The sequence below is a fragment of the Eutrigla gurnardus genome (assembly GCF_963514095.1).
Source record: "Eutrigla gurnardus genome assembly, chromosome: 9".
Classification (NCBI taxonomy): Eukaryota; Metazoa; Chordata; class Actinopteri; order Perciformes; family Triglidae; genus Eutrigla; species Eutrigla gurnardus.
This window is the reverse complement of record NC_139923.1, coordinates 12376195-12437012: the sequence shown is the minus strand read 5'-3', so window position 1 is coordinate 12437012 and position 60818 is coordinate 12376195. Positions and strand designations below refer to the sequence as shown.

The window sequence follows — 60818 nt, the reverse complement described above, 5'->3', positions numbered from 1 at the left end:
CAACAATTAAATAGTATTAAAATGAATTATTAAATTTGTTTTTCTAGATGCTGCACGTCGTGAGGGATTCTAATTGTTTGGAGTCATTGCATCATATGTGCATCAGCCAAGAAGCCAGGTAGGCTACAAGCAGAAGAGTGTTTTTAAATAGGTTCTTTAGTCCTTTTATAAAATATTACTTTTCTATAGATTCCAGTCTGCAACAAGCAAGGACTTTTAGAAGAATTGTTTTCCCATAACATTAGGTTTTAGTGTACTTCTTAACTGTTTTATTTCCTGGGCCATTTGTATATCTTTGTGGGGTTTTCTGCCATGTCAAGGTAACGTAATATAGAGCAGCCATCCTGCATGTGTGTTTTTGTAGTGTGGTTTGAGTCCCATTAGCTTGCTGGGAATGGGTAAATTTGAGTGTTTCAGAACCAGTTTGATTTGGTGTGTAGTGGTGGTTTATTTTATATTTTACCTATGTAGCCTATGTTTCTTGACAACTTCCCTTGTTAAGCATGACTCTACACTAACCTCCCTCAGCGTGCAGTTGGTTATTTTCTGTTTGGTTGATATTCTTGATTTGTTTTAATTTTAACGGTTACTCAACCCATCCTTGGATGGTGGTCTACAACTAGCCTACATAGTCTATAGTCTTGCTCTTTGTTGTTATCCCATGCAGAATAAATACATATTTTAATAATACATTTTTATGTACATAGTACACTCGGTACACACAGTACAAAACAACATACTGTACTCCAGTTCCAGTTTATTCTGGGTCTTTTATCAAATAGCACCTGGTCACATGTGTACCGGTACAAATGTCACAATAGTCAGAATAGTGATCATCTGTCATATTTTGTCTCACAGATGCCAACTACTCCTGTTTATCTTGTCATGGCAGCCACCTTTTATAAGGTATAATTTCAATGGTTCAAGGTGGTAATGTGATGTGGATCAACATTGCATTTCATTAACAACATCAGAAGCCTCATTGTCATGTGCATCTTCTGCCCCTCTAACCAACATTTAAAGGAGGAGGGGTTAGCGAGAGCTTACAATTATGCTATGATTCCCAGTGTGTCCTGTTAGGCTAAATACTTCAAATCCAGCACAAAAGACGTGAATTAATCTGGTTTATTTGAGTGGGATAAAGAACCCTGTGTAATAAGCATATATATATATATTATTATTTTTTATGTGTATGAGTGGCAGCTTGTCTCTCGGCTTTTAGGTGTGTGTTAGAGGGGAAAAAGAAAGGAGAGTGAGAAAGGGAACATATGTGCTTGCGTGCTGATGTGTATGCCCATGTGTGCATGGTTTGTCTGTTTGTGGATTGGGGGGGGGGGCAATTTTGTCTGTTGTGATCCAGTCCCAGCTGTATCTCATTAACTGCTGTCATTTTAATCCTCTTAGTCAAATCCCATAATTTTGTCCATCAACAAAAACATAAGCAACAGGGCAACGATTACCCAGCTTCAGCCATCACAAATGGAGGAAGTCTCGATGGAGTCAAGTTAGTTCACTCCCATGCACCCTGGTGTTATGTACAACAATTGGGGGGCCTTTCCTTTACATTTTCATCGACTACTTGGTGCAGACCTAACGCTAATCTAGTTTGGACTCTGCAGATTTCTGGGAGCTGAAAAAGGATTTGTTGTTTGTAGCTTTACTCTGCTCATCTGCAGATTCCCTGCGGAGGATGAGCAGTTTGGTTATGTTACGTACCACCCTGGCTTCCTGCAGTCAAATTTGAGTTTACCCATGTGAATTTATTTGAAAATGTATGACTGATTCAGTCTCTGCTTCCCCGTGGCCCGACAGTCCTCTCCCCTCCCCGATGAAAGCTATTTTCTTCTCTTTCCCCACACTGACAGCTGGTGTGTGCTCCTCACCAGCAACACTTCAGCTCAGACCAGCTCTATGTATAGATTGCCGTCATCGAAAAAAAACGCCTATTTCAGTGGCTCTTGCTGCTATGAATATATGTGCAACATTCTGCCGTGCTTTATTTCCAATGCAATTACCTCTTCCTCTCCAAATGAGTCCAATAATGCTGCAATGCGCCAGCTCTTCAGGGTACATAAAATCCAACTTCTTTCGTGATGAGAGACTCGACATGATTGTCCAAATGTCAAGCTGTCCCCCGAGAGGCATTGTAATGTACACAGAGCTTGGTTGGTTTTAATTGTGACATTTATGAGATGTGGGAGAGCAACATTTGTGCTCCTTTTCTCCTGTGCGAAAGCTACCCAGAGGATTCTTTTTTTTTTTTCAATTTGAGTGAATCGTCCATTAATTGTGGGTACAACTGGTGAATCGATCTGTCAGGTACTATTTTCCCGAGCTGCAAATTAGATTCCCTGGAAACTCTGAGGCCGAGCTATGAGTAGGTTGCAGTGCGTCTGCCCAGTGTATGGTAATACCACAGCAGTGATGCCACTGCTTCCCATGATGACTATAAAGTTCAAATCAACACATTGCAATTACCATCTATTCTTCAGAGAACGGCTGCCCGTGGTGACTGCCTCCACCAGGAGAGTTGGGACAAGCTCCACTGCTTTATTCTCCCGTATGTCATCCTGGGCTGAAAAACAAGATTAAATTGGTTCTGCTCAACTATTTGCTGTCAGCTAAAAGTAGATGGTTCAGCCTCAGAGAACAAAAACAAAAAAAGGTATCCTGCGAATCTGCGACCAAACACTCACTCAAACAGACAATAGGGGCGTGGATGCAGATGCACACGCACAACCTCGCGTGCAAATAAACCCAAGGAAATTCAAAGGCAGTTTCAGAAAGCGCTCTCGGAGAGATGCGGGCGCACACTCATACACAAACATGAAAACACACAGTCAGTGAACACACAGGGCCGTGCAGTCAGACATTAGTGGCGTGTCAGAAGTCTGTCATTTCTTGTTTGGAAGATGTGAAGGCATAGGCCGGATTTGTGACCTTTGTTGTGACTGTGAGGCGTGTTTCTCCCTCTTTGGGGAAGATGATTAATTTCTGTTATTTACATTACTGCCCCGAAGGCTCCTCAATAGGCCTCGCACATTTGTCATTTCCACTGCGCTGTTTTTCTTCTTTTTTTCAAATGGAAATGAAATAGAAATGCACAGCCTCCTGGGTCCGCCTCACCAAGACACTTTTAAGCAGAGAAGTCGCATGAAAAAAAAACGTGTATTTGCTCATAATAAAACAGCCATGTCAACATGGCGCTGCGGCAGTCACGCAGTGCAAAGTCTTTTGGCTCTAGTAAACAACAAAATAATCTTGAGGGCCTATTAGATGAAATGCTCTCGCCATTTCCCACACTGCTCTTGCTTAATTAGAGCTCTGATTGGATGGGCACAGTCCATAAACCAGCCATAACACTGGTTCAATCCAGCTGTGGATCTGCGCTGCTTTTTTAACGTTAGTTTATAGCCTGCAGGAACCATGACATCCCCAGATGTCTGTCTTTGTAGCCCTGTGCCCGTGCAGCAAGCACACACAGACATGTCAGTGAAACACCTAGTGAATTCATGTTCACCCTGTTCTCACTTCCTCCTCTTTCAACAGTTCAGGGCTTATTTCCTTCTCCTCCTGGGAGCGGAAATGGAGTTGAAGAAAAGTGAGAGGAAGAAACGGGGAGTTAAAGGGAAAGTGAGTAAAACTCGAAGGTGACATGAGAGCGCCTTTGCTTTATGGAAAACGCTGCGGCTAATCCTCAGTGTCACTGCACTGCGTCCTAAATAAGGACCTTTTTGTACGGTAATGCAGACACTTCCCGACACATGACTGTCCCTGTCCCATCCCCCCCCTCGTCTTTCCATTACTCAGGCTTGGAAAAACAAACAAAGCCCACAAACAACCGACTGCTTGAGCCTTGCTTTATTGTGACCATCATTAGCTTTCACCAGCACAATTAGACTTTTTATGCACTGTTTTCATCATTAGGGCCCGCTAAGCTTCACTGAAAAAGGTCTGATTGGGAAAACAGCAGCCACTGATGAGCCATAAATGACTTATGGTCATTTAGGCTAATCAAAGCTACAGTACAGACAACACGCACCTCAGACTTTGTTAAACAAACGCTTTATTTTTCCCAATGAGAAGTGCTGGCATTCGTTCCCCGGGGTTGTATTACTGCAGCTGGCCTACAGCTGTGATCATAACTTAACGTCTCCGTAATGGGCTTGGCCCTCTGAGCAAGCTGACCTGTTAGGTCTGGGACTGCTTGACGGTGGTAATTACACATGTGAGACACTTACATGAGCATGATTAGCCAGTAACAAGCTGAAAGAGTGAAAGGAGGTGATTAGACAACTGCGTGCTGATTCATCCACCAGTGGGGAAAAACCAAAACGCTGCAGGTGAATATTTGCGTTTGCGTTACGCAGTAATGGTTGCTGTAACGATGTTTATGCACGTGGAGGTAAGCCCAACCATAATGAGAATCTTAAATTGTAATAAAATGTGGTTTTTACAACTATAATTTAGAGAGAACACTCACTGAGGGACAATGAATTGGAAGGGCTTTTATGTAGCTGTGTGCTCGGAAAGTCAAAATCTATTTAATATCAGCGGTTCAATTTGGGTTGTTCACCTTGTGTTTATTTTCGGTCTCTTGTTTAATTCATCCACGAGCTTGTGTTGTTAGCGACGCCCCTGAGCGACGCTCAAAGCCCCGGCATTGCCCTCTGGATTTTTTCTCCTCGCTTTGCAGATAAAGAAACCCCTGGCTTAGCATATCAAAAATATTGCACTTTAATGTGACAGATTTATTTATAGAATGAAGGATTTATAATTATTTTAGCATCAAAAGTTATGCTGGATTGTGTCATTCTAAAGCTTGTATGTGATGACTCGCCATCATAAAATATGACAAGCAGCTCCAGGCCCCTCACTGTGTGCTGTGAGCAAGAGCCCAATTCTGACAGTGTTTTTGGGGGGAGATTTTAATAATGCTCCCTCAATTTTTCCCCATTTAGATACTCAAGAGTTAAAGAACATACCTTTTGCAATCACCAGCCACCGCAGTCATTCCTGGGGGTGCACAAATCTTTAATTACTCATGAAACATTAAGTTTTACAGCGTTCCTCTGATCATTTTAAAGGGAGTTGCCTGCTTCACAGCAGCAGAACCAGGAAGAGAAAAAAAAAACCCAGCCACATCGCATCTGGATTGCTCTGGGTGACTGAGCTGCGCTCAACATTAAGGGAACCGCAGAGTGGGACTCTACTGTTCTCTTGCTGCCAACCGAATCCGATCAGATGTTGCATTAAGCAGAACATGACTTCAAATAAGATTCAGTGATTAGCGGCTTTAGTATAGGTCGGTAATAAAAAGCAGGACAGTAAACGCTCACAAACGCATGCATGGCCATACACACCTTCTATAATGAGCCTTCATTCAACTTGATAAACATCTACAGCAGCAGGCCAGCTCCAGCAACCGTTGTCATTTATAAAGATATTAACTGTGTGTGTCTGCTTTGAAATTCTAATATTTTTGCAGGGGGCTTTATTTGAAATCCATCACGCGTGTGTGTGTGTGTGTGTGTGTGTGTGTGTGTGTGTGTGTGTGTGTCATTATTAGTATGTAGCCAACGAATTATCAGAACAAGGCCCTTTGCTGTCTGTCTGTCATTACAACACCGTCAGATGTGCGTTGGCTAGGGGGGCCGTTAAAGGGAGAACAGGGACTTATCTGCTCAGCTGTAAAATGATTTTCTGTCTCCTCAAGAGACACCAGCAGTGTGTGTGTGTGGGGGGTATCAGTGATCTGAGAGTAATTAAGATATGGGCTCACATCACACAAGGGCTTCGCATGTGGCAGACGAGCAGATAAAATTGAACGTGAAATAGTTGGGTTTAAAGGGGGACTTTGATTAATTACAAAACTCTCAAAGGATGGTCCACCCCTCTTAAATTGAACTGCCATCCAATAGCAGCTGCTCTGGAGCTGATGACCTCAACACCTCCCCTTTATCTAATAGGCAGGTTATCTCGTTATTCATTGCAGCTCACCCGTTCAATTGCTATATTGCTTGTTCGGCAAGACTGAAATACATCATTATCTTTGTATCAGGCTCTTCCATGTAAAGATTTTCTTTAAAGGGTAAGACACTTGTGTGCTCTATGGAATTTCAATCGAGTTTATGACACAAAACCTATCTGCCCTGGTCTCTTTCGATTTCACTGTGCATACTCTCATTGTTAAAGATGATGGTTACAAGGTTTCGTCATTAATATATTACGCTGAAAATTGCTTAATTAATTTAAAGGAGAAGTTAAACATTTTTGGAAGTGAGAGATTTAGATGAGAAGTTTCATAACACGCCCATATCTCTTTGTTAAATATGAAGTGAATGAAGTATGTATGAATAACATGTTCAGCATCTCTTGTTTTATGTGACTGATCTGTTAAAACCTTATTTTTTTGTTTCACAGTGGGTTTAGTGTCTGAGGCGTTGCTTGGCAACCAGCAGCGGATACAGGAAGTAATTGCTCCAAGCCAAGAAATACATGATCGCTTTTGTTTGTATTTAACAGATATAATGTGTTAATGAATATGTTTTACAGGTGCAGATTGTGGACAGAGCTAGCTGTTTCACTTTGTATCCAGTTTTTATGCTAAGCTCAGTTAAACAACTGCTGGCTGTAGCCTTAAATTAAACTGAAAGATAAGAAAGTGGTATTGATCTTCTCATCTAATTCTCTGCCACAATGTGGTGTTCCCAAAATGTCCAAGTATTTATTTAACTGTCAGGGAAGCCTCAGCTTCTTGTATAACGCCACAGTTATTTGGTCAAATGTGGGATTGCTTGGGCATAGTTCCCCACAGAAAGGAATTATTCACTTATGGTCTGGTGAGTTAAACACAACAGAAGCAGTGGGAAGGAAATGGGAAAATAATGAAATATGCTAAGAGAAGCAGCTCTCACTGGGCATTCTTAAGGATTGATCACCGTGTGTATTCCCTGTCATCACCTCTCTGTCAATATAATTTCCTGTGACTCTGTGGTCCGTGTGCTTTCTAGTACAGCGAAAACGATTTTACAAAAGCAGCTCAAAGAAGCTTTAGATTAAAGTGCCGATGCTTATCGCAGTTTACTGATATGATGCATTTAGAGAAAGCCCTCCTTCATTTTGTTTCCCCCCAAGCTGCGATGCTCCTGATTGATAAAACTTTCAAAGGGAGTAAATTGATTTGCCTCCTCCCAGCAGGATTAATAGGTCACACTTATATTCACCTCCAAAGTGTTGGGTTTGCTTTCCAACCCCGTGTCTGCCACGGAGCTGTGACTACATCACGCGACGCCTGGTTCAATGACGACTCTCAATTCACCGGTTGTTCCACTGAACGGATGACTGACAATTGCTTCATGTGGGAATAAGGAACGCAAGCAAAAAGAGAAGAAAAGAGGGGACACAAGAGAGAGACAGAGAGACGAAGAGAAACTGATTTTGCAGTCCAGATAAAGGGGATGTGGAAGTGCTGTGTGCTGTGCCTTCATGATGATATTTCACCCTGAACAAACAAGCTGAGCCCCATAGAGAGGGGGAAGCATTGATCTGCCCGGCTACAATCATAATACATTCACTTTCCCCCCCAAGTTTACTTTCTGGCATTCTACCAGGACTTTATAAATTATTTTGGGTGACAAATCGATCTGTTGCTTTGCCCCTCTCTGCTGAGCGAAGGGAAACTTGATTGTGAGCTGTGTGTGTGTGTGTGTGTGTGGGCTTATGTAAATGTGTGTGTGTTTGTGTGCGTGCGTGCGCATACGCTCACAGTGTTTATGTGTCGTCTGCTTTGGAGGCATCATCTGCCATCTGGCCTCAGAAGTGCAGGGGCCACATGGTGGGCAAGCAAATGTCACCGGTCAGGTCGGCCAGTGCCAAGTCCCGACAAATGACGTCAGGAGAAGCCCACGCGAAAAACAAACAACTCCTGCCACCAAGGCCGATTCCCTCCTGACCCTTTGCCTCTCTGTCGGTAATGATGGTGATGGCGATCTACTGTAGGATTTAAAGCTTATCATAGCGTGGCACTGAGTCACAGTCCCTCTGGAAAAGAGCTGAATGCCTTCGAACAAGTATAATATATCTAGATTAGAGAGAAGTGGGTGGGGTTGCGGAGAAAACACTGATGGCCTGAACTTGTGGGCGTTCATGGACCGTCACCTTCACTCAGAAAATCTAAAAAGACAGCAGAAATCAAATCCAAAACAATAGATTAAATATCTACGTCTGAGCCAACTGTATTAAAGCCAGTGACATTTAAGTATCAATCAGCTGAAATGGCAATGAAATTCTGAACGCGAGCCAATGAAACGGTACCTCACATCTGCCAAACAAATAGGCTTTCAATGCTGAAGCAGATTAGATCATATTTTTCTACCTTGGATGCAATTCAGTGTGTTCCAATTTAGCCGCCATACAAATCTACGTGCACCGATGATAGGCAATGAACTCTGAATGCGCTGGTTAATGTCTGTTCTGATCCAGCGCTGAACTTTAAAAGCTAATTTATATCTTTTCTTAGCCATCATCAGCGCACAGCCGCAGCGGCAACATAAAGGATTCAACACTAAAGAAAAATAGAAGCTCCCTTTCACTTCAGGGCTGCAGCTGCACAGCCAGTGTGAACCTGTTTAAAGGTTTAGAAGATCACATAGCATATGCTCAACACCTCTGCAACGAGGATCGTGTTCCACCGATGAGGCAGGTAAACAATACAATGTCCTTGGAAAGGAATTACTATTTCAATGAGGCTTTGCCAGCCGGGCGCCTGCCTTTGGTTTTTTAATTACACACCATGAGATAAATGCACATCTGTATTTTTTTCCGCACTGCCAAAAGACCAAAAAAGAAATACTCCAAGGTTGAACTGACAAGGCAAGGTGAGGGAAAGTATGGTACAGTAGGGTTTCATGGCCACACTTTACATTTTCCCGGCCAATGTGCTGTGTGCAGTGGCAGTTAAGGGACTCGCGGCTGATCGTGCAGTGATGTACTGTACTCGAGGAGTTCTCCAAGCCCCAGACGCATGCTGCAGTGTATGTGCTTTAGCTATAGGCACAAGCACTCACAGTGACAGACACCTCCCTTTCTGTTCTAATCCCTTCTACACCTCTTCACCAGATGACAAGAGCTACTTTCCCTATAGACACAGTGTGAAGGAGCTAGGTGAAAAACAATTAAAAAGGCGCTAGTGGGTGGAACACTTGTCCCCATATCACCGTTTCCCATCCAGGATGTACTGTATATAAATGATCGAATGATTTAATGAGGAAGACCGTGTTTAAACAGATTTTTGCCAGCCTGCTATGGTGTTAGTAACGTAGGCTTTAACATATTTGGTGACAGTAATTAATGCGATTTTAATGCTAATAAAAAGAGAACACAGGTAGTATTAGTGCTATGAACCACACATACTCATATGGCCCATTTGCAACTTCTTTGCAGCAGTTGTTAAATTACAGATAATCCCGGCAATCCCGACAGGGATAAAACTAGTCCTACAGTCCTCAAGCGCAAATATCAGCCTCCCATTCCAGGCGACTCCCTTCCCTGCAGTACATAGCACGGAAACACACACGTGAACGCACTTAGAAACAGCTTCACACATGAATACGTTGGTGTGTACACACGTGGACACAAACACACCAGCTGCCATATGCAATAAAGGACCAAGAAGACCTACTCTATTTTACACATCCGCGGGGGGTCAATAACTCATTAGAGCCGGGGAAATGCAGAGGCAGCTGAGGGAGGTGACGTGGTGGGAGATGGGCCTGTGTGGCTGTGGGTTGTTCACCTGAGGATATCAGCATGTCATCGTGCCCAGAGGTCATGAGGACGATTCACGACTTCATTAGCGGCACCCCATAAAACATGCCAGGGTGTTCCCAGGCCTGAAATGGGGTACTATGTGTAATTTGCCTGTTTTATTCGCCTTTAACCTTTTTTCTGCCTTTTCTTGGGATTTTTACTGCTCATCCTATCGGCTTTTTTATTCATTGCCCTTTTATCGCTTGTCATGAACTTTGCATCTCGTTGAAATGCGCCATAAAATACAGTTTATTATGAGGTTGAGCTAGACCTCTGTCCCTCCAGTGCAGAGCATTGGCCTGTATGATTGTCTCTAAAGGCGTTGGAGGCATTGAAGACAATATTTGGATTAGAATATTAATTCCGCTCACTTGTTATTTCTGGCTTAAGCTTACAAGATCGCTTCAATAGTTTCAAATACATTTGAATGACTTTATTGATGATCTGGATCAAATGGCGGCTGCCCCCTTACTTCTTCCTTAACAAGCCCTGGCACGTCTCCAGTGAAGGGGACTCATCTGTTTAATCATCTCAATCACTGAGCTAGACCTGACTAAATATAGAACGCAGAAAACACGCAGCAGTGTGTGCTCATGTATGGAAGTGGACAGACTGTTACTGTCAATGGAACAAATGCACCAAAAAAGATGCCTGTGTGTGTGTGTGTGTGTGTGTGTGTGTGTGTGTGTGTGTGTGTGTGTGTGTGTGTGTGTGTGTGTGTGTGTGTGTGTGTGTGTGTGTCCGTCCACATGAAAGTCTGAAGGGTTATCGGACATGTGTGTGTTTGTTTTGGGTACGTGCCTGTTGAATTACAACACTAAGCACACTTAAGGACCTGTTTACAAAATGAATCCTGTTACACAACCAAACCCCAAAGGATTCCACGTCACTTCAGTGTTAAAAGTTCAAAGTCTGGCTGGACAGTGCAAGAGCCTGATTATGTATTATTGTTGCTGGAAGCCACTGAAAACCACCACGGCACTTTTTTTCTTTCTTATATTTATCTGTCCTACATCCAGATCAGCTGTTTCCCTCTCGGAACCGTTATCCTCACAAAATCCCATAAAAAAAAAAATGCAGGATGAGTTGTTCAACCTTGTCGAGGACGCACGCTAATTACTTGATCCAAAGAGTAAATCCATAAACACACAGACGATGTAATTAAATCATCTGCACAGCTCTGTGTCAACACCAATCATCTGAAATGACCTTGGAACTTCTTGGAATGGAGCATGTCCATGAAATATGTCAGCACCTTGGATGGTGTCATCCTGACCGCCACCGTGGACGAGTCCTCCATCATGTCGATATACTGTGAATAGAAGAACTGCGGTTACACTTGTAGAAAGGTGGAATAATGATTTAGGGAATTTACCAACCAAATGGATACACATCTGGGCTCGTTTTTCTGAAACAAACATCAACATGTTTTGTTCGAAATAGCAGAGTGTCTGAACATTTTGCTTTCTTTTGCTTAAATTATAGGATATGCAAATGATAAATAACCACTTTGACTACCATTTAGATTAAAACACTGTGGCTATCTGTGCTCCGACAAGCTTGCAGCATCCAGCTCAGCTGGGATGCCTGTGCTTGGTGCCATTTGGCAACTGCTGGAATATATAAATGCCCTGATGAATACATAGCCCCTGGGCCTAACTGCTCAAACTGAACACTGAGTGTGCTCTGACATGCTCAGCATACACTAATGGGACTTCTGACGGTCCTGTGCATTCATCCTACAAAAACTCAGCATTGTGCCAGAGGGGACCAGAGCCTGGGTGTGAATGCGGTGCTCTGGCTGAAGATCGGGAGAGCAAAAGGCCACAGGTCTGACTCGTGTGACATATAATGTGTACGCGGCCGAACAGTTCTTGAACAAGACACCCTGCCGCTTCCTTCTCTCGCGTTGCAAATTACAGTATTGAAGAGGAACAAAAGCTTTGCGTCTTTTTCTTCAAAAGAATGAATCGACATCTCATAGAGGTCAGGAGTCTGGGTCAAAGTGGCATCCATCCATTTTCTAGCAGCTCAGTAGCTGTGTGTACTTAAGGACGACTGTGTGTTTAGCTGTAGCTGGAGAAGATGTACAGTGTTAAACTTACCAGGGAACCTATGACCTGCACGCGCCTGTGTGCACGAGGATTGCCAAGATGCTGAAAGCTCCGGAGCTTTCCGAGGTGCTGAAAACCCGAAATCGCTTAAAGGCACAGCGAGAACGGGTTCCTTAAGTCCTAATACGTATTGAATCCAAACACAGCAACACATGCGGACGCATCTGTCTCGAATCCCCTCGGAGATGGCAGCGTTGTGTTAACGGAGCACAAGAGACATTTCATTGATTATGGTTATTCTGGAAAATGTCAGTAAAGCAATGTAGCCCAACGATGTTGACCTTTTGGAGCCGTGTAATTCCGTTGAGTAGCATCATAGAACGGCGCGTTTCAAGGAACGTTATTGATCACGATATAGTTGCAGATCTGAAATCTGCAGCCTATATTTATTACCATGAAAAATAAAAACCAAAACGAATAAAAGGTCACATATTGAAATCAATAAAAGCGCGCGCGTGGCACCCTGCGAGAGTTTTAATGGTAAAAACCAAACAAACAACGATGTTCCTCTTAACTCCGGTATCAGACGTGTTGTTTGTATTATGTGATCGCGATTTGTTCAAAAGAATACAAAGGAGGAAGACAAATGTGGCCAGAGAGGAAAAAATAAAGCCAATTTAATAACGATCTCCACAGAAAAATAACCCCCTATATTAGACATTTCACTATTTGTATCGGAGACAATAGACTACATTTGGAGGAAGTCCAATTGTGAGGGTTCGTGTTGTGCAGCAACGTTAACTTGAGGTTTTGGGGATGCCACCTACTTGTACTACCATTACGCATTGATTACCCCCCCTCCCCACACGGTGAAGCAGCAGAGGAATCTCTGGGTGCAGATATAGGACCACTCCTCTCTCTGCATACGATTGTCTCTCCTCTCTCCACATAGGGGCTCGGTGGTGAGGAGGGGGGAGGGTGGTCTTGCAGTCGACGGGAGGAACAGGAGTTTATTGAGGAGTAGCTGCAACGGCAGGAAAAACGCATGCGACTGAGCGCCGTTGTGTCGCGGATGGACAGCGGAGAGAAAGGAGGAAAAAGATCGCGCTTGGACGACCGACCACTCTCTGCTGAGGAAAAAACTGCTCCTCGAATTGTTTAACTTGTTGATGCGACGTTATATTCTCCTGTATTCCCCCTATCGTCTGACTGCAGTGACAGATAGATGGGTGGCGGAATCGCAAGTATTCTCTTCCGAGGATAGCTGTTTTTTTTAATTTTTGATTCAACTCGCCGTGGATGCAATTTAAAGAGCAGCCTTCCCTAAGGTGGGTGTTTTTCCTCTTACTTTCAGTCCTGCATATTGATGGGTGGCGTTTAAATAGAAAAAAAAAATCCAATTCACATTCTGCCGCAAAGTGGGCTTCCATAACTGTTACAATGGGGGGGTAGAGAGTGATACTCAACAGTGATATGCGCAGTGTAGTATAAGTAAATGGGGGTTTGTGTGTTTTTCTTATCACCATTCTGTTGCGCCTATATGCGCGTCGGCAGCCTAACCACCGGTGTCTCTATCTGCTTCCTCCTGCAGATGCAATTCGTCTCCCAGCCGTAGCACTGTGATAACCGGAGCAGCCTTGTGTTAAACCCACTACAGGCCAGCATGGCAGCAGGTGTAGCGGCGTGGCTCCCGTTCGCCCGAGCGGCGGCCATAGGATGGATGCCTGTGGCGAGCACCCCGATGCCCATCCCTCCGCAAGACAAGAAGAAAGGCAAGGACGGACTCATCATCCTCAACGTGAGTGGCACCAAGTTCCAGACGTGGCGGACCACTTTGGAGAGGTACCCGGACACTTTGCTGGGGAGCACGGAGAGGGACTTCTTTTTCCACGAGGAGACGAACGAATACTTTTTCGACCGTGACCCTGACATCTTTAGACACATCCTCAATTTCTACCGCACGGGGAAACTACACTATCCGCGCCAAGAATGCATCTCGGCGTACGACGAGGAGCTCGCGTTCTTTGGTATAATCCCCGAGATCATCGGCGACTGCTGCTACGAGGAGTACAAGGACCGGAGGCGCGAAAACGCGGAGAGGCTCCAAGACGACGAGGAGATGGACATGAGCAATGACGTCACGCCGGTTAACTTGACGTCCCGGGAGTTCCTGTGGCGGGCTTTTGAAAACCCGCACACCAGCACCTTGGCGCTGGTCTTCTACTATGTCACGGGCTTCTTCATCGCCATATCGGTGATGGCCAACGTGGTGGAGACGGTTCCGTGTGGGACTTTGCCCAACAGGTCCAAGGAGATGTCCTGTGGAGACCGTTACGCGCTGGCCTTCTTTTGTTTAGACACTGCTTGCGTCATGATCTTCACGGTCGAGTATCTCCTCCGTCTTATAGCGGCGCCCAGCCGCTACAAGTTCATGAAAAGTGTGATGAGCGTCATCGACGTGGTCGCCATCATGCCTTACTACATCGGCCTGGTCATGACCGACAATGACCAGGTGAGCGGCGCTTTCGTCACGCTGAGAGTCTTCCGGGTCTTTCGGATTTTCAAGTTCTCCCGACACTCCGCGGGGCTGCGCATCCTGGGCTACACCTTGAAGAGCTGCGCCTCCGAGCTGGGCTTCCTGCTCTTCTCCCTCACCATGGCCATCATTATCTTTGCGACGGTCATGTTTTATGCAGAAAAGGGCTCCACGGCCAGCAAGTTCACCAGTATCCCAGCGGCGTTTTGGTACACCATTGTCACCATGACAACACTGGGGTAGGTGGCTGCATATTTAGTCCATAAAACCCTGTTAGTGTTTTCATTTCACCACAAATCGCCGTCACACCCCGTTTACTCACGTCTGTGAAAATATCCCTGGTTAACGAGAAACACAGTCACCAGTTGCTTTATTATAGTAATACCATTTATTTATTTATTTTTAATTCTTGGGGAGAAGTTAACTCAGCGTACGGAGCCTAATTAGCAGACATTTTCCACCATTGTTTGAACTAATTGTCCTGCGGCCACAGGTGTGCATTCACCCTATTTATCGCCCAGCCAATATGAGTGCGGGGGACAGTGTGCTTTATAAAGGCTTCTGTGCGCCATTCACTGCCTGTCAATGAACCTGCACCTCACAAGCAGCCCTTATCCGAATGGTAGGCCTCCTCGTCCCTGCCTCTATTCAACGCGCTCTTTTGGAAAGGTTAACACAAACATTGTGGCCAATAAACAGGCAGTGGAGTTTTTCATTTGAATTTTTTTTTAATTCCACGCTACATGAAGCGTTTTAGGATGAAATAAAGAGAGGCTCCTAACTGGCTCAGACCCTGCATACCGCTTTTACAGAACCAAACCGAGGCACAGTTGCGGTAATTGAATTTAAGGCAAAAGTAGACACACACACACACACACACGCACACGCACGCACACGCACACACACACACACACACACACACACACACACACACACACACACACACACACACACCTCCCCCTGCCTCTCCTCTCTCTCTCAGCTACTCTCTCGTCTTTTAACGAGGTACAGTAAATATTTGAATGCTCATTTCATGCTCGTGAACAACGTCAGCTGTACCGTGTGCTGATGTAGCATAAAATAATTAAAAGCGGTTCAAACGATTACATCAAATTAATTTGTATTGATGAGCTTACTCAACCGCACAGATGCTCGCGTGGGTTATTTTTATTATTGTTAGAATTTCCATTATTCCCTTCGAGCTCAGCGTGCTGCAGCGGTGCGCTTTCCAAGGTGCTGAAAAGTTGCTGTCGGAGCCTATTTGGCTGCTATTTGGTGTTTTTTTTTTTTTTAATGTTCAAATTAATAAAGTAATGCGGCGTAAGAGTGCCCGAAGCGCGATTGTTAAGTTATGCAGTGGGGAAATAATAATCGTAACGTTTCCAATTTGTGTGTAAAAAATAGCCCGGTGGCTTCTTTGCTCGCTGCTGCACGTATACGAGGTTGAACGAGCCACTCAGCCGACGTGAGTCCTCACGCGCTGCTCTCCACCGCTGACACACAGAAATGAGGTCCTGTTGAAATAATGTTGTCTTTTAATTTCAAAGGCATAACATGGCAGATCAAACATTGCAAAACAAATTACCGCTGGCTGTGTGTACTATGTTTGTGTGTGCGCGCGCGCGTGTGTGCGTAGGTGTGCGCGTGTGTGTGTGTGTGCATTTGGCTGTGTGTGCTTGAGATGTGTCACGCATAATTCTGTGAATGTAAAGTTTAGATCGTCAGTTTTCTGTATCATTGTGGGCTGAACAGATACATGAATGTCCATGCTTCATACAGAGGGAGTGATTTGCATGCTTGACTTTCCCTGTCTTTGATATGGATCCTTCTTGATCCTCATATCTGCATTGATGCAGCCTCTCTGCGCTTGGTTACCCTTTCAGCTCTGCAGGCAACGTATTTCTTCTCATTGGTATTGTTGTAATTATTATTATTATTAATACTAATTGTTACTACGCCAACCACTCGACATGCCCTCTTGTGACACCGAGTTATTGGATTTTTTGCCTTCATAGTGGCATACAAAGCGTCCCCCTGCACTCCGTCAATACCAGTCGAACTACCGCTCACCCTCGAAATGACCAATGAGTGCATAATTAGTGATATGTAAGAACTGGTGATTGAAGCTGCCAGCTCAAACGCGATTGCTGCATTGGCCGTGCTCTCCGTTCAGATTCAAAGCGCAGATGAGAGATGAGTTGTGTAAGAGGGTACATTATTTATCTTTGGGGAGCAACAAAGATATTGCTGCATTCAGCATGGAATCCCCTTTGTGTTGCTTAAGATGGATTTGAAAAAGATGTTCTGCCGTGCGAGAACAAAACTGAAATGTCCTTGGTAATGGGGACGTTTCTGTCACTCCATTGTGAACCATGACAGCCCGGCTGACAGATTTGCAACCTCAACTGAAGCTTTGCAGTGGTGCAGAATGCTGCATAGTGGACCACCGGTGGAGAGGCTGAATACCCATCACTGAAAGACAAAGTCGGCTCCTTCTCATGATCCATCATTGTCTTGAAGTGTGAGTTGCGACTGTCGTTGTCTGAATGCGATGAAGTGAGGAAATATCTGTTGCTGTGCTCTCCTCCAGTAACCTTCACATGCTTATCTGATACGGGGAAATTAGGTATTCTGATGGTTTGTCTTAGATCTCAGCACGCAGAAAAAAATGGATCCACACCTAACAAATCGTCATTTTAAGTCCAATTCGAATGGTGCAGGCTCTTCATTCAGTCGCAAATAATCTCTTCAAAGACTTGCAGGGGCGCTACTGGCCATTCAAGGCGTTTGATTTCATTCTCCTAGTCAAAGATGCTTTATGCCTGCATGGTATCATGATGCCTTTCCACTACATATATTTTCAATTTCCCTCACTCACACCCTGTGGAAGTAGAGACAGTGGCGTGCGTTCTCTCCCCCGCTGATGGCCCATTGATTGTGCTTAAGCAGACGTGCAGACATTGGGAGAGCAGGGGCTCCTGTTCAGAGGCACTTGGCAGGCAGCCTGAATGAAAGGGAAGGGTGCCTGGAGACTAGCGGAGAATCAATAGCACTGTGCAGCTGCGTGTCACGCCTCTGTGTGTCTACTGCTCTGTGCCACCAAACACAGGACAAGACCCACTTATCCCTCCTTATTTATTGAGCCTAATCTCTGTGGCTGCATTCGGATATCTAACAAAGAGGAATCTGCCTATGTCAGAATGCTCCTGCCAAGATCTTAGAGAATTAGGGTGACTGGGCGTAAAATAGTAAATTCTTATCCGTGGGGATCTTTGAAAAGCGCAGTATAACTTGATTGTGTATTCTCTATTTAAGGCAGCTGTTGATTCCAATAAAGGGATCGCCTTCCACTCTGTTAGGCTGGAATCGGATGCCGCAGTGTTTTTCCTGCTCCTGCTTTCTCGAGATGATCCACACAGTCAGGGTGAATTAGCCGCAGAAGGACTTTTTGGTGCTTCAGATCTTTTAAGTGATTTAAGGTGTAATGGAGTGCACTGCTGAGAGCAGCTGTGAAAACGGTGGAAGTCAAGCGCAACCCACAAGGGAAGAGGAGTGTGGAGGACAGGGTTTAGTGTGGCACAGAGGCACAGACGTTCCCCTGGACACAAACACACATTACCTTTGATAGATGTAATGGGCCTGAGCATCCTCGTAGCGTTATCCTTCTCTCAGCCGCCGTTCTGGATCATGCTGAGAGGAACGAGCGTTCTAATTAGTAATTTGTTGTGGCATTTACTATGTGCGTTGTCCTCTTTGTGGAAGAAACATGGCTGCACATCGTAGCCACTCAACAGACACAGAATTTTATCGCCATGTCGTTTGTGCGTGCGGCAGCTCCACCCCCCAAATACGACTGGAAAGGGTTGACAAGTGAGCCCTATAAACCTCTGGGGAGAGGATTTATAAGATGGAAGAGGCAAGGTTAACAGACACGAGGGCCACTGTTGGGCCCATAAACCACTAGAAGTATAACCATTATCATGCTTGCCACTTTTGACACTGCAGCCCCATCGCAATCAAAGCTTAAAATGCAAAGCATTCGTCCTGCTTTGATGCGGTGCAGAGCTTTTTGAAGTCCAAACCCTTACATGTCAAATGTAATCAAATGGCACAGGAACAATTTGGAGCGACTTTTACGGTATCTGCACCGCGAGATAACAAGATTTTTGAAGATATCATATGTGGATACGTTACCAGGCTCCCTCGCAGCCAATCCGGAGGATTTTCACTTTTTCTCTTTTTTTTTTCTCCGCCTGAGCTCGACAGTCAGCGAGAACATTTGCTTTGCAACGGGTGTCATTTTTGTGTTCAGTGGAATACATTACACCACTTGGCGTTGTGTATGTTATGCACATTATGAAAATCAGCAATCCATTATGAGCGACGTGATGAATGACTGTGTAAAGCAGAGGTGGCTGATGTGAGATGTGTAGGCTGCCATTAGCCTGTAGGCTCAGAGAGCCTCTCCAGGTGCTTTATTGGGGAGGAGAGGTGATGCTAATATGAGGCTGGTATAATGGTCCTGAAGTGACAGGTGACTTAATGAGGGGAACCTGGCACTGAAATGTGTCCTGTGCGAGCTCCGTTCTGCCCATGCAAATCACTGCGGAATGAAGGAGTGAGAGCGAGGACCGGGAAGCCTTCTTCAGAGGAGATTAAGATCATTGTGAAAGACAGAATCTATGAAAAAAAAAAAAAAACACAGCGATGCTCTTTTCTGCTAAATTGAAACTATGAAAGCCCCTTGCATTTCCTTTATGCTCTTTGTTTTCATCCCAGTGAAACAGTTTCCCACTGGGAGCTGGGAATGTAAAAGGTTGTTATGGAGGTGGGAGTTGAGTGATTGATTAACATTTTATGGGCATCCATATATTACAGATTTATTACATCATATTTCTGTTCTTTAATGGGTGGAAACTTCCAAGCCTCTCATTTGCACATTAAATGACATTTTAATGACAGTATATGCGGTATTTGAGTCACATGATGTCAAAAAGAAAATATATGTATTTGTGGTCAGTCAACCCTGAGCTGAAAACCAGATTCTGGTCGGTTGATGTGAGGATAGTGTGTGTGTGTGTGAACTGACTCTAAAAGCAGGCATGCGTCAGTGCGGATGGTCAGATTGATAAATAATCTATATGGCAAGGACAAAATGGCTGTCCCTCCATTTGATTCGATTTCTTTGACAACCCGTCTTCGAGGCAGCACCAGAATTACGCATTCCATGTGCGGGGGGGTTTCATTAATTCTCTTTGAATGTGCTGCATTAAGCAGGGAAATAGACTAGCATGTTCTGCACTCAGGCCTGGGTAACGTAGTGTGAGGACATAAAATATGGCATCAGTGTTTTTTCCCACCGCTCAGCATTTTCATCTTCTTCTTTGTATTGCAAGCAACGTCAAAGATTAATGGAATTTTCCGGAACAAGATTAAAGTTACTCAGAATGAATGCAGCATCACTGCATTAGGAAATAAGGAGCTATGTGAGAAAACACATCACCTCGATTTCATTGTTGTTAGAAAGCATTTGCTCCGTCTGGCTCCACTTCCATCCAATCTAACAGCCAAGAAACCCTGACCCAGCTTGAGAGAATGAATGAAATGGGGAAATATAGCCTATTATGGGGCTGTGTCCTATCTCCTAAAGTCGTGGTGAAAGATATCAGATGTAAAGTGTACGCCATGAGATCAGTGGATCAAATGGCGTGCAAATGATAAACCCAAGCACAGCTATCTTCCCCTGTGGTGCCGCATGGTTTATTTACATACTCAGCATTTACATACAGATGGAAATAGCTGGTCTGGTCATGGAGATGGGTGTGCAGACGCACGTAATGCCTCCTCATCACATGTGTTGAGAAGTATTCAAAGCGATGTATACTGCGCTTAGCATGAGAAACATGCACTCGTGTCAAAATCACAATACGTGTCTTTTATCAAAATATTTCAAACATATTTTCAGGTTGTAGAGGAGGAACAGGTGAATAGTACAAAGATGTGCGTAACAAAGTGTCTGAATCCCTGCATTACTATAACAAGAGTGTGTCCATTTTATTTTGGTATCAATCTTATTCATGCAAAACAAGACTCCGTGCTGGTAGGTACTCTAGCCTCTATGCACGACGCCACTTAGCAAAACAACAACAAATATTCTTCCCCACAAAACATAAAGATGTATGGCATGGGAATAAATAAAGCCTGAATAACTAATGATATCATGATTTTTATTTAATGATGTCATCACTGTTATTGGTAAGTTTGGTATACACGTTCGCCTATCACTAATAGATCTGTACGTTTTGAGCGTCTCCACTGGAACTCTATTTGCTTTTCTCTTTGTGGTTTGTTTCTTTATGCCACTTATGTGTCAATGATTTGAATGTCTGTCGTTCGCAGGGTTGTTTGCCGCTGTTTCCCTCATTTCCAGTCTTTATGCTCAGCTTAGCTAACCATGTGGCGGCTTCGGTCATTCCAGTAAGTGCCCCGTAGTAATATCCCAGGTGGCACTAGGACCATGCAAAAGCTCATCAGCAAAGGAACTATTAAATAGGCTGATTGGCAGCAGGTGAGCCATCAGGCTTCACTCCAGCCTTCCATGTGGCTGAATTGTTTGGACCTTTGGTAAGGTGAACCTTTTGTTTTTTTTATAGCATTGTTTTGTATTCATTTTAGTGGTTGCAGTATTTTATGGGAAGGGTGCATCCAAGTAAGCAATAAAACATATTTCCCCAAATATTAAACTGTCATTTAAGTGCACTGACTATTCTCCCTCTTATCGGGAAAGGATCTTCATGTTATTGTGAAGGTTATTCTATATTCTATTGTGTACGTTCATGTCCTTTCATAGCAGGACCTCACTCTCAATGCACCATTTTCACCTACTGCAGAGCCCTTTTTTTTACAAGTTTGCAGCTTCAAACTTGGAAAGACATACTGTAGCCACTAGCAGTCAGTTGTTTAATTTTTCATGGTCAGGGTCTCACTATAAGGCCAGAAAGCTAATTATCAACTCAACATGGTGTTAAAACAATGGAGAAATGAAATGGTATGAATACCAATCACATTAGCGTTGTGAGAGAAAAAGAATAATCGCTGTGATAAATCCTCCTAAATCTTAGAGTTATACAAATGCAAGTCACTGCCTTGCATTTGTCATTTCTGTGTAACTTAGGCATAAAAAGAACAGACTGCAGTTTGTTTTCACAGAAAGCTGTAACATTTTTAATGTCCGCCGTGCCCGTGTGAACATCACGCTACTCCCTGCATTGGCATGTAATGAGCTGGTTGAGGGAGAACCAGTTGTTCTTTTATTTTTAGATGCCTCTGTCACTATGGTAAACACTGAACTCGCATTCATTATGCGAGCGTTTCCCAGACCTAATCCAGCCTTTGCCCCCTTTCTGACCTCGAAATTGATCTTTGCAGCACAGATGTGGGCACAAAAAAAGTGATGAGGACAGTGATGATAGTCGCTGGTGAGGAGTTTGGGAGGGGCCAATTGCACTTTGCACCGATTTTCTTTTTTTCCTCTTAGGCGCATGGGACAGCATAGCAAACATCATATCTTGAAACGAAGCCAGCTTTTATAATGCCAGACTGTGCGTTTCCCTCCCCCTGCCATTTGTCTCTTTATCAAAAACGCCCCTCAGCCAACAAGCCAACATCTGTGATCAGCAGAGATTCAGAGATTATAGCTAACAGCAATCATCAGTCTGCAGTGTGAATGAAAAAGAATTTAAAAGAGTGATGTAACTTCTGCTTGTCCAACACCTCATGAAGAGTGATAGGATATCACCAGATAAGGTTTAAAAAAGAAAGTTATGCTGTTTTTAAAGCCTCTCAGCAAAACAGGAACCAGGGGTGAAATGAGAGAAATCCATTACCGACAGTTAGCTTAGTTTTAAAATACCTTGCACGCTTTTATTCTGTTAATGTTAACACCGGTTACCGCCTCGTATCCCGTGTGAAGTATATAGGCTTTCATGTAACGGAGACAAGACAGAAGGCTTGTCATCGGTTTCAGAGAGAGTGGTGTAACTTTGATGCTAACACATTAATTGAATTTTGGTTTACAGCCCATTCATAATACGTGGACGTGAGCGGCTTCACAGCAAAGTCATGAATATTGATTCCGCCGGTTTTGTCAGCTTAAAGCTCTGTTTCACTGTTGATGAATCGTCTCCTTTTTTTTTTGGTCAGTGCTGAGGCATCTTGTGCCAGTTCACAGTGCCAGGATACCACAATAAAAGCTCCTCGTGATCAATACTGATCCCACTCGAATGAATGGAATCCACAGTTTGCTGTCGAGGCACACTACGCATCTCTGTAAAATGCACAAGTGTGGCCTTGAATCACGCTGCCCATACTTGCCTCTGTTAACCCAGTTTCATTGTTGAGTCTTTGCCACGGGCACCATAGATTATTAGTTTCTGTATGCAGTATGAATGATAAGAGGCTATGTCCCATTTCAGTAAAGGTATAAAGAGCTTCCTCCTGTCTGCCTGGCAGGGAGGTCCTGCTGAGATGAGGGATGTCAGCCTGTCACCCTGACACATGGCAGCTGTTTCCTGCCTGCCCCAGCTTCTATAAATAACCGAATATATCACCTAATGTAGGCCATTTGGTCAAACAGAAACTAAACAGGGCATGTGCTTCAGGGCTATATAGTTCTCTTTCCCCTGAAATGAATTCCTCAGGTACAGGTGTATCAGTGTGTATTTTCCTTTTCTTTAACTGTCTTTATGCGACCATTGATGACATGTTAAGCGGCGATCATAAAGCTTTTATTTTATGGCAAGTTCAGACTTTCCGGGAAACCTGCCACTGATCGCAAGTGCAGAAAATCCCGTCACTGAAACAGTTGCTACTGCACAGTTATCTATCACGGGCTGTATTTCGATGGTGAACACATGAAAGACTGCACTATGTAAAGCATTCCAATACAAGAGCCCTGCAATTGTATTGTTTTTTTAGTTGTTTTGAGATAGTCGAAATTGCAATCTCACATCACAATATGATACAATTGAATTACCACAAACTAAGGTCTTTAAGAATTACCACGCTGTTAAATAAACTCTTTACTGCCCGTCTCAACAGAGATTGAGCATTAAATCTTCACAAAAGGGAAATGGCGATGATGCTTTTATTATGGCCACACCCATAAATTCAGAGCAGTCACACGGCAGGTTGAAGGCATCACATATCAGTGTCTATCTTTTGTCTGTATTTCAGCATAATTTACTATCTCACTGTGAAAACCATAGTATTTTTCGAGGTTTCTGCATAAACAGTCTTTTTTGTTTTTTTTCACTCTTTCTAGTGGCGTGGGTGGATGAATGGCAATATTCAGCTGCCGGCTGGTCCACTAGTCAACACGATTCAGACTGAAATATCTCCAAAACTATTGAAATTTTGTGGCGATAATCCTGATCCCTAGAGGATGAAGCCTCCTGACTTTGGTGGACCCCTGACTTTTCCTCTAGCGCCACCACGAGGTTGACATTTGCAAATTTTAGTAAAATGCCTCTGCAACAGTTGGATGGATTTCCTTACAAGCTGGTAGTCTATAGACATTCATGTTCCCCTCAGGATGAATTATAATGATTTCCTTCAGTAAAATCATGAGATTGGTATCCTCTGTGGCCTCTGTGTCTGGCCACGACTTATCTCGCATTCTGCTGCAACAAACTGCATAAAGTAGTGGGTGCCTAATAACGGCTGCATGCTCAGGGACCTCTGCTGGTTTTGGTGACTCACACTTTCTTAAAACACATTTTATTGTCAGTTTTATAGAGCCATCGACTGTCTGCTGACTCACTCACTATACTTTACTGGCTCCTGGCCAGTAGGGGCCACTGGCGACACAGCTGAGTGCATCTCTGACGACTACTATAGCCCAATCCCAACGTCCACACACGGACTTGGAGGTACATTCACACAGTGGCTTAGGACTGACCCACTGTCAATTCAACGAGTGCGTGAAGGCTCTCTAGCAGACTTTTTGAGCCTTTTATACCTACTTGCCGTAAATCTGCATTTGTAGACTTTACCAAAGGGGATTACCCTCAAATCGTAGAGTTATGCTGTTTACATGGGGTCACGAGGAATTTAAAATAAAGGTACACACAGAGGGCGGCATATGGGTGTTCAAACTGGTGTATTACATTTACACAGAAACATAAGCATTAAGGATTTAAGATGGAACATAAAACGCATGAAGTCAGAGGATTGGGCTAAATTACACACTTAGTTTATTCATCAGCTATTCTAATTTTACTTATTGAAGCCGTTTTGACTAAAGCAAGTAAATAGATAATTTGACAATTACCTCCAGTCTTGCACGATATGAGCTTGGTAGCTTTTCAAATCAGGCAGTAAAAAAATTAAATCCATTGCAGATAACATATTTTTGTGTAATTTCAAGCCCACGCAGCCCCCCTTTACCAGATGAGGTCAGTTAAGTCCGGAGGGTTCATGGTTCAAGGGTTTTGGGGCTATCGGCTTCTCTGCTAACAGCTAATGGAACGGATGGTTTGTTTAGCTAACCGATGCGTACGGCTAAAGGAGCTAGCAGCACAGACGCTGCTGTACATCACCACAACTTACCCGCTGCTTCGCCGGCAGTCATCTTATTGAGTTTAATTTGGTTTTGGGCAACATAGCATGTCTTATACGATGAAATTTGAGCACACAACACTGCTAAAAGATATATTTTCAGTGCTCAGGTCAGGACAGTTTTCTGTCATTAAGTTGTAGCGTCACTATAGGTGTTCACCACTGGATCTTATGCACTACTTTACTAGTCTGCTTTATACTTAGGGCTGGGTATCGCCACTGATTTCCCGAATCGATTCGATTCCGATTCACAACGTCTGGATTCGATTTTATCTCCAATTCAATTCAATATCGATTTGGTTAGATATATTTCAGTTACAATACCAATTTTACTTGGATATGAAATAGATTCTCATAGAACTAATGCTGTAAAAAAACGAGGAACCCTCTAACCTGGTGCATTATTAAAATTATTAATGTTTACATTAAGAATTGACCCCAAAGCAGTAACATGAATGTACTTTGACCAACAGCCTGTCAGGCTTACATTATATCTTATTTATCTGTATGGATGTCAAGTAAGTACTGCATCAGGGAATGTAGTGAAAGGACACAATCTGAACAGATCTGAGCAGATAGAGTGAACAACCTTCAATAGGTTAACAAATCCCATGTGTTTGGCCATGATTTGGTTCACTACTCGTAGGTAGGGCCCTATGAAATCCATTTAATTTTTTTCCAGATTCAGATTTATTTTTTCCAAAATTTCCTGTTTTGCATTTTAATTTTTCTAAATTCTGTGTTTTCCGTTTGAATTTTTCTAAATTCTGTGTTTTACAATTGTATAGCATCCCCCCCCCCTCAAAATGTGTCTAATCATGTGCTTGATGTGTGTCTAAAGTCAGTGCAGTGTGCGGTGTGCCGTTAATTACACTATATTAACAGATCGATCCTGGGATTATTAATTGATATCGGAAAATTCAAATGAAAATCGATTTTAATCAACCCAGCCCTATTTCTACTCCAACCCCACTACATTTCTCAAGGACATACTTGATGTTTTATTCCACTCCTCTTGACAGCTATAGTTATTTCGTATAGATTGTACTAAACAATAACAAATATGATCCACTAGTAAACAACCCATCAGTATGTAAAATAATTAGAATTAGGCTCACATTAACCAGCATTTTATTTAATTGCTGCTTGAACAATGAGAATACATATTTGAATGGGACATTCATAATATTTATTTGAAGCAAAGCCAAATTATGATCAAGTATTACTACTTTTACTTAAAGGAGTCATCACCTGGTTTTATACGTATCCAGCCCCCCTTGGATCGCTTTGGATCAATTCGTAAAACTTATTAGAAAAAAAAAAAAAAAATTTAATCAAACATTGAGCTTGTTCTGACCCTTTTTCGTACCGCGATTTTATCACGCGAGATTACGCGCAAGGTTTTGACTGGTCCGGATGTGCATTGTATAATATGTAATGAGGCGCGCGTTGATTCGCCGCAGGAAGGACAGAGCCGGGGGGGCTTGCCTGCATGCAGACTCCAAAACATAATGGCGGCGCTTCTGCGATTTCAGGTAGCGGACGGGGCGGGGTTGGGTGGTGAAAGAGGGGTGGGCTTATGCAAGTAGCCGCCACGGTGACGTCACCGAAGGCGCAGAATCAAAATCTCGTGCTTTAGGAATGCACACCCTTGTGTGCTATTCCTGTTCGGAAAAAGAGCAGAAGCGAAAAAACGGCGCCACTTTCAAACTCCAGCCTTTCAGGCAAGTTTCAACTGAGGTCAAACACAGATATGCATGTTTTAACAAGAGAAATTGCGATTTCCAGGTGATGACTCCTTTAAGAGAAGGATTTGAGTACTTCTTCCACAACTGGCCAGATCCTCCCAAGCTGTATTTGTAAAATGTAAAAATTCCAAAACCAAATTCTTTGTGTATCCAGTTCAGGTACTTTTTTAAAAAAAAAGCCTACATGCAAGTAATAATACACACTCCAGGGGGGTAAGTTAGGCTACCAACTAACAAGGCCATACCAGGTAAGCATATTGAAGCATTAGAATGACAATACTAATCTTATCCAGTCATGTCTGCTGATGCTGTAACGGTTGGATCTCATTGACTTAAAAATGGCAACAATTCAAACACTTTATTCAGAACGGAATGGACAATAGTTACTGTAGATTGATATGTTTGCCTAGGTGTTATTGAAGTGGATTCTGCTCCTACCTAAAGGATTTCCTGCCTGTGTGTGTTTTTCTCCCAGCATTCTTCACAGGAGTATCTCAGATACTTAAGGATTGAATTTCCATGGGGGGATTTTCAGTTCTTTTTCAAGGTATTAGTGGAAAACCGTAAACAGTTGATTATTATTTGTATTTTTCCCCTTAGCCAATTGTCCGTAATCCCTGTGGAGGAGCTTAAGAGTTAGATTTCTGGCATGCATGGCCTTATCTTTACATAATGGCCACAGACAAATGGAGTGTGTCTCATTTTGACTAAGCCACACATTTGGGCCGAAAAGCAAATGTGAGCAAAACGAGTGTGGGGGGGAGAATAAAGCCGGACACCGCAATCAATTCCAGGTCCAGCTTCATCTCATTTACTGACACATGCAGGGAAACACACCCCTTTGTACATTCCTGATGTAAATATATGGTGATGTTTAATCCTCGGATCCTTGCTGTCCTCTCTAATGTCGCATTCAGTTACCTCAATGGGTGGAGTGGTCCCATTCGCATCCAAAAAACCTCATTTTGCATGGACTCAGCTATGGTTTACACCTCCGGGCTCTCCTCCACACTTTTGTACACATGTTGGTGACGGAAAAACAAGCTGCGTCTCCGCTGTCCCATCATCTTTTCTATGAAATGGCATTCATCAAAGTTAATGGGCTGTAATCATCACCACAAATACACTGTCACACATCCCACTGCTCGCTCCTGAGTATTCAACTCCCAGTCAATGGGATGTAAAGAGTGACAAGCACTAGGAACACAATTTCCCATAGCATTAACGACTCCAAGTAGGAATTGGAAGAGAATCAAAAAAAAAAAAAAACCTTCACCATTTTTCAGATTTGAAAAGTCTCGTCTTTGGGAACTGCAGAGGAGAAACATTCATCAGATGTGATGGTGACATCAAATCAATACCACTGACACTGTATTTCAGGAGCTTATCAACATTGTCATCTTGTGAAATAATTCTTATTAAAGTATGTCACTCACTGCTGACGGAGACACTGTGTGGTAGATTAATCTTCCAAGCAGCCAATCCTGCCATCAAGGTTCAGCGTATACTGTATATCTACTTATCTCCGGGCTGTATACGGCTGGACATCTGATTATTCAGTACATCAGGACTCACAGGCACACACACACACACACACACACACACACACACACACACACACACATTCTCTTTCAGTGCCTGGGTAAGGCAGCGCTCCAAGAAGACTGTCCCTGAAGTATTTGTGTGTTTGATAGGATGTTTTAGCTGTAGCATCCCCAGAAGACAATTTGTAGACCTCAACAGATGGAGAAGTCCAATTAGAAAGTGGGCGAATGAATGGGAGAATTGGGAGACAAACGTTCCAATTCCTTCTCTCCCAGGGTAGCTAATCTTGTACAGGTATACAAAACCAACATCACTTCTGTTTTGGAGGGGAAACATTACGGAGAAAAATAAGAGAAATAAAAGCTAGAAAGCAGGCGGGGGAGGGGAAAAAAAGCGCCTGTGATTTGATTTCTTAACACTACACAGTCAATTTGATACAGCGTGCTCTCACTCCACATCTACAGTATGTAAAAATATCTCCTTCTGTTGTCTGATTCTTCAAGGGCAGACATTCCACAAAGCAATTGCCTTGCCATCAGCCAAACCCCAAAAAAAAAGGGAGAAGAAATGAAAAAGTGCTTAAATATAGCGACCCCCTGGGATAGTGGGAGGGAGGGTGTGCTGTAGTGTGATTAAAATGAATAACCTTCATTCAGTCACGATTGTTAACGGTACATTCGGATGTGCTGTCTGTGGTGGAGCCAAAGCTGTGCCTTTTACGCCAACTGTCTTCAGAGTGTTAACATCATTATTCATCAGGAGGTCTGTCCTCTGGAGTGACGAACATGCCGGAGTTATAAATTATGGGGCGTTGTGTCATTAAGTACACATTGTTTCTCCCACTGGCCCAGGGTCAGTTTAATTCGGGCTTCAGCTACCCCCACTGTGAAAGCAGACACAGCTAGGAACTTGTTGATGACTGATAGATTGCATGGATGCAAGACCAATTTTCATTGGCAAAATGACCTTTCGGTTGTGTTGTTGTTGTTCCACCCATGGCCCTGAGTTATTATTTTTCTTGTCATTTTTTGATTTGACAGGAGAAGTCTCGTGGAGTGAAATGGGAAAAAGTAATGATGTCCCCAATGTGCAGGAAGTAGCGCGGTGCAGTAGGGGGAGATGGTGGATGTGGCTGCGGCTAGCTCTACTCTGCCCCAGGGGCCAGTCAGCAGCTGTTAGAAGAGATGCAGCTCTTCCCAATACTTCCCCACAGGTTCCTGCTGGTTCCCGGTACTCGCCGTTATCTGGGCTCGCTGCTGTCGCCAGGCTGGCTGCCGTCCACACTCTGTGAGAGGCCGCTCAGTACATTTTTACGCTTCACCAACCTTTCTGTCTCATCCCAACCTCCGCTATTCCCCTCAGCTTCACTGTGAGATTTTCAAGTGTTCTTTTGAACTTGCAGCTGTTTTTCTTTTCTTTTTTCTTTCAAAACGGCAGGAATTTGTACCTTGATGTTTGTTTCATAGGCAGTCTCTGAGGAATTTAAAATGATTATTTCACTGGTATAGCAAATAATCTGAGAGCATTTATGTATTGAGTTTAAATCTAGGATCTCAGGAAGGGAACACGAAGATAAAGGGCTGCAGCTGTTTGGGGTAAAAATGCTGATGTAGACAATTTAAAGTTGCAACTCCAAGAGAATCTAGAAGTTTTCAGTTGAAAAACTGATCCTTTACCCCCAATATGTATTATCCTGAGACTTTCTCCTTTCCTCTACTTCTAGAAATATATTTGGTCTGCTGGGCATTTCTTTTTTGATCTTTTATCATAACATTGACCTTCCCAGAGACTGCTGCATGATAGTGAATCAATCATGAAAGTTCATTCTTGACTTTTCAAATATTAGTTTGCCTGGCAATACCAATATTGCCTACCAATATGAAGTCCGTTCACTAGCTTTTTTCTTCACCAGTAGATGAAGTTTGCTCGGTTCTCTGAGAGATGGATGTGTTTATATGCAGGCAAAGTATTCACAGGATGCTTCTTCTCAAATGAGAGGACTTTGTCTTCTATATTTGGCTATTAATAACCTTTTAGTTTTTAACTGTTGGTCCAGACATCAGACTTCATGTCTGATGGACATTTTCAATTATTTATAAAACATTTACAATAATAGTTAATAGATTAAAAGGTACTTTAGTTATGTATTAAATTGCATTTCCATAAAGTTCAGGCATGGGATTTTAAAAGCTGAATACTCGTCATGATGAGGAAACTAATTTTGTAAAGAAAACAAAAAAAAAATCAGTAAGTAGATCTCTAAATGCCTCCAAAACTGGCACATTGATATTAAAAACCATGGCAAAGTCCCTTTACGGAAGGTGTGGTATTACCAAGAGCAGTAATTCACTGAGCCCAAAATGTAGTGACTCTGTTCTGAGCTGTTAAAAGTGTAGATTTTTAGATACTGTAACTCATGAATGCACACGCTGCAAACTCCCAGTTAAGGGGCCATTTGGTGGAGGGAGCTGATATCCAGCGGCTGCTCTGTGTGGAATCGCACATCAAAGTTAATCTTGCACCGTCTGCTCTGGTGCCGCAGAGCACTAATCTGCTGTCAGTGTAATGAGGCTCCTGGACCAGTTCCCCTTTCCAACACAGAGGCGCTAATCCACAAGACCTTTCACGTTTTTCCTTTCGTCCATCACCTGACTAGACATCAAAGGTCACAGGGGTCACTCGGATATCGCATCTGGTCGATACCACCGACCCTTTGCATAAGTGTGCCATATAAGCCCAGTTGGGTCCAACGTGTCTTTGTGAGGAGGAATTTCCCATTGCTGAATACAATAAGACAACAATACATCTAATACTATCAACACTGATCCTCCTAATGCAATTACTACATTCTTTTTTTCTTAATTGGTCATCTCTACATTTTTAAGCATTTTGACCTTTAACCCAACCTCATGCCTTTGCACCCCAGAGCTGAGATACCTCGTCCCCTGCTTGATCAAAGCTTTCTGTGTTCAAGGGAATGCCGCCACTCTTTCGACTGCAGATTAACCTATGATGAATACGAAATGAGTTAATTAGCATAATCGCTTGAGTGTCTGATGGTTTCATTTCTTTATCACGTTCTGTCATAATCCGAAGCTCTCGCGCCCCTTCGTGCTTCCAACCCCTCTTTCATGTGCCTTTGCCCTCCCCATTCAGCCACCAAGAAGTGTAATTGCATTATCAAAGCATTATTCTGACGTTGTGGGAATATATTTTTAGCCCCTGGCCTTTCTAAAGCAGTGTGAGGAGGATGGCCAGAAATCTAAACATGGAATGACAAATTAGACCTTGTGCAACGTTTGAGTCAGTTTACCTCCTTTCATCGTGTTCTGACTGACTGAAGACTTGTATCATCCAGACTTCCCCTGACACACATTATTACCCTCGCATTTGCTGTTTGCAGGATAGCATGCTATTTAATGGGTCCGTGTGGACACTTAACCCTCGTAAAACTTCTATTAATACAGAACAGCCATTCATCTTGTAATTAAAAGAAATTGCCAAAAGGAATTGGTTGTAATCATGACCATGGGGAGCTGAAGTAGAGGTGACTTGGCACATAATAGCAGTGGAATAGGGCTGCTTTTTTGCATAGGACAGCAGTTGTTTCTCAAGTGTCAGCAGGTGTAGGCTGAGAGACTGAAGAAGAGCAGAAGAAAAGAGAAGAAATCATGCAGGGCTGTGCTTTAGCCCTGCATGATTATAGAAAAAGGAGGAGGAAAAAGAAAGGGAATGAAGCATTTCATCTCCATAGTTAGAGGCAGGCAGGTCCAGGCAGGGGAAGGGTGAGTCAAAGTCAGGAATGGAAGAGCGGTAGAGAGGAAAGCTTTTTATCATCCCTGACTCTTAAGAAGATCTCCCAAATGAGAGAGGGCGTGCATGCTAATGTCAAAGCCGCGGTGATAACTAGCCGCCTGGTTTCGCGGGGTGAGGGTTAAGCTGGGATTTGGAGGGCTGAGGGAATACATGTTTGATATGTGAGTGAGAGAGATGAGGTGCCTTTGCCAGACCTATACGTGGGGGATTATTCTATATGGTTTATCTGAGTCTGCACGGTTAAAAAAAAAAAAGAAGAAGAAGAATTTCACTGGCCTTTATTAGGTTCTGTGTAGTTCCCGTGATTCCACCGTGAACCTTCAGCTGGAAGATCAGAGCCGTATTGACACTGCTGCATCACAAAGTCTTCATTTACAATGCATTAACGCTGACAGGCATGCAGCCATGCGTGCTACGGCTGTTTCCTTGAACTTCACATCCTAACCTTGAGCTCTACCCATCGCCTTTTTCCAAATCTGCAGAGACCGGATCTCAGCTGGATTGTGGAAAGCATACAGAAAAAAAAAAAACAATCCCTCACATCTGCTCCACACTTCCTTTTACTGCATTCTAACATCCAGTCAGCACAATAGACTGTGTGCATTTTTTTGCCCACCGATGTTCACCTATCTCAAAGTTGTCCTTCCCCGTAGCTATTGTTCAAAGTTACTCATACTCGAATGCTCTGTTATTCCTACCACAGGTATAACACCAGGCAGTGCGGTCCTCTGACTCCCTCCTATCTCTGCTTTCCCATCTCCCTATTATGTTGTATAGTTCTGCCAGCCTCCCCCTTGCTTCCCTTATCACCTGCGGTGAAAATCCAGCAGGCTAATCCCAGCGCCTGTGGGATTCCCCCCTCTATAATGATGTATATCTGAGGGATAGCATCAGAGCAGAGTCCTATCAACCCACACACTCTTAATCCCATCAGTCTTTGGTGTCCAAACCCAGGAGAGGCAGCGTTTTGGATGTTTGTGCTCCCGGGGCTGCAGCCAGCGATTCAGTGCTGAACATCAGGAATGATACGTGGTGTTGAGGGATCATGTTGGAGATCATGTTCATTTATTGTGCTTCTGATTCCCCCCCTTCCTCAAGGGTTGCACTGCACAGTAGCTGTGTCACTGCATTGAAAACTTCCTGCAGGGTGATATAGCCACCAGTGATGCTCCCGGCCTCTCTGGCATTACAAAGATTTAAATTCACAGTCTGTTCATGGTAGAGATGGATAAACACAGAATGCCCTTAATATTTTAACATGCTGACCAAAACACAAAACGGATTTACATTCGCTTCATCAATAATAGAGATTTCTGGTACACGAGAGAGCTTTCTTCTACTCAACTATCTTCACTTACCGTTGTTTATCTGTAAATGCGGTGGTCTCTCTGCGCTGCATTTCTTTTTTTCTCACTCCGGTCAGATTCATGATGCCCATTGGCACAGAAAAGAACGATCATATAGCCTTTCCTTTCTTGTTTTTACACACTCCATTTTTTATGAGAGCTCTTAATATGACATAACCACCCTGAAGACCTCTCCTGCAGTACTCCATAAATCTTGCGGTCTTCACAAATACACCCCCAGAAAATTTATATCTCCTTGTCACTCATGTTAGTATGCCTCTGTGACATGCAGGCAGCATAATCCATTTCTTGAGATTCTGAAATCATAGTTCATGAGCATGATGGAGTTCGGGAGGAAAATTACTTTTTTTTTTTGTGGTACATCTATTATTTAACTGTCAGCAAGGATGAATATTGTGCTCTTTCAGCCTTGTGGAGAAGGAACAGAGAAACGTATTGTCATGGAGTATTGCTCCATTTGCTCCTTGTCACGACTTGTAAAAAATGGAGCCTATCTCGGCCGGTCAGTGTTAGGCTTCATCACTTCTATGTCAGGTCCTCGGATAACATTTAATGCTGTGTCCACTCTGACACCTTGGCCCTCCGCTGTGGCTTTACATTTCACATCACGCCCGCAGGATGGGGAAATGTCTTTAAGACCATCCCATACTCCCTGACCTTGCCGCTCGCCACGGTTTCCCCCCCCGCACCGTTTTAATGCCTCTCTCCGTCATTATCAACTTTTGATTGGTACAGTCAGTGACAGTATCAGAGTTTCAGGATAATTGACAGGTTTTGGTCTCACAGGTTTGGAGGGCTTGTCGGCGCTCTATAAACCACTGAACTGTGAAACTGAGTGAGTGAATTACCGCAGGAAGCGCCGATAGGAAGGGCAGGGACGGCTGCTGAAGGTCAACCAGGAAAATCATGCATTCGCCGAATTATCGCAGATACGATTGTAACACTCGATGCACTCGAGCGTGTTTGGAAGTTGCCGGTCTCGTCTTTTTTTGGAAATCATAAAATAAAATGCTAATGCAGTGTTGGACTTAAAGTGGTTGCCCTTGACATTTTTTTTTCCACAATAAAGTGCTTTGTTTCAAATGAGCGTCTTGTTGTATCATCTCAGCATTTCGTTAACTGTGAATCCACAACAGATGCCTCAGGGTGAGTCGCCCTGTTGTATATAATAAGAAACCAACCCAAAATGAGATGTGAATTGAAAATGGAAGGTGAGATTGAAATTAATTTAGAGATTCAGATTATCCGATCGCAGGCCCTTCGGCAATTATTGTCATGAAACAACAGATAGAGATCACGAGATAGGACCGTGTGCTTAATTCACCTTGATTATAATCAGCTGACGAATCAAAACGCTTAACATATTAATCAAATTATCATTCCTTTGCTCCTCATTGAAATATCAAAGTGGAGTAGATGAAAGTGCAGATTGACGAGATTCAATGTCTATACCATGACGGACTTAATAGAACGGCACCACGCAGTTCAGCAGCTCCACTATCTATATCTATATTACAGGGTTTTTTCTTCATTTGACCTTCATCACTCACATCTGTGGAATCAAGTGCTGTGAGGCCATTCTTCCTCTTTGCTTTTATTATTGCCTATTACTGCAGTCACTTCTGCAGGTGGTGAGTTAGTTTCACGGTAAAACCCAGGAAGTGGGAGCTAGAAGTACCATGACAAAGGTGCCGGTGGATGATTGGATTTCAACGCTGGTGACAAAGCCCTCTCGGCTGAAAGATCTGCCACAATCCTTCTTGGATCCTAATTGTCAGCGTTGCTAAGCTGCCGCTGGTGATCTCAACTGGCGTGTGAGTCGCGGGGACCTCTGTGATTACATCAGAAACTTAAGCCTCTGCTCAAAAAGGATTTTTAGGATATTTATGTAAGCGTCGCCTTTCTCCTGCCAACCCCCTAAACTTTGTGATAGGTCGATGTATGTCTGTGCAGGAGATGAGAGTTTTACAGTTTGGAGTCATTTCACCTGAAAATATTTCATTTCATTTTGTTTGATTTTTAGAAGAAAAAAAAACATTTAACAATCCACCCCATCTCTGAGAAGAGTAATAAACAAATGACGTGTCTGTAAAGTCATTCAGATATCTTGTTTTTTCTTCTTCTTCTTCTTCTTCTCTCGCTTCCCACTTACCAGATGGCAGTCAGATTTCAGACCCAGGGTTCTGGAAGACAATCAAGGAACAAGATTGCTTTTTTAGGAAGGGGGATTGGTTTAACTAGATGTCAAATTAAAGGACTTTTCACACACGCGCACACACGCACAGAAACAAACACATTTGTGTGTGTGTGTGTGTGAGTGTGTGAGTGTGTGAGTGTGTGTGTGTGTCCAGGCTTTTGGGTGTCGGCGCTCGCTGTGAGGCGGTGAGGTCATGTACAGAAATCTGTCTCAGAGCACCCCCTGATGGAATACCACACAGCTCTCACAGGTCAACCGCACAAACTCAAACTCTGCCACGCAGGTTGATACAGGGACTCATGAATGTTTGATTGGTCTATTATCCCAGTCGGGCAGGGACATTCATCCCCCCCGCTTCTGGAATTCAAATATTCCTCTCAGTCTGACATTTCTCCCACACCGTCCGAGGCGAACCCCCCAGTTTGACTCTCCCTCTCCCTCCCTCCGTGTGCTGGGCTTCATCTGCAATGCTGTCATCTCACCGTACCACAATTCTACAGAATGCGCTGTTTTTAAGACCTGTGCGAGTGCAAGCGCAGCGTGGTTTCAGGTGGGTGGAACTGGGGAATTGATACTCAGTCATTCCGACACTCCTCTTCCTCCTTTGCAGGGTGGATAGGAATCTGGCCATCCATCATCGTGTCTCACCCATGTCGACTCGGGGTAGCGAACGTGGATACCTGGTAGTCAGAGACAACAAGAACAAAGCAGGAACATTGCTTTAATCTCTCGTCGCTGCTAATTTCTCTGCCGTCATCCAGGAGGCAGAGCTTTGTGTATCGCAGCTTCCCCCCTTATGAACAATCCATCACTGTTAGGCTTTCTCTCCAGACTGCGTTTGCTCCCTTCTTTCTTTTCTTTTTTTTCACCTTCCTACTGCTATGCTTTCCGAAAAAAAGGATCACAATACATTGTATTCCACAGATTGGACTTGTTTTCACATCCAGCAGTTTCTTGCCACTCCTCAGAGAAAAAACAAATGCGTGCAGCACATCTACAAGAGAGAGAGAGAGAGAGAGAGAGCTTCCCTGCATTTTTTATGCAGGTTTCTTAATAGGCTTTTAACTGTACATCCAGAATCTATAATTGACACCTGCTGTCGGGCTTCGTCTGTGATTACATAGGGAAACGATGTGACCTGTAATGAACTGTAAAACTAATGACATCTGTGTCAGATCACTCAACTTGAAAGCAAACTGTTGTACATGAAGTCCCATCGAGCGTGATATTAAAATGTCCACTTTTACATCTCCCCACCCAAGCTGTGTAAAAGCCGAGTCTGTTGGGCCCAACGTGATGGAAACCTGGGGGCTAATGACTCAAGCAGACGGCCGTGGGCATTAGACAACTTCATTTATGAAATAGTCAACCTCCCGTGTAGCGATACATTCACATTACCCTGCCTCACTTGAGAGACGCGTGGCTGTCTCAGCCACTGAGCAATGCTGATGTCCTTTCCTACCTGCATTCATCTTCCTCTCCGGAGGTAATGGTCTTCTCAGGTCATTTGCGCATTAGGGTCTCGATCATTCATCTCACCCACCTGCAATCCTGTGGAATGCAGGTCCTCCGCAAGCGCATGGAGGGATGTTTGGAAAACAAGGAAAACACACAAGCTCTGAATCATTCATTTGCCCTCTTCGTGTAAAGCCTCAGTGCTGCTTGTGGTCTAGTGCCTGTGTCTAGAGACGGCTATATGAACATGCAGGTTATGTTCAAATGATATGTGGGTATAATATGCAGGTTTTCTGCCTCAGAGATTTTTAACCTAATTATTTCATGATGTTGAATGTTAATCACCCCTCTGTGTGGCAATAAAATGTCTGAATGCAGCTAAAAGTCATAGTCTTTGTAGCTGGTAAGTGGTAGAAATGGTAATGTTAAACACTGAAACCAACTCTACTGAACCACTATTGTCACATATGATGGAGCTCCTCCCACTGGAAGCAATCATCATAACGTTGTATATCAGTTGCCTGCTGAAACACAATGAATATGAGGCTACAACTGAAAAGAATCAGTGCAAAATGTAGAAAGGCAGTTTGGTTCACCTACTGTTGAAGTGCACTTAAAGATGAGAATGCTTATCTTGGGAAAAACTATATAGTTATTAAAAAAAATATTTTAAATGAATCGAGTGAAACAAATCAAAATCGTCAAAATGATTTGCGGTGTCCTGCTGTTGTAAATGGCACTGGACTTGTCTGCAAATGTAAAGAAAGTGAGATCACGAAGACAGTTTGATTTTAGCTTTACCTTGAGCCCAGACAGGTCCGACCCCCTGATAGAAGATGTGCACATTAATCTCTTTAATGGGGATGATTCAGGCCCATCTGACATATGTACGACCATTAATCTGTTCATGCTGAATGTGGCCTGTTCGAGATTTTCTATTTCCAAAAAAAAACGCTTGTGCCTAGATTCCGATCGGCATTGTGCAGTCTCGAACATGAATCGCTTTAATGCGGTTTCGCTGTGTTACTGTTAGTATTCAAGGTATTTGATGTGGGAAGAAAAACACAGGAGATGCTGATCCACACGCTTAAACAATTTCTCCGGGGTTTGGCCTCACACTGTCCCTTCCCCTTGCTTTAACCTGATGTGATGCTACTCCCTGTATCTTTTGCAAGCTGTTTGGCTTACAGAGGTCACGGGGGACGTGTAGCGCATTTGGTCATGATGTGAAAGCGTTAGCCGGTGCCAGCAGGTGTGTAATTATATCTGAAACAGGCCTTTTAAAAGGGGAACGTCAAAATGGCATGTAGAAAGTAGGCCAGGAAGAAGAGACTTCATAAAAGTCCTATTTATTTCTCACCCACCTCAAATGTGTGACTTTGCATTTGAAGGTGTGAAATAATCCAGTGTCACTGTGACTATTTCAAGACTATTAAAAATAACATAAAACGCACAACAATTTAACGTGATGAAACGAGCCTCCGGAGCGGATTCTTGTTTTGTCCTCGTTTTTCTTTCCCGGCGTGCTCACGGTTGTGTGTGTTTGTGTGTTTCAGGTACGGTGACATGGTGCCAAAAACCATCGTGGGGAAGGTGTTTGGGTCCATATGCTCTCTGAGTGGGGTGCTGGTCATCGCCCTGCCTGTCCCTGTCATAGTGTCAAACTTCAGCCGCATCTACCACCAAAGCCAGCGGGCGGAGAAGCGACGAGCCCAGAGGGTACTGACTCTCCCCCTCCCTCTGCCTCTCTCTAACCTTTTCTCTCTATCTCTCTTTGTTTTTGCTTATATCTGCCTATTTCCTCTGTCCCTGTCTTATCCGCACGTAACAGAATGACAGGGCAAACGCTATCTTCCAGAATATTAATCTTTTGTGTGTGTTCCTGTCTGTGTGTGTGTGTGTGTGTGTGTTGGGTGGGCTCAACTTGCTTGAGTATATTTCAGTGGGGGGGAGAGAGAGGAGTAAGAGGGGATGACAATGACTGAACAAATGATCTTCAGAGTATAGTGTCAGCAGCTTTTCAATGGCAATATGTGCATTTTCTTCCCTAAAAGTGTTTCCTGAGGCAGAAATGTCCTAATCGTAAAGTTAAGCATGGCCTCTCCCCGCTAAAATGCCAGAGGAGACAGAGTCTATTAGTGTGAAAGACAACCCGTCAGAGGCTAAAACAGAGGTCTGTTTGTTCAAACAGAAAACTCGGCTTGCTAGAATCCGTGCTACGAAGATTCGAGGCACTAATGCCTATATGCGCTACAAACAAAATGGGCTCCTGATCGACTCGCTGGAGGAGGTAACGGGACCAAGCAGCGGCTCGGGAGCTGACTGACTGGGGCCTCGCTGACACTTGCATGCCGCTCTGCTCGGGGGCCATGCCACCACACCGAGGGGGGGCGGGGGGGCGGGGGGGGGGGGGGGGGTGGGCTTCTCATGCTGTAACACGAGGGCTGCTGTCATTCCAGTGCTTCAGTGTGATCGTCGTCATCACACCTCTCAGCTGCAGCATTGACATGCTTCCTCAACACTCTCTCTCTCTCTCTTTCTATCTCTCTTTCTCTATCCATCTCTCTCTCTCTCCCTCTCTCTATCCATCTCTCTCTCTACCCATACAGCAGGAGGGCCAGGCAGCCACACTTGCCTTCTGGTGGAGCGCAGCCATTACAGTCACACTGACTCATGACCAAGCTCTGCATGTCTGTCCAACAGGGTTTGGAGGGGAAGGAGGGAACCAAAGGCTTCCTGCTATGGAGGCTGTCTGCTCGGGCCTGCATCTCCTCGAAACTCTGTTCTTCTTTTTGATCCGCTGTGTGTGTTCTGCGTGTTATTTCTAGAGCATCCAGGGTTGTATTGCAAAAAACTAACACGACATACCTTCCCATCCCAGAGCCGCGCAGAGCTTCATCAAAGTGTGCAGTGTTGTCGTGGTCCAGAATCTGTGATGTGTTTGGTGCAATCTGTTCGATCTGTGTCCAGGTGCGCCACTGCTGTTGCACTGAAAGAAAAAAAAAAGAGCTCTAATTTGACTTTTCTGGAAAGCAATTCTATCAGTGAAACGTGTTGTAGTCAGCTACTGTCTCTACATTTCTAAAACATCCACGTCTTAGGTTCTCAGTAGATTGGCTGCCCGTGCTACAGATCAGCATTTCAAACCTCAATGCTTTGCATACTGTCTACTACATCACCGAGCTGTTGCCTGAGATGCTGTTTCTGTGCAGAATCTGGACCTGCTCATCTACACTGTTGTCTTTTCTTTCACTCTGTGTGTCTGAAGGCCTCCAAGGAGGCAGGACAAGCCCTGGTGGCGAAGGCCCCCAGCCCTCCTTTTGAGAGTCAACATAATCACCTGCTGCACTGCCTGGAGAAGACCACGGTAAATGACACACAATTACTTTGGCATCTTTCATAATGTCTTGGTAACAATAGCTCACTGTAAAAAAAAAAAGCGGTTTCATTTCTGTAAAATTGCATCACTTCTTTGTGTGCTGGAACATCGGCGGTGTCAGCCTGTTACAGTGTGTTGCAAATAGAGACAAAGTGAGTTTTGTCATCCATGCACAAACATGTTCAATCTATTTTGTATGCAGCACGAGTTAAAAATAGCTTTAAATGGGGCTGGGAAATGTTGAGTCCCCTCGCCAGCAACATGCTAAAGATAACATGATTCAACCAGCCAGTAATATTATTCCCTATAAACGGGCGTACTTCATTTATATCTATAATTTAGACGTGTAAGAGCATCTTTAATGCTTGGCTGTGACATGAGTTTTACACTTGCAGCTCTATACAGACACATGGAGAGTAAATCAGAGAACAGATGAACCTCCTCCGCCCCAGAAAGACGTGCTGGTCGTCTGGGAAAAACTCCATAAAGGGCTTCATGCCATTCAGATGGCAACGCACATATTTACATTCGGACTCTTATGGTGTGCATTATAGATGGCAAGAGGCAGGAGTGACAGAGGGTACTGGAAAAGGAGGCATGATTCAAGGCATGGCGTCGGCTCCTGCGTGGTGTCATTCTGCCACCTGCTGGCTGGGCCCGAAACACACCGGGAGCCTGACCTTCAAGTCCCGCTCATTTGTCACAGGGATAACAGTTGTGAATGTTTTCACAGATGGCACTTAATATGGACATCTGGGCCAATATATTTCTACCCCCTTGATGATTCACTTTCCAATTATTAAAAAAAAAAAAAATGCTGTGGATTCTGTTCAGTCTGCTTAGTCTTCGCTGTGAAACATCTTTACTCACCATTTAGCGGAGCCAATCATCGATGCTATATGGTGATTCATTAGCGACGCTGACTCCCAACGTCTTCCTCCGCAGAATCACGAGTTCGTGGACGAGCAGACGTTTCAGGCCAACTGCATGGAGATCTCTGTGATGAACAAGTCGGGCTCCCGCACGTCCTCGCTGTCCTCGTCTCCGCACGGCCTCAGCTCGTGCTGCTCTCGACGCCACCGGAAGAAGAGCAGCTTCAGCCTGCCTAGCACAAACAACCAGGAGCTCAGCACCATACAGATCAGAGAGAGGCCCGTGGCTAACAGGTATTCTCTCGGTCCAGCTCCTATTGGCTGTCTCTTCTCACATATACACACATACATGCAAAACCTGTATTATAAGCCAAGATCAACTGTATTGATTCAATGATTGGGATTTAAATAATTAATTAATTAATGCAAATATATAGACGCTTATCTAACTTAAGGAGGAAGTTAGCAAGACTTCCCTAAACTGCCTGGAATTAAGATCTGTGGAAACACGTTTCCATCGTGGACATACATGTATTTCATTGGGCAGTGCAACATTCAAAGCATGTGTGATTTTGTTGGGTTTCATAAGTGTAGATTTGCAAGTTCGCCCAAATCATCTTACATATACTGTATGTATAGTTTTATGTGTCCTTTGTCTAAAAATGCCTGCTTCCAATTCAATACAGTGAAGTGGAAATGTGTTTGTGGGCCATAAACATAGAAAACAGCACCATGTCCCTCCAGAAACAGTTTCCCTGCTACTCATAATAATCCACAGGCATTGCAGTTTTTAATGGAACCAAAGAAATAGTCCCTTCTCTATGTGAAAGCAGTTGAAAAGCTTGTTCTGTGGATTACCCACTGCAACTGTATCTGGCTTTGCAGTTGAATGTCATTTTTTTTTGATGCTGTGAGAAATTCACTTCACGTCTATTATTTTTGAAGTGCAGCAGAATTCTCCACGATGTTTATCTCAAAACATAGTGTATTTTCTGATACCAGTGATTTGTATTTAATAGTGTAGCCACTCTCATCTTTGTCTTTCATATGCTCGGTTTCTACACAGTATGTTCTATTTAGACTGACAAAAGATGAAGTCCAGGCTGAAAACTGAAATATGTACTTAATGAGCAGCCCAGCTCCTTTATGTATTCACTTGGAACACAGAACGTAGATATACCTGCATCATGGCTTCCATACTGTACGGTATAAGAATAAAGAACTCTTGGCTTTGTGTAATCCATTCACGAAGGTCAAGCCTTTCACCCTCTTTCATCCCGTGTTTCTTTTACAGCCGCTCCAGCCTGAATGCCAAACTCGATGAGACCTTGAAATGTGACAAACCTTACATCACTCCTTCCATGGTCAGCCTATCTGCGCCGGTGGTGACCTCATCGGACGGCCACGGCTCCAGCACCACCACCACATACTCTCAGAGCAACATTGTCCGAGTATCTGCCTTGTAGATGTCATGCTTATCTGATCAGCTAACTGGTCTCAAGCAGCAACAGATGCTGAGGAGAGGGACCACCGAGCATCAACCTGCCATAATCTAGAGGGATTAAAAGATTAGCAGAAATCGGGGGTTTTTGAAGTAGTGATCTCATCTGATGTCAAACTCTGCATGGTATTAGAATGATGTGGATATAGCTGCCTTTGGAAATTAATGTGAACCAGCAGATCTTGCACCATTAAGCACAGCAGAGAGAGGAAGTGTGGGGATTGCGTGGTTATCGTTGTTGCCTAAAAATGCTGAGAAAAAAACTTTATTTTTGAATATGTAATGTAGTTGTATGTGTTGTCTTCTGATTCAAAGGAGAAAAAGGCAGATGTTAAAAAGGTCATTCCTGGTGGCCTCTGATGACAAAGCACACATATTCATTAACTGGGGGCCATCTTTGTGAATATTAAATCATCTACTTATACATTTAGAAACGTTCATCTCACTCACCACCCGGTTAAATAGATTGTTTTGAAACCCCTCAATTAACTGCTTTCTAATAGTCCCCTCACTGTTGTAAAATTCAGAAAAACATACATCCACTGGAATGGATAGCTGTTGTGAATATTAATTAACCGACTCATTAACTGGATCGACGTCATCGCTTCTACTCATCCTGACATGTCTGTGAAATGTGCAAGTCAAAATGACAAAATCTGTGTTAGCTTACATATTTGACATTCTGATATGGATCTTTGTGAAAGCCAACATCACTGATTAACAATTTGATATTGAGAACTGCACAGGGATTAGTTACAAGGTTGAAGTATAAGTGAATGTTGTATGCAACACTTAACTAATACTAACCCTGATGCAGACGCTATTGACCTGGAAAACCATACGGAGGAGGTTTGGAACATCAATTCCATGGACTCATAAATTATAATATTCATTATATTAAGTGAGACTTGGTAAATTTCACTGTGTTAAAGGGCCATTTTGTACATGTTTCATATTGTAAATATCTCAGTTAGACCTTTATCAACTGCATTTGAAGTTGGCTACTCTTATTTCTAGATTTAGTTGACGGTTGTTGGCATACTATTTCTGTCTGTTTACTGGTTGAATTGAGGATTTGCATGCTGTCATTGCAGAATTCTGTTTTATTAAAAGTATGTCTTCTTGTTGGAGGTTTGTCAGTAAAACTGAGTTTGATGGAAGGAAACAAAGACGAGGCTGGTATGTTATGATGTAATTTCCGCAACACTTTGCTTTTAATGAAATGCAAATCTTGTCAGATATTGAGTACATATATATATAGGGGATAAGGAAAAGGGACAAATAACCACACATTGTGCATTTGGTGCAGTGGATAGAATAAATACTGTAGCTCTACTGAAACATCCATTAAATGACCCATGTCTTTTTTTTTTATTAGAGCACAAATAGATGGATTTCATAATGTATTTGCCTCAAGAGCAGCACTAATTGAAGGATGGGATGATTATGAGGTGCTGCTGGCGGACATGTGAGGACCTGAGCGGCTCAGCGGCAGGTCGTGCCTGCCGAGTCTCCGGAGACAGACGCGCAGGCCTGGCTGATTGTTTGACAGAGAACTCCCAGGACAGCAGGACAGCTGGTTATGTCGGTCCAGGCTGTTCCTCCCAGCATGCAGCACTTCTGCTCTGCAGTGTTAAGTAACTGCAAAGTCGTTGCATCACATCTACGATAACACAGCAGCATATGAAATAATAGAATCAAATAAAGAAATCCACACTTTGAGGTCTGGGGGTTTGATTCAGTTCATATTTGAACAATGACTAGACAAATGTTAACCATTTTAATATTCAATTACATGGTGTATATTGAATAGAGTCATTTGGTCTAGAAAAAACTCAAAAGAAAATGTCAATATTATAATTTCTTATCGAATATGGACACAAACTTGTTTTTAAGCCGATAAAACTCTGTCCGAAACTGAGGGTTCACTGCAGCATATATTAGTGGGTCACTCAGTGACGTGACGCAGGTGACGGAGACGGACAGAATCTCCACGTCCCGAAGGATCTGGAAAAGCCATAAAGAAATGTTAGAGATTATTATCTCTATAATCTACACAAAAGAGCTTTTAAACCTTTTATAGTTTGATTTAGTTGAATGTATGTAAAATGTATACACATGCAATATATATATATATATATATATATATATATATATATATATATATATATATATATATATATATATATAGTTGAGAGGTCCCTCCTATGTGTGACTAGAAACAAAAAGCTGTTGCAAGACAAGCTAACCTCACCGCACCAACACTTACCTGTGTATTCTTGTCTCTGTCAACAACGAGGTTCATCAGGATAGTAGCGATCAACGGTAACCAGAATAAGACGAAGGATATAATTATGTAGCCGGCACGCTTCGCCATTTTGCTCTCCTTCTTTTTGTTTGCTCTCTCTTTACTCGCTTTGGAAGGCATCATGCAAACGGCGCCTTCCACCTCCACGTTTTGTACATTTGGTTTCGTAGCTGCAGCGTCAGAGACGTTATCGATTGGAGGTAATTCAGACACTTGACCTACTGCAGTAACGGTCCTTACTTTGCTGTTCTCAGCTTGTTTCGGTTGACTCAGTAAAACTGAAGTGGATTCGTGGTTTTCTAACTGTGCAGACGAAGGAACAGGGGGGCTGCTTTCTTTCATTTCGGAGGGCGCTTTGGCAATTATCTCTCTCCCTTTGGACTGCTTTTCCGTGTCAAAATTGCTGGACGCCTTCTGTGGCTTTGTGGTTGAGCTCTTAACACTAGCAGCAACATCTCCATTTGATGGTTTTGCCTCAACTTTTGTGCCACAGGAGTTGGACCGCTCTGGTTTAAATGTTTTCTCCTCCTGCACCACAACCTGCTTTGCAGGAGGGCGAGCGTGTTCTGTTTTCAAGTCCGTAATCTCCGATGCAGCACTCTTGCTCAGGGTCTGGTTATGCTTTGATTCTCTGGGTCCATTTTCCACAGCTGTGGTTCCTTCCTGCTTCTGCTCATCTTCTGTTTTGTTTGTCGTTGAAACACGAATAATGCCTTTGTCGAATATTTTGCGATTGTGTGATCTCACAATGGCAAAGATGCGAGCATAGAATCCGGTGATAATACTAAAGCATGCTGTCCAGAGTGGGAACAGCATGTAAAGTCCAAACGTATCGTAGGTGGAGGGGGTTTCTCCCGATAACCCTTTGCATTTGAAGAACACGGGTGAGTCCTTCACAAACATCAGACAGAACACGGCCACCAGAATAGCCAAGGTCCACGTGAGAGGAATCATTACCATAATCCGCCTTCGCCTTTGACTAGTCCTGAAGGGCTGTGCAATGGCCTGGTACCTCTCCGCACTTATGCAGGTCAGCGTCAACAGTTGGATGCAGCAGCTGAAAGAGAAAGAGGCCACTTGTGCGTCACAGATCAACTCGTCCATGTGTCCTCTCTGATACACAGTCAGGATTATGGTTAAAAGTACAGGGCAGTCAATTACACATCTAAGAATGTCTATAACTGCAAGATTCACCACCAGGGCATTATTTGCCGTCTGCAGTGATTTTTGGCGACAAACTGCCAGAATGACAAAAAGATTGGCTGCGATCCCCACAGCAGACGTGATCAACAGGATCAAGCTGTTTGCCACTACAAAAGCGACATCAGTGTAGTCCTCCCAGGCGGTGTAGTTCCCAGAGTCCCTTGCAGGTGTAGGATCGCCTCTCATCTCCAGGTTCAAAGAGCCAACATGTTTAGTTCGGTGTCTTCACTCTCTCTACGACGAGAGCCTGCTTTGCCTTGGCGAGGGATTCGGCACTGAGTGAGTAATGTTAATGGGCGAACCTGTAGCTTGGACAAGTATCCGCCCTTTTCATTATCACACCGCTGCAGCAGGAGGTCACCTGGGAGCTCTCACTCCTCACATCCATTAAAGACTGTGCGGTGTATTCACAGCATCAATAACTGGGGGAGAAAAGGGATGGTTGTTAATTGAAAATAATTGACATCACTATTGCCTCATTTCTGGTATAGCTTTAAAAAGACAGCAGAAATGCAACAATCATGATGTCATGGCCCTGTTGATGCATAGGATGTGGGAAGTGAACTGTCCATTTCATTTAATACATAATACCTCATAACAAAAAAGCGTTGCATTAAGCGTGCCAGATGGATGACTCGGGAGTTCTTGAATTGGCTCAGGGCATAAAGGGAGCCGTGCTGCCGGATTAGAGCATGACATTGTGTAATCCTGTTTGGAGATAGAAGTGTGAAATGCTCTTTGCCTCAAATGAGCAAGTTTATGGACGAGGCCAAATCTGAGATTAGATCAACACAATACATTTTCCTTCTGACCATCCTACATATGTGTGTTCAAATCACGTAGATAAAAACTGGAAGTTGTGGAAAATAAACAAAAGCATCATCAAACGTGTACCTGCTAAACAAATAACGTTACACATTTCAGACAACTTGCTGAAATAAAAATGAGAAGACAAAAGGAGTAGTAGCAAATGAAACATGCTTTGTTCAGAAACAGATTACAACAGATACATTTGCAATATGTGCATCAAGTGTCAAACAAGTGGGAGGGAACAGGGCAAGATAAGCATCAAAACAAAACAAAAAGGACCTAACACATGCACACATATATACATACACACTTGAAATTCAGCTCCTAATTCTTTTGATCATCTTTTAGATGTTCCTACATCTTGATTGGAGTCCACCTGTGGATCATTCAACTGATTGGACATGATGTCTATATAAGGTCTCACAGCTGACAATGCATATCAGAGCAAAAACCAGCAAGAACTTCCTGCAGATCTTAGAGACGGGATCTTGTCAAGGCAAACATTTGGACTGCGTGAGCACATTTAATTCTCAAGTAGAAGAAGTTTGGAACAACGGAGGACTCCTCCTACAAGGGCCTTGTTAAGAGAGGCAACCAAGAAGCCAATAGTCAGTCTGGCTGAGTTCCAGTGATCATGTGTGGAGATGGGAGAACGTTCCAGAAGTACACCCATCACTGCAACTCTTTTGGGTTTTATGGCAGAGTGGCCATAGAGAAGCCTCTCTTGAGTGAAAGACACATGACAGCCTGCTTGGAGTTCGTAAAGAAGCACCCAATGGACTCTATGACTGAGAAACAAGATGGCAGCTGTCTGGAATTAATTCTAAGCGTCATGTCTGGAGGAAATTAGGTAGGAGACACATTTTTTTTGTCAGTTTTTAGAAAAATAAGAATTGTCAGACTCACTGAAATTATTGCGAACATTTATTGTGAAAACTTAATTGAATCATGGTTTGATGGATATGAAAAAAACATATGAACCAATTTTTAAAAAACTAGTTGAAATAAAGTAAATCAACATCCCTCTCCATCAACTATTGAAGAGTGAATTAAATCCACAGCCCAAAATGAATCACTTTTGGGCTCGCTCAAAACGTATACTTCTCTTTAATTGTGTCCTTTTCCTTTTTCTTTATGACTTGATTCATATCAATCTTTCTGATGAGTCAGTGTGGGCTCAGGCTCACCGTTGGGGGTTTGAATCAGGCTCAGAGACTTTGTCATTATGCCATCTTTTTTTTTTAAACCATCTAATCCCCTTCGAAACTGTCCACAAAAATGTGTAAAAAATGAATAAATAAATAAATAAATACATACAAATATCAAAATAACAGACCACAAATTAGGCTAGCCAAGAACAAATTAAAGTGTTTTACTGCCCGACATCCCATTGTCAAAACACGTACAAGGCGAGATGTACAGCAGGCTCACTTCACAAGTGCAACCATGTCCCTGGTGTTGTGGGTATTGCAGAGCTGATTGATATTCATTATGTTATTCTTATGTATTAGACCAGCCGCACAATTTAAGAGAGAACATATCATGTTGCTTTTGCAGCATCCCTGCCACTGATAAATAAGTGTACTGAGTAAATCCTGTCTCTGCACTGCCCTTATGAGGGAAATGATTCCTGTACACACTGCAGCAACTGAATGTGTTTTGTGCGGTAGACTTCTGGGAGGTGTGAGGAGTGGCAAAAGGCATCTTTTTTCTTCATTATTTGCTGTCATATGTGACGACATGATGGAGCTGGCAACTGTTGACACTGATTTCATTTGTTTGCATGATAAGAGGTGTTGTGCAGAATGTATACAATTCCCATAAAATCAGAGAAGAGAAACAGAATGCACTACCCAACACCCCCAGTGTGTTAGACTTTCTTTTCACACAGTCAAGTGCATTTTATTTATGAACAAAAAGTCAGGGGTCAAAGGTTTCACCTCCTCAGAATGCAGGATATCTTTTCTTTTTTTGGCTAGTTTCCTATATGCCTACGGCACACACCTGCAAACATCAGTATGAAAAAAGGAAAACAGCATATTGATCTAAACAAATCACAGAAATAAAACCATCTTACTGAATACTATATTGTTCTAGAAAAGCGGGATGGACAATAACTACACGAGTACTTACGATATAATGCAATTCAATAAAAAAAAAAAAGGAAAAAAAAGAAATGACTTTCAGATGAATCAACTCATCTCTTGTGTAACAACCAAATTAAGTACTGCATTACTATGTTTCATAAGATTTTCCACTTGTCCTGGAAATCAGCTATCAGTCTCTGAGCTGATCCAGTGAAGACCTCTCTGAGAGACATGGGCCTGTAGATGTGCAGGTCTGCGTCCTTGATGAGGCACCGATAAACACTGACGACCTTGTTTGTCGCTGGAGAAGGTCACAGTGGCAACACTTTGCTGTGCAAATTGATGTTCCTGCTTAAGGAGGTGAGCCGGCTCCTTCTGTTTATGGAGCGCATGTTGATGCTGACTTTGGGGGACGCGTGGGGAATGTAGCAGCCGCAGGACAGCACCTCCAGAGCTGCATCACGGAACTGTTGGACATCGGAGGGGGAAAAAACGCATCCAGGAAGTACATGTGCATCAATTTCTCATGGAATTCAAATCTCTCTTTCTATTGTGCACACTCCACCATCTCATTGTACCTACTTACCTGCTTGTTGGAGAGGAAATAGATGATGGGGTTAAACACAGGGCTGGTCTTGGCAAAGTACATGGGCATGGTGCCGACCAGTGGAGGGATGTAGAGCCCTGGATCCAAGACTACCACTACTGACAACGCTGTGTAGGGCAGCCAGCAAACAAAAAAAGCTACGATCATAGCCAGGACCATATTGACGGCGTGTTCATTATCCTTCTGGCTGGATCGCCCACCCTGGAGCTCCACACTCCTGTTCAGCTACGAGAAAAAAGGAATTTTGACACCCGTTAAAAGCTACGTAATGCTTGTTTTAGTGTGTATGTGGTACATTGCAAACCGATGAGGATGGGGCTATGAATTTTAAATCTAGTTCTAATGGTGTAAAAGTGTACGCCCACCTTATTCAAGGATGTAAGCACATTGGAGTAGCAGTAGATGATGATGGCTACAGGGAAAATGAAGCACAGGAGCGTGTAGAGGATGAGGTAACTGTAGTTGCTCCACGATCTCTCCTCCCAGGCCAGAGAGCAGGAGGTCTGGATTCCCTCAGGTCCGTAGGAGCTCCAGCCGAGTAATGGAGCCACCGCCCAAAATAAGCAGAAGATCCAGACGAGCAGCAGCCCGACGATGCTTCTCCGCATGCTCAGCTTGAGACTGTTCCTCGGTTTACACACCACATTGTAGCGCTCGTAGGCGAGCAGCGTCAGCGTGCAGAGTGACACCAAACCTAGGAGAGAGGAACAAATGAGCATAAACAAATAGAAGCTCAGAGTTTTCCTGAACATTTTGACTACATCTCATGGTCATTCTCAGCAAATGGTGTTTGTTCTGTTGAATTAGAGGACATTAATATCTCCATTCACTGGGAAGACTGTGACATGTTGCTGAAAGCTGGAAAAAGCTAATAAGTTTATATTAAGTGACCTTCACGTCAGAAGGAATAAAAACAGAAATAAACATGACATTTGCAAGATGGTATAATAGAAGAGGGACAATTTCAAAAAGCATCAAATGGAGTCCTACAACACAAACATGTTTGTAAAGCCACAATGCATTCTGGGATCAGATGAAGTGGAACAGCAGGATCAATACTCTTATTTACAATTTGGGTTTATTGTGTTTTGACAATGGCAGACCTCCAGGCACAAAGGAAACAAAATAGCTCTCCAAAAAAAGTCTTTGCAACACAAAACTGCTCTTTCACAACTCCACTTACCAAAATAATTGACTGCAAACCCTTGAAAAACGCAGGCCGCGTGGCCAATGAAGAAGGAGCCTTGGTAGTTGGTGATGGTGACGACCAGAGAGCCGCACAGGCCAATCATGAGGTCGGACACCGCGAGGCTGAGGATGAACACGTTCATAGGCTGCAGCAGAGACGGATTCCTCAGCAACACGGTGATGACGAGGCCGTTGTTGAACACCGTGAAGACGGTGTTGATGAACATGAGGAAAGAAATGATGCTGTAGCCCAGCCGGGGGAAGATGGTGGGCGTGATGGTCACCAGCTCGGCGTGGATGGATGGAGGACGCGCGCTCCACGGCGTGCTGTTGCTGTCCATGGTGCCTAAATGAAGTCCAGCTTTGGGGGGGACAACTGTGAGACTGAACCCGGCTCAGCTCAGGACTCTGCGTCATCGATCTTATCATGTTTCTGATCCCCGTGAAACCGTTCGGCTTTGCTTCGTTTCCGAGCACCTGTCTGATAGAGAAAGCCCCAAATGCAATATGGCAAATTGGTCCGTAACACGATTTTTAATGGATTAATCCCCATAAACCCAAAGCTATAATGGTAATTAGAAGGTTTAGGTATATTAAGGAGTGATGAATTAGTCCTGAAAATTAATTTCATTTCAAATAATACAATATTTCTTCCTTAAGTTGTTTATACAGCAAATGGAAATGAAAAAAGAGAATAAATGACATTCAATAAACGCATACCTGTCGATTAAATCACATAACTGTCCAACCATACGTTTGTTTTAATTCATGACAAAACGCTCGCCTCGGATCATTTATCCATTTCCGTTTTAATAAACAGTGAGATAAAAATACACTTCATATTTTAAACTACAGAAACAATAATAAACCACGTGGTCTTGGCCACTGCTATTTGAGAATTGCATTTTTCCAGATTATATATTAGATACATTCTTCTCCATCCTGTATGTGAAAACACTGCATGTATTTCCCGCAGAAGTGTGAAACCCATTAAAACAGACAGCCTTAACAGATCAAATAACAGCTCTTGTGCTAAATATAGCAACGATGCTCTATTTTTACCTGAGAAATATCGTCATTTCTCTCATGCAAAAAATGAGACCTACAGGCTGTGCAATTAAAATACAAAGATCTCAGAACATAAATATGCAGCAGGTATCGCAATGTGCAGTTAAAAATGACATGAACTAAGAGGCAGAATTAGATCAGCTTCATTACCACGACTTACATTAGACTGTAAAAATATACACATTACGGGGATCTGACAAAGGTGCTTAAGGCAACAGAGTTTGTAACGTTGATGTCACATCAGAGTATTCCCATTTCACCGACAGTCTCTTATGGTTTTACAAATGCAACGCTTAGAAAAAGCAAAGGCAGTGTAAGATTCGTACTACAGATACAATCATGCTAGACATGATGTGTGATGGCCCCCTATTGTTTAGACCATGTAAGTACAGCATCTTTGCAGAACATCTCACTACTCCGCTCTCTCCTGACACACACACACACACACACACACACACACACACACACAAAACAAACAAATAGTCCTGTGTAATAAAACTGTAAAATACAAAGTGTCTACATATGAGATGAAAATGTCATAATGCTCATTCTGCCATGTGTCATTTTGCTTATCCACCGGTCCTCTTAAGGACTGAATTATTTGAGAGGAAGGACATAAGTAATTAGTTTAAAGTTTAATAAACATCAACGATCTATGTGATTGTTACCAGTTATACATATTTTAAAATGTGGCATGCATCTTCTAGTGTGCCTCTGAGCTCCCAATGACGGATCGGTAACAAATACGTCACCCAGACAAGTTAAGTTACCAGTTGATGATCGAAGTCTGCACCAGAATTACATTTCTGATGAAATGTGCATTCTCGAAACTTAAAAAAATAAAAGTCTGCAATGAAGATGATCCAATTCTTATCTTTCCGTTTGTACTCTGCCTTCCTCTCTCCTTCTCCCTCTCTCTCTCTACTTTGGTTGTTCTGAGCTGTGAGGAGACGACAGCACCTCGGACTCGTGCTGCAGCGGGGTGCGGCGAGGGAAGAAGGTGTGCTGGAAGTCGTAGTTGAGCAGGCAGCTGATAGAGGCCATGTAGATGTCAGCGAAGCGTGAGAGTCGGCGTGAGAAGTAGGTGGGGTTGTGGTACGTCCGGAAGAGACTCCCGAACCGAGTGTTGAAGATGTCCTTCGTCTGTGACCTGCCACGAAAACACAGTCGTACACGTCAAGATGAGGTCAGGTCGCTTCTACGTGATCACAATAAACCGAAACTGCTCTTGCTAGCCGGAGTAATCGTCTCCATTACCTCAGGGCTTCTCTCTCTTTGTTCCACTCCTCGACGACAGCTCGAGACGCTGGATCCCTGTGCACCTGTTTGGAGGCAGCGCAGAGACGTTAAGCACACACATTTGAGGACGGAGGCAAAAAAAGGGAAAGACACAAATGTTCTTTATAAAGTCCCCTGACCTGCATCTGTTCGATGAGCCCAGTCAATGCCTGTAACCAGGCCATCATGTGCACATACTGCTCCGTGTTCATGATCTTGATCTCCTTCCGCAGCTCGGGGATGATGGCGCCCGTCCTCCAGCCATGTTTCAGCGTCAGATCCTGCAAAGCAAAGCACCGCAATTATCAGTCATTTAGGAATTCACCTGTTCAGGGTAAGAGTCTGAGTCATGTTTTTATATGCAATACTCAATACAAGTGTGCTATAAAAATACAGTGGATTGTAGGCTTTAAGTATTTATCCTGCAGTACAGGCCTAATTAAAGTGTATTGCTGCTGTTATACCACAGTGGCATACTCACATTTATGATTACCTGTTGAGACAACGACGATATAAACCTTTTCTGAAGAAATCAGCAGCACAGTCGCAGTGCCACATTAGATCTTTGGAACTGTACGAGCACAGCAGTGTTGCACACTCATGCATTTGATCACAGCCCAATACACAATCAATGTAGTCGTGCAAATAAGATGAAAATATTCAACTGAAAAATAAAACCTCTGGTTGCAGTTCTGTGCCTTGGAGCTCTTCAGGTGCAAAAAACACCAATTAGAATAGAAGAGTAAATCATTTTTGGATCTTTCTGTGTACTTAAAACTGCATGAAGCAGAAAATAAAGTATTGCTCCATCCCTCTCTCCCCTTAGTAACTCTCGGTCCACTTCCAGTAACGATCTCATCCTACAGCTAGAGGCTGACCGTAAGCTGGGGTCGGTGTAAAACACAAACTTCCATCTTCCTAAATAAACATGACAAGATACTTGACAACTGGCTGCCTGCCACCTGCAAGGCATCACGCCAAAGATTTAAACTCTGTATCTCATTATCCCCATTTAAGGCTGATCAGACACATTCACATGTCTAATTCATTATAAGTCATTGACACGCAGGGAAAAAAACAAACTAACGGCAGTTTGTTTAGAGCAGATGAGGCGCGGGTTGCTAGGTTACAGGTGTGAAAAGGTAAATACGTTGCAGTGATACTCCCCACTGTAGATCTGGTAGGTGTGATGTATCAGGAGACACTCATTAAACCAATGCAGAGCTAAGGTAACTGCTGTTTAATGCATCAAGAATTAGACTCTCAGCCCAGTTATTTTAGTGTTTTTGTTCTGTTTCAAGCAGTCACTAAGTATCTCGTTATGTGCTTCTTCCAACAGAATGTTTCAAAGATTTCACCTCTTGCATATAAAGATGAACCCAGTCAGCATCCGCCCCTTAAATCCAGGGGAAACACACTTATCTTAAATGGAGCATGGTCTAAGCAGGGTTCCGCTCTTTGTTCTTAATATTGTCATCTTTCATAATGGGGCGTTTTGTGTGGTTATAATGAGCCCCTTGCTGTAAATATGCCTGGACGCTACTTACTGCCAAGTCACTGTAGATGTGATCACCGAAGTAGAGCACTTTGGATCCTCTCCAGCCGGTGAGCCTCAGGAACTCATAAAGGTTTCCCTACAGTGATCAAAGACACACTTAAAAACAATCCACCATTTTATAAGGCGTATCCAGGGGTCCTTTCTCAGGGATTATGAGTGGCACAATACCTGTTTGTAAATCTGCCCCTTTTCCAATTTGTGAATCCTGTCCCACAGCAGAGCGCCTTTGTCTGTGACGCGCCTAAATGGCCTAGAACAGAAAAATACACAAAGACAAACGTAACCCAAAAAGTGGGATTAGAGAGGCACAGCATGGAGGTAGTGCCGCAGACACAAACACACTTACTTTCTCCTGTCATTGAAGAAACCAGGTTTGTCAGCCTGAACGATCACAATGTCAAAGAGGTCCCGCCAGTCCTTCCCTACAATGTAGTTCATTCCTCGGTCCCTGAGAAGGACAAACATTCCAGACGCATGAAATAACAAAGACATAATCACAATACAGCATGGTATTTCTGGTAATTCAATAAATAGGTAATCTAAATGAAATAACCACATTACTTTGTATACTCCTGTGTGAATTAAAGACTTGACTAAAGATAGGTACCGAGTACTTTCTCATAAATAAAATAATAGCAAAATATTCAGATTTCCTGCAAAATGTTTGTTATAATGTGCTTGTTGTTATTATCAATTTAAACAATGTAATTGTGTATCTTAATATATGATTTAATCATAAGTTTATTATTATCTTCCAGCCTTATTTCAACCTGGCTATCTGTTGCAAAAGAAGGGAAAAGACAGAATGGGGAAAAATCATAGATGGATTGTAAACCTGTATGAATATGGATGGATGTCAAGGTTGAAACATTGCATCAGTAAAAACTGTGGCGTGCAGACAGCCTCTTCTTTTCCTTTGTTCTATGTTTTAGTGCTACGGCTGAATGTAATCAAGTATCAAATCAAGGACACGGGTTTAATATTTCTGGCTCCGTGAAGCCTTTTGCTTTTGGATATGCACAGCTAGTCATTGTGTGCAATCAAGCTCGACTTCAAAAGAGGCTCGGAGTCAGTCTTACTATGAATTACAAATCCTCGCAGATGGAAAGCCCTTTGATGTGTTGTTGCCTATCTTAAAAAAAGTTGAGTCATTATACAGAAGCATCAATTAAATATTAGTACAGCGATACAGGACACTTTTAATTAATCACAGCAACCACCACTTGCACTCTGTTTGCTCACACTTACACAAAGTCAAATGGGCTGTTGGTAATGAGGAACATCTTTTTGCCATGCTCTGAGAGCTTCTTCAGCACAGCGTGGCTCTGCTCTCCATAGCAAATGTACTTCTCTGGAAAATGAGAAAACAGAGATGGTAGTGTGCGTGATGGCAATATAATCTCACTTGCTTTTTTTTTTACTTGTATATCACAGACTTATTTTTCTGAATTAATTGTTAAAGTCCTGGCAACAACTTAGACGTGGCTGTATAATCTATTTTTAATGAGCTCCAACAGAGTAAGGCTATAAATCAAAGAACATTACCAATATCTGCCTCCACGGCTCGATACATAATGCCCTTGACGTGAACATCTCTAATGGCTTCCTGTGAAGTAGAAAAAGTAAAGTCATGATTTCAGTTACACCATGTTAGCATTCAGCTCCAGTAGCAGCACTTTTTATATAAACGGTTGACTTGAGAGCAGAAAAGAAAGTGCGTCTCCGAATACAAATTAAATATGAAGAAAACAGAACCTGGAGTTTTGGCGACAGACTGAGAAAGTTTTCCCCCCCCTGCATTTTTAAAAGTGGAACCTGTACTTTCCAATCAGCGAATGAGTAAATAGACTCTCCCTTGTGAAGTTGCTCATTTGAGGGTGAATTTAAAGGAAGTTTATCACATACAAAGATGTGCACTAAAGTCAAAAAGAAAACGCAAGCAAAAAAACAGAGTTAATGCTGAATAATAAATCAAGCTTGGCAGGAGTAAAAAGATAAAGCAGGGTGTCCTTGAAAAGATATGAGAGGCGCTCGTAGAACTGGGAGCGTGTGTGAGGGCTTTTAATGACAGCGATCTGTCAGAAACGCTACAGTGTCACACAGGACAGACAGGACCAGCGTGACAACTGCCCTCAAAGGCAGAATGCAACGCTGCTTTCTCGCCCCTCTCCCTCTGAAGCGGCAGAGCCGCCAGAGAACAGACGCAGAGGGCTGGAGGCAGGCTCGCCCGACTAAAATTAGACGCCGGTTTTCAGAGCTAAAATTAAGACGGGATTGAATGGCAGGAGAATCACGGCACACTACAAATATACAAACTTTCAAATGTAAGTATATATATTGACCCCTGGGAGATAGAATAACAACTACTGAATCAACCTGTCAGATCACTGCAAATATTGTATGCCGACATTGATCAAAGACACAGAACAACAACAAGATAGTTCACCTTTACGTCTTTGTAGAGATGCACTGGCTCATAGTCGATATTGTGCTTCATGAAGAAGTCGTTGACACAGGACAGGAGGGTCATCTCCGGCAGGGAGAATATGTCCATGAACTGTTTCATGGTGTGGCCATGGGAACTCTGCACGACAGTGATTAACGTCATTGTATTCCGTTGTTTATCATTTTGCAGCATGGATCTTGTCACAGATAAGCGAGGGAGTGTTTCTCACCTTGCCATAGAAGTCGCTCATGTTCTCTAGAGGGACATGACAGCCTTCGTACATGGCGATCACTTCCTCTTCGGGGACTGGATGCAGACCCCTGTCGAAGAAGCACAAAATATTGAATCCTTCCACAGTCATAGAAGTTATGCTCTGCTATTATTTATTACCCCCGACTCTGATGTGAGGAGCAACACGGTGCACAGATACCTGTATACAGTTCCCAACTGGATGTAGTGAAAAGCATCTATCTTCATCAGCAGGGCCTGTTTAAAAAAAATAAGATAATTTCATGAACACTGTGGTAGAAACAATGTTAAATATAAAACAGCAGTTTGTTTTTGAACTAGATAAACGAAAGACTTCTCACCTTCTGAACATCATAGTGAAGTCCTCTGACAGCAAAATTAGGAATATACTCATACTTTCGCAGACCCTCTGGATACTAATATAAAAGAAAATAAGTGTTTTTTTTAGTGACATCAAAACATTGCTTTAGATCAACTGAACAATAAAAAATCTGAGCAACAGAGTGCACCACAAGGCCGATCCATAATCCACCAAGTAGGTAAAGACAGTGCTTGATGGTGCAAACCTCCCCATACGTTAATGCATGGTGCTGTTTGTGGATGTGTGTGAAACAAATGTATTTAAGCTCAATCATCCTTTCTGATCCTATTTCTATAAGGATAAACACGTTGTTGGATTGGTCTGTATGTTTGAATGTACACACACCCTGTGGTTAGTGATGAGAATGTCCCGGGCTATGTTGAAGATGAGGGTGTGGAGGTGCCTGGAGTAGAACGCCAGGGTGTAGTCATAGTCGAAGCCATAGATCTCTGTGTCTCGTAGGCTCATCTCATTGTTTGCAAAAATGGTGTCGGGGTCGACCGAGTTGGTGGAAATGGCTGGGATCAAACCTAAGAGGAGAAACAGATGTATTTACACAACCTTTGTTTCACAACAGTTTCCTTCCATTTAAGAATATTATCTGCTGCTGTATGAATGAATGGTATATCTTAAATATATAAATACATATGCCTTGAAGGCGGTGGATAAATGCTTTTGATTTGACGTCTGAACAGGACTACATACAGCCTAGTTATTATCATTCCATTAAATATGCATAATCTAGGAATGAACACATTAAGCTATATGCAAGCGCTACAATACAGTCCTGCAGGGTTTTCTCTTTCTCCAGCATTTATAGAGTTTGAGACAAAGTTTGACTGAGTATGTTATTAACCTAAGTACTGCCCTGCAAGGTTTCTGTTTAACGACTGCTGCTTATTTCTCAGTAATACCAATGTTTTAATAGATACCCCTTCCATGGTGTAGCTGTAAATACCATTAACAGCTCTGTTTCCTGCTCAAACACGCCTGGAGGAGAGGCAAATATGTGGAGCTCCGTGAGGTAAATAACATCTATTTGCTCTATTTTTCCCAAAATCCTCTGTCCATAAACGTCTGTGCTGAGCCAAGCAGATACTTGTGGTGAAATCTGGAATTACATTATATTGTACAGGTGTTGTTTTGCTTGTCCACCCCCTGTGAAACGAATTGACAAAGTATCCTAGCCTATAGATAATGTAGCATTGCCACCATGTGCATGTCTGGACGAGTGCACTATTCTGCTGGAGACGATAGTGATAACATGGTTATAAGGCAACAACAGCGTTGTTTCTGCCGCTGCATCTCATTGAATGGACGCTGCTGCTCGTCCTATCAGTGTCCATACCTTCAGTGTGTCTTTTGGTCTCATTGTAAACGGACCACAGCCGATCTGTCATGCCCGGACCGTCGGAAGAGCTGCGACAAACAGATGCTGCGTAGCTCTGGGACCTGGGCTGGTGTGACAGCAGCTCACCGACTCCGCGGGCTACCGCGCCGAAATCCCGCTTCCATAAGCGCGACGTGAACGGCCGGTGGTGTAAACTCTGTAACGCACAACAGAAGATAGTCGCCTTCTGCAGACAGTCTTTGTGCTTCAGAAGAGACGACAGTTGTAACGACAAGGTCGCCATGGCTCTGCTATTCGGGGGACAGCCCGCGTGTAGGTCGCAGCGGACTCCCAGACGTATGCATGCAGTTCTCGGGCTCTTCTGTAAATACCGACAAAAGTGTCCCTGGATGGTTGCTCCCTACGTCACTTCCGCATTTGGCAACGTCCCGGCCAACCAGCGAATCAGAGGCTGATGCGTCTGGAGTTCAGTCGCTTCTGTCCACCAAGCAGCTGCAATACGTTATACACGTTATACACGTTATACATGTTATTAATATTCATAACCCGGAACCATTATCATATAAAAGTCAGACCGACAGGGGTTTATATTTCAGAATCAGAACCAGCTTAATTAAATTATTGATATATAAATATCTATCTATCTATCTATCTATCTATCTATCTATCTATCTATATATGTGAAGCAATGATTTAACATGTATTATTAATGTTCTTATTAAATGGGGTTTTAAATGTTTTGTATATTTTAAAATGACTTCCATGCAATATCTAATCAATACTCCTATATATAAGGCATAATTCCATCCATCCATCCATCCATCCATCCATCCATCTTCTACCGCTTATCCTGTATTTAGGGTCACGGGGGGGCTGGAGTATAAGGCATTATTTATTTATGTATTTGTTTATTTAACAGGGACAGTGCACAGCTTCTTAGCTGTACCAGAGCTAATTTACATCTGTAGTCCCTGGGCAGGAAACAGAGAATACCATATCTGTTGAGAAAATTAAAACTGTTATATAAAAACACAATTACAAGACGGTACATATTCACTGTACAACAACAACAACAACTAGGTTTGACAACATTAAGACGCCACAACAACAAGATATCACAACATAAAGACACATCAAGTGTTTGCATTTATGTGTGGTGGGTATACATGATTGATTTGATTTTATCCCTGAATTAATCTTGAATTAAAATCAATGATGCTGCAGCGCTCTCTTATATGACTAGGCATTGAGCTCCAAAAGTGTTGTTGCTCTAATAGAGAAGACTGATCTGCCACACTCAGTGGATCTGTGGTGTATCACACAGTCACAATGTTCCCCTTCTTTCACTCTCTGTTTCTCTCTATTTCTCTCTCCCTCACACACTCTCTCTCTCTCTCTCTCTCTCTC

At 43.1% G+C, this 60818-nt stretch overlaps 4 protein-coding genes across 5 annotated transcripts; 1 reads left to right on the top strand and 3 right to left on the bottom strand.

Moving 5' to 3' along the window:
• The first annotated feature begins 12822 nt into the window (after positions 1–12822).
• On the top strand, positions 12823–43663 carry LOC311018905 (A-type voltage-gated potassium channel KCND2-like). 2 transcript variants are annotated; one of them, XM_084018014.1, is made up of 7 exons: positions 12823–13192; positions 13456–14639; positions 38702–38864; positions 39337–39435; positions 40414–40512; positions 41470–41690; positions 42691–43663. In XM_084018014.1, the coding sequence occupies exons 2-7, from the start codon at positions 13528–13530 to the stop codon at positions 42860–42862; spliced, it is 1866 nt and encodes a 621-aa protein (XP_083874140.1). In that variant the 5' UTR covers positions 12823–13192; positions 13456–13527; the 3' UTR covers positions 42863–43663. The 2 variants fall into 2 exon arrangements, with proteins under 2 accessions (XP_083874140.1, XP_083874141.1); XM_084018015.1 differs by lacking the exon at positions 39337–39435 and having other exon boundaries at positions 12825–13192.
• Positions 43664–44751: 1088 nt separating this feature from the next.
• On the bottom strand, positions 44752–46795 carry LOC311018835 (uncharacterized protein; the record flags this gene model as incomplete). The annotated part of the gene is made up of 2 exons (XM_084017904.1): positions 45446–46795; positions 44752–44904 (listed from the first exon to the last, which is right to left on the bottom strand). Exons 1-2 carry the CDS (start codon positions 46592–46594, stop codon positions 44752–44754), a joined length of 1302 nt encoding a protein of 433 aa, XP_083874030.1. The 5' UTR covers positions 46595–46795.
• A 2821-nt stretch (positions 46796–49616) lies between these two features.
• On the bottom strand, positions 49617–51513 carry parietopsin (the record flags this gene model as incomplete). The annotated part of the gene is made up of 4 exons (XM_084017903.1): positions 51096–51513; positions 50278–50606; positions 49892–50137; positions 49617–49772 (listed from the first exon to the last, which is right to left on the bottom strand). Exons 1-4 carry the CDS (start codon positions 51439–51441, stop codon positions 49617–49619), a joined length of 1077 nt encoding a protein of 358 aa, XP_083874029.1. The 5' UTR covers positions 51442–51513.
• Positions 51514–51885: 372 nt separating this feature from the next.
• On the bottom strand, positions 51886–59789 carry nt5dc3 (5'-nucleotidase domain containing 3). The gene is made up of 14 exons (XM_084017853.1): positions 59409–59789; positions 58406–58590; positions 58041–58115; positions 57881–57936; positions 57680–57770; positions 57451–57588; positions 56550–56610; positions 56253–56355; positions 55351–55452; positions 55173–55254; positions 54994–55080; positions 53587–53727; positions 53426–53490; positions 51886–53318 (listed from the first exon to the last, which is right to left on the bottom strand). Exons 1-14 carry the CDS (start codon positions 59692–59694, stop codon positions 53090–53092), a joined length of 1701 nt encoding a protein of 566 aa, XP_083873979.1. The 5' UTR covers positions 59695–59789; the 3' UTR covers positions 51886–53089.
• Between the last annotated feature and the right edge of the window lie 1029 nt (positions 59790–60818).

Excerpts from the sequence above, each read along its gene's own strand:
- LOC311018905 (XM_084018014.1), top strand. The coding sequence starts at position 13,528 with ATGGCAGCAGGTGTAGCGGCGTGGCTCCCGTTCGCCCGAGCGGCGGCC. Across the intron at positions 14,640-38,701 it reads GTCACCATGACAACACTGGG|GTACGGTGACATGGTGCCAA; the intron begins GTAGGTGGCTGC and ends TGTGTGTTTCAG. Across the intron at positions 41,691-42,690 it reads GAGAGGCCCGTGGCTAACAG|CCGCTCCAGCCTGAATGCCA; the intron begins GTATTCTCTCGG and ends TTTCTTTTACAG.
- nt5dc3 (XM_084017853.1), bottom strand. The coding sequence starts at position 59,694 with ATGGCGACCTTGTCGTTACAACTGTCGTCTCTTCTGAAGCACAAAGAC. Across the intron at positions 53,728-54,993 it reads ACATCTACAGTGACTTGGCA|GATCTGACGCTGAAACATGG; the intron begins GTAAGTAGCGTC and ends TTTGCTTTGCAG. Across the intron at positions 53,319-53,425 it reads AAAGAGAGAGAAGCCCTGAG|GTCACAGACGAAGGACATCT; the intron begins GTAATGGAGACG and ends TTTTCGTGGCAG.